A 50,550-nucleotide genomic window follows, 5' to 3' on the forward strand; every position below is an offset into this window, starting at 1 on the left:
GACCACCTGGCATGACTGCTCTCCTGCAATTCTTCTCTACTTGGAACCTAGCATCTACTTAAAATGTTTATATTCCAGCTCAGCCGGGAAACATATCATTTATGCTAATTCTCCTGCTTTCGTAGCAGCAATTTTGTGCAGAATTTTTCCCCACTGGATGATGTTGCCTATCAGCAAATTAAGACAGCAGAAAAAAGTCTCTCTGAATCCTAAGCAATTGGCTAACAGGCTTGTGCCCTCTCCCTCTACCACGCTGTCATTTCTGATCATCTGCATACATCTGCATGTGTATGGGGGTAGGGGGAACAGGGGAAAGACCTGTGAATGGCTTTCAGATAAGTAAACTGAAACCAGGTACAATTTTTTTTGCTTTCCATCTTTTACGCTTATCCATGTGATAAACATCCACTTATCCACTGATGCTTCTTCCTACTGTCTTTACCCTGTCACATGTACTCTGCCTTTCCTCCCTGGTCCATCCCTTACAGCATCTTCCATGGCTTCTGTGAATTTCCTCACTGAGTGAGGAGATGTGTATGCTGCTCCAGAAGATGTGTGTGCTCCAGAAAGGCATCTTCAAGCAAGACCGTGGATGTTCAGGAGATATACCCTGGCAGCAATGGGAAGAGAGAGAGTATGACAGATTGCACTGAGTTTTGTGTGTCATCCCCCCCACCCCGTTTCAGAATGAGGAGGGCTGGGACGAAGAGGGAAGCATCTTGCCCACTAATAAATTCCCCTTGCTCTAACTGGTGGCTTTTCCATTGGGTGAGAGTTGCAGGAGGAGCGGTGAAGGCATCTGTGTTTGAGAGAGTGCTGTTGATGAAGGGGGACTTTTTCGTTAGTTCTGAAGGCTGCCTGGATGGGAAATGAGACCGCATTTGCCAATGGGAAGGGGCATGAGAAGTTTATCTTTTGAATGTATGGTAGCTAATAAAGCTGGTAGTTTTTCTTAAAAAAAGAAGTTCCTGCTGGTGGGAGACTGATTCTGGTGAAAGAGATTTGCATAAACTTTTCCTTGAGGGATAAAAAACACTTTAGGAAATTAAAATGATTTTTCTGTTGCTAAGGGCTGCACTGTCACTGGAACTGTGGTGATTAACAAGTTCCCTTGTAGCTCTTGAAATCTTTGCATGTTTTAAACTTGTTGAAATAGCATTAAGTGTGGTGAGAGTCCCTTACATTATCTCTTGCTGAGGTTCTAATTATGACTTAAGAAAAAGAACCTGGCTATGCTACTGTGTCTCTCAGTGCCTGGAGATATTTAAACTAAAATTTGCTACTTTGTTGGGTATATGGGTAACCTTTTTTTTTTTTTTTTTTTAAACTTGCAATGTTATTGTTCTAATACTTGTAGAGGAACTTAACTTGTAGCTTGGAGAACTACTCAGTTTGTGAGCATGTTATTTTGCAGTAGATTTGCTTCCTATCTAGAAAGTATTTCATCTTTTCTGGATTGGTGTGACACAGAGAGGTGTGTGGGGCAGGCTTTAAATTCACAGCAGTCAAGGTGCAGTATTGGGTGTGGTGGCTGAAGGGGCTGGGCACTAGTGGAAAAAACAGAGTCCTAAATGATATATAGCAAGGACCAGCCTGTCCAGTCCATAGCCAGTAAGGCTGTCAAGTCACGAGTGCAGAATAGAGCACAGCCTGGCTACAGAAACCAGCCTGCTCGGTGCTCAGGCCAGTCACCAAGAAATATGGGAATTCCAGTATTTTTTTACGCACTCATTCAGCTACAAAATTTGCAGGTATGTTACTTGAGGTACGTGGAGAACAGATAGGCTCCTACCCTGACATAAAGTGCCTCAGCTTGTGCATTCTCCATATGAAATGAGACAGGTTACCCGTAGTGCACCCTGGGCATAGACCTGGCTGTCAGCTCTCTGAAACACTCCTCTGGGACAGGGAACAAGTCTTCTAGAGCAAGCCTGTGATAACAGAAAGGTGAGTATTGTTCAGAAAAGTTCATGACTCTGAATAAATAATTTTTTTGTATCTTCTCCTCTGGTGGAACAGCTGCTGTTGCCACACTGTTTCTCTTAGTGTCTGTTAAAGCACAACCGGCTAAAAAAGTTGTTTTGTGCAGGTCACTAAGGAAACAGCTTACCTGGGTAGTAACTTGATTGGTAGGTTTTATAAATAATTGTGGCACTCGTCCTGGAGTAATTACCTGGTCAATTAGAAATCAAGAGCTATGGTGAAGCACATAATTTACTGAAATCAGACTTTTTCTCTCCTGTTATCTGAAACATGTACCTGCCTTTTGAAGCACTGTCTAACGGCTGGTAACTTTAGCTCAGGTTAGTCCCATTCCACTGGGATAATGAGTAATTAACTGAATTGTAATCAGGTCTTCCAAAGCACAAGCTTATGTTGCATCCTGAGTTGGAACCCAGGGACTTTTGCAGACTTTCCTCCCAGTAGGGCTGCAGGGAGTTTATTATATAGAGTGTGACAGCAAGGTAAGAGCTGTCAAGAGCTACTGGAAGTATAGTTTGCGCTGCTGGGGTGTGCGTGATTTTCCCCTTCCACAACCTAGTTTTGGAAGGGCAATGATTAACTGGGGAAAAGGAAGCTAATAGTGAAGATCTGAAAGAACTCCCAGTTAAGATGATGCATGTAACAAGATGAGTTGGAGTTTTAAATGTGATGGAATTGCAAAATATGTAACTGAGTTGAGGTAAAAGCTAGTGTAAAGAAGTAGTGTGTTCCTGTGGTGTTTTCTTTCTTCTCCAAGACAAACCCCCTCAATTTTTACTTGCTATGCTCTTACTTCTCAGTGCAAAATGTACCAATATGCCAGTGCTCCAGCAAACTCAATACCCCTAATGTATTTCCTCTACTAGACAGAAAAAATAAAACATCAATTCCAGTGTGGAGATAAGCACTTTATTTTATTCAAGAATCAAGCCATATTGCACAGTTTCAACTTCTGAACAAGCTTAATTAAGACTCACTTTAAGGCTTTTTGGTTTTCAGTGGGAAAGCTGTTTAATAATTTTTAAATGAAGCTTTATCATTAAAATAGCAGCAGGAATATTTAGCCATCCTGCTGAGACACAGAAGGCTACAACTAGCCTTGCAAATAAAATTTGTGTGCCTGATACCAGCCTCTGGAAATACTTAGTGTATTCTGCGTTCACAGCATACCAATAGAACAGAGCTTAACAAACTATCTGCAGTCAACAACTTGAGCCAACTGGCATATACATTTGCTTACTAGCCAGAGGGTGTCAACTCATGGGTCGCTGTGGCCTAGTGGTTAAGATTGCCAGAACAACGTTGGGTAGTCACCTGCACGTCTGCAGAGGATTTGAGATGGCTGCGTATGGGCTTCCAGCATGGATGTCCACTGGTACCTAACAAGCACCTCTACTAAGTAAATTGCTCTATGCCAGCAAATAAATAAATCAGTGGAGCTGGAGTAACACACACCACATGAACACAGGCATTGACCTGTTCTCCAACGAGATACAAAGTGTACACATGCATTAACTGTCCTTGCCTCACCCCAGGAAACCAAGGCATAGAGCCATTCTGCCATCTCTCTTGTAAGCTGAGTGAAAAAAGCAAATCCATCCTAAGGGGTGGTAGGCTAGAGAGATGCAGCAAGACAGTACCGTATCACAAACAGACTAGCTGCACCTGAGCAGCCCAATAAAGGCCAGCTTCCAATCTGCTTAACAAGCTTTCTAGAATGAGCTTCTCCTTAGGAGTCTGAGCGTGAGGGTATAAAAAAATGGGTTATCGACACACTTTTCCACCCACTTCTCAGAGATTATTTTCTTGTGCAGCATGTATGTCTGACAGAAGTGCTCTACTGAGGAATAAACAGAAACCAGCTCAAAGAAAGACAGAAACCAGCTCAAAGTACAGTTTCCCTGACAACGCCAAGAAGACTGTGAGGCCAGTCATGCTCTGCTCTCTGGATCTTCCTCTCTGCTAGCTGATCTTCATCTGTGCTGAAAGTACTCAGGCCACCAAAGCTCTCCGGGTGCAGCAATCCAGGGTGCCACCTGAAAGGTAACACATGGGCACTCCATGACATGGCTTGCTGGGCAGGTGTCAGCATCTTTAAAAGGAAAAAAAAAAAAAAGAAAAAGTAAATCAGATTTGTTTTCAGGCTCTTGTTCCATTAAAAGAGTTTCTTACCCAACTAGGAAGAAGCTAGTTGTAGTGTTGAGACTAAAACTGCTATTTATCAAGGAGGCATGGGAAAAGCAATCCCAACTGGGAAAAGGAGTGAGTGTTGGGGGTTTTTTTGTGTTTTGTTTTGTTTTGTTTTTAAAAGCTGCACAAGAATTAGCTCACCCCAAACCATGGCATGTCAGGTATTGCTTAATAGGAATCTAAATGTTGCTTCCTGCAGAAGCCACTGGACTGTAATAAGCTTCAGGCCAGTGTGATAAATTAAATTCTAATAAGGAAATTTTTTTTTCAGCTGTTTCTGACAATTTTGTTGAGGCTTTTGTTGCCTGTAGGCTGCAGTGGGAAATCTCACTTTATCTGCAGAGACTAAACTAAAATCTTTGATGTGTTTTGCGTGAGAACTCAAACCAAAACCAGTATTCACTGCAAACCACTTGTACCATGCATGAATCAACTAATGTATCCAAATGGTCTGTAAGCTACCAAAACATTTTTTTGATTAAGTCTGAAATGTCTGAAACTTCTGAATATTCATTCCATTAATGTAAGCACATATTTTCTACTTTCTGTTTTTTTTTCCTGTAGTACTAGGTCTTATTTTTATCCTGGAAGCCAATTACAAAAAGTTGCTTCTAGTGGGTTTACATAAAAATTTCCTTGTCAGCTTCCGTTCCTTCCAGTTTATAATAGTGAATGCTTCATAACACCTCTTCCCTCTCCCTTGCCACGCTCAGTATAAAACACTGTCATGTTATTTACAGTTCACGATTGTACCACAGAAGACCATCTCCTTCAACTTTTAAATACACACGTATTCAGTCTTCTGAAAACCCTCCTGGCTGTCTGGTTATCGATAGAGCAAGAGATATCATAGCTGCACAGACTCTCGCAACACTCTCTAAATAAAACTGAAGTACTGAGGGGTTTCCACCTCACCCAATAAATACAAGTAATAAAACGACCTCCTCAAGGAAGGTGGCACTGGTGATGGCTTCTGCCATATGCTTCTCATCTGATTTTAAGACAGACTTGATATTTTCCACCAATTCGTGTATGTCAGGGCTCATGCTGCAGGAGGACTGCTTTAGGATCCATGCCACAAGCCATTTAGTGTCTGTGTAAGACTTGTAGTCTATCAAAGATTGGGGTCTCCCCCTCAAAGCTCTTGCTCTCAAACTCTTCTGCAAGGTTACAGTGCAGAGTTGTGGTTTTACTTCAGTTTGTGTTGCAGCTTCACAGCTGAGCACTGTCCCTGAAGACAAAGATCAAACAAAGCAAACAACCCACTTGGTTCACAGGACTGTTCAACAAGTATCCCGTGATTTCAATCCTGATTCAGTGATGGTGCAGTGCACAGTTCAACCATGTAAAACTTAGCAGTCTGGCATGGTCAGGGCGGCATGCAAAGCTCACTCTGTATTGGATTTACACTAGAGAAAATGCCTGTAAAATAGAGTAGTACATAGCTGTGGCTGAGTGCATATCACATGTCAAAGGGTATGAAGGGACATTTCTGGGAAAAGCTGTTTGCCATTTTGTGTACATTGGTTCCTTTCTCTTTTACTTCTGTTCTGAATAGACCTGAAGTGAGCGTTGAGTGTTAATGTTAACATACAGTTATACAAAGCAGGTTAAGCAAAGCTTGAAGGCTTTTATGATCTCTCCTAAACTTTTTGTAAATTTCAGTTATTACCAGTCAAGAGGGCTAGTTACAAAATACCTGAAAATAATTGCTTGTCAAGCTGGAAGCCACTAATACTACAAAGTGGACATTTAATTAAAAAAAAATAAAATCCAAAACTAGCTTGCAAGGACTAAACATGGGGCAGCAGGGAGTCAATTCCACTGCCTTCGGTCCAAATAAAAACCCACTGCCTTTGGTCTAAATAACAATCATCAATTTTTGGCCCTGTTAAAAAAAAATAAATAAGAGCAACTACAGATTGTTCAAGAAGCACTTTAATGATGGCTTTATGCCAAACACAACAATAGCAGGAGGGGATCCAAAACTTTCCAGCAAGAGCAGCACTAACTAACTTGAAGCAACTTCCATTGTTCTGTTGCAGATCAGTTCCTTTTCTGCAGCACTCATGTATTTAACTCTCAGGTCCGGTGCTGAACAGACCTAACCTCAGTTACACTGAGCCTAAAGCACCCAAATGCTTCTGACTGATGCAGTCCCTCTACAGCAGAAATGCTCCGCTCCGCTTTCACGGCTATCAATAGGCCCTGTGTCATGTAACTATTGCTTCAGCGGCAGATTCTCCGGGGTGCTGTGGTGGAAGCTGATAAGAGGAAAAGAGAAAACACATGATGTAGCAGAGACTTAAAAACATTCCACAAAATAGTGAGTGTAATCCAGACAGGCATGCTCCCAATATTCAATATAAATGGTTGTTACCAACATGCCCCCTCCCCGCTTACATTTTGTGAGTGCTAATAGGTATCAGCAGCTACTATGGGGATTCCAATATCTTCTAATAAAACCGGCAAGACTCTTGACAAGTGGATTTTCAAGACTATCAACAGAATCAAGGACTCTGCAGCCACACTAGCAGTTTTTCCACAGCAAGTGAATTGGATCACTGACACCAAAGTAGCTGTGACAGACTTCTTCGGCTCTCCACTGTGGGTTTTTCGTGTTGAGTTTTCGGTTTTTTTGATGCTATGAGGAGTGAGAAAAGGGGTGCAAATTTATAGGCTAATGGCAAATACCTAAGCTAATTTTGCTTTAAATTTCCCACATTGACAACTGCCCTTGCAAGCTTTTAGATGCCAGTGTATGAATACACTGAGAAATCTTACGTGCTCCCTCCTCCTCATCTTACACCATCCTGCCCTCCTCCCCAAACTAGCAATGCCTGCCACAGACCCTGTTCGTAGATGTGAAAGCCTAAAGAGCAGCAACACTAAGGTGTTGGGTGGAGAAGATTTAGCAAAGCACAAACTGTTTGCTGTAATGTAGGTACTCTGTTGGGAGACAGTAGCTGACTTCTGCAGGTACTAGGTTCAAGGTACTAACCTTCTGACAAATGTTCTTTTAAGGACTCGTTACATAAGCACAGATAGAGAAAATCAAGTCACCTTGAAGCAACCGGCCATGCAGCACAGGGTCACTTCTAGACCTTTTCCTCGAGGGATTGAAGGCTCTCCTGCCGGCTCCTTCTGCCGGCACTGGGCTTGCATTTGAAGGTGTAAGGCTCACCCTGCTGGAAGACTCAGGAATTTCTTCACCTGAGTAATCAGGAATAGTAAAGGTGAAGGAAGAGTAGTCAGAATAAAGCAGATCTGTAGAAGCCATTAATAGAGATTATTACTGATTTTCTTTGTGCCCCCCCTTGCAAAGCTGTAATGATTGGACACAAAAGCCTAGACGTGCATGTATGCATGCATATGCCCACACTCACCAGTAACACTGGTCTAAAGCCTGCTTAAACATTTGCAGAAACCTGTTCAGCCTTATACAACTGGAGCAGCAAAAAATACAGCTTTGCCTAGTATAAACCTCATCTTAAACTACCTGATCTGAGAGAAGAGAGCTACAGCTTTCTTAGAGAGAACACAAAATCTCAGAGCCTGAAATCCTCCTGCATATAAGCAGTTATACCAAGATATGACAGCATATAGTCACAGAGGTCAGTCACTGTTTGCAATTAGGTAGCTCATAAACCAGTCACCAGTCCCTATAAGGGAAATAAAAATCTTGTTTCATGAGATTCTTTATTAAAATGAAGATTTTCCTGAATTCTTGTGATGTGTTTTATCTTTCCAATTAATCAACATTCCTCCTTTTCCTTAGGGTGAAATTATATGCTGTGATTCCCACAACTGCTTTTTAGTGACCAGGACAGGGTGAAGCTATCTATTTCTCACCAAGCCTGGTTCTGTACCTCCACCTGACAGCACCTGGCCTATTACAGGAAACAATGTTCTTGCTCATGCAAGTGCAAAAAGCCAAATTAATGTAAACAGTCTCTTATTCAGAACATGGCAAATGTTTGTGCTGCTACTTTAACAGAAATGTACCAGTGACTGGAGCATTCTAGAAAATTAAGGCTTGGATTATATGTACTTGTTGAGCATAGCGTCTTATCTCCTACACAAATGCAACCTAGAATCTCTGAAGAGAAGAAACAGTGACAGAAGCTATATGAAGTAGGTACCAGCCTGGAAAGTCAGGAGGTAGGACCCAGCAACAAAGCATGGCAGACCAAGAATCAGGCAGGATTACAGAACCCATTACCAATATAAACTTTTTAACACCAGTGGAGTTGTGCTAGCAGTCATTCCTTGATGTATAGTGCTGCTGGTACTCTAGAGAAGTTGGGTTTTTTAAAATACTAACAGATTAATGAACCAATTTCATGATCCTATGATAATTCTTCATAACATTAATGTTTCAGATTTCAGAGATAACTGGCTTAAGTTGGTGTGTACTGGAAATGCATACACCTAGTATGTGATGATATGGAGCAGCTGCCAAGCATCCCCAGCCATCAGTAGAAAGCTGCATGTCTTCCTACTACAGCAGGCAGGGGAAGTGCCATTTTGCTTGACAGGAGCACTTCTGAAGTCAGTAAAACCATTTTAGCTGGCACAGAGAAGCCTACAGCTCCTCCTGCAGCAGGCAGCCAGAACCCCCCCGGTTCTGCTGGCAGAGAGTCGTGCATAGCTTTAACTTCCGCTGGGATCTACACTTAGTCGATCAGTCCTGATGTGCCAAGGGAATCATGGCATCATACACAAATGCCCTGGCACAACAGACTACCGGCATAAACCAAAAGTTCAGCTTTTATCTATAGACTGTTACTCCACATCAGCTGAGACAGCCCATGGAGTTACTCTGCCATGATTCCAACATAATCCCTTATTTTGTACTTCCCTCCTGCTGTGGTTTAACCCCAGTAGGCAGCTCAGTCCCACACAGCTGCTCACTCACTCCCCCACAGCGGGACGTGGAGGAGAATTGGAAGAGCAAAAGTGAGCCAACTCGTGGGTTGAGATAAAGACAGGAGGGGCGGGACGGGGACGGACAACAAAAGAAACCAAAGAAAAACAAGTGATGCAAACCCAGTCACTCACCACCAGCTGACTGATGCCCAGCCAGTCCCTGAGCAATGGCAACCCTGGAAAACTCCTCCCGAGTCCTTATTGTTGAGCATGGCAACATATGGTATGGGATATCCCTTTGGTCAGTTGGGGTCAGCGTCCCAGCCGTGTCCCCTCCCAGCTTCTTGTGCACCCCCAGCCCACTCGCTGTGGGGGGCAGAGAGATGGAGCAAGCCTCGATGCTGTGCAAGCACTGCTCAGCAGGAGCTAAAACATTGGTGTGTCATGAACACTATTTTGGTCACAAATCCAAAGCAGCACCATACGGGCTGCTACGAAGAAAATTAACTCCATCCCAGCCAGACCCACTACACCTCCCCAAATATAAATAAAGGAAGAGATACTGCTCAGCATATTTCTTTTTCTTAAATTCACTGCCCCTAGAAATCCTTGGCATCTAGAAGTAGCAGTGTTAATTTTCTTAATTAAGATGCTCATTTTCTTCTTTATCTGAATTTAAGAGCCAGGCTGAGATTTAAATGTCTCCTTACAGGACTTTTTATTAAAATTAAAAAAAAAAAGAGAAAAAAAAAGATGGACAAACCAGTTAAAAAGATGGGGAGGAGGGTACAATTTATCACATGTGTTCAGGTCTGCTTGCTTGCAAAGGAAGTTTTTAAATACAAACAATACCTCAAACAATGCCTCATCATTGCTTTTAAAAAAAAAAAAACAACAAACAAACCAAAACTTTCCTGACTCTCCTTCACAACAGTTGCCTCTTCTATAGTATTCTTTTGCTGTTTCCCTTCTCATAACTTTAAGCAGTCACCACGCAGCCCTGTGTTTGATATCCTATTTTCATTTGTGCTCAAAGTGCTCAGAGAAAGCAACAGCAGTTTTATCAATAAGAAGTCTTTGAGAAACTTTTTGCTACAACTCTTCTGAATTTCTTTCTGGTTATCACAACTGATGAGGTATCAGAAACATCCAAGTGCTTGTTTTCAGTGGTTTCAGGCAGACTCCTAGAGTGTAAGGGAACTTTGAAAGACTTGTTATTTGGTTAAAGTATGGTTTTATGTAAACAATTTTTTTTTCCTGCCACCACTTAAGAGGGACAATTTCAACTGATAAACTTCACACCAAAGTTTTCCTATAGCTTGAGAAGTAGGTTGGCAGAAAAGAAGCCACAGTCAAATAAAAGATTTGGGGCTTCTCACCCCCACACCCCACCAAGGGTCTTTACTCGCTATATGCTTGTGGTGTGAACATTGTGCAGATAGGCATATAGCCATCTGTTGCACAAAAGACAACCTGCCCCACAATGGCAAGTTCAAAGGAAAAGTGGAACAGATTTTCACCAGGGCTGTACTGGAAAAGCTGCCTGTGACTTATCTGGAAGCCAATAACGTTTAACTGCAAGCATTTAACTGCAACAAAGATTAGGCCGAAAACAACTTGGAACCATTTCCACGGTTCTCTAAATCAATGCTGAGCAAAGCTTGATGTAGCCTCTACACGTAGTCTAGCTATGTCCTCTGCCAGTATGCAGAAACTACTTAGTAATTCTTCCAGTGCAGGCCAAATAATAGAGTAATTCCCACATTCAGCTCACCACAGTACAGCACTATTTTATCCTTTTCCTATTTTCATCAGCAACAAAACCTCAACAGGCACCATCACATATACAAAACAAATGAAAGCACTGGAGATGGACATAATTTCTTACAACATATGGGCATAGAATCAACAACTAACTTGTCTATTACTAAGAAGGAAATATATCTTTCTTTTTGTATCTTAAGAACAAACAACTTTTTTTGTATTTAAACATTAATCCCTGTTCCTATTGCCCAAAATGATCATGATTCTGTATCTCTGGCTTGCAATATGGTGGCTGTCTTTCAGAGAAATAATAATAATGCTGCTACATTAAGTCAGCTGGATTGGGTAGAACTGTTGTAGAAAAAATTTTAAAATGTACTTTTTACCTTGAGAGGCCTGCCTCTCACTCACTTCCTCCGAAGGAACAACTTCCACGACACCTATTTGAGGTGGACTTTCCTGGAATAAAATGGAAAACTTGAAAAATCACAAGCCACCATCTTTTTTCTGGTACTTTCTAAGAACTGCAACATCCACCTTAGAAAGTGAACACTTTTGCTTAACTGCACAGTGACTATGTGATATGCATTTAATTCCACTGCAAAACCAAGACTAGTGAATGTCTAAAATTAACGTTCATCATCCATGTCAGCCAATTTTATCCTGCTGAGTATTTTCTGGGAAAAAGCACCTGTCTTCTGAAAGCACCAGTGAAAAGGGATCAGTGAGCATGGCAAAACCCCGACCTAGTCCCACATGGGAGGAGTGCAGGTGTGGAAGGGAAGTAAAGCAAGGAGGCAGCACAGGGGGCCTCTAGAATAACCAGCAACAACTGTGCTCCACAGTGTATTTTGCTCCTTCTCCCATGCTTGGACACAGTTTTCCTACTGGGGAAAACTTTTCAGCTGTAAGGGTAAGTGACTAATTAAAATCTTCCATGAAATTTACAGCAAGCCGTGTTTGTAACCAAACATATTCTCCTGCTATTCTGAAATGAAGATACCTGACTCATGTTTACGGTGCCTCCGTGCAACCTTACCTTTACAGCGGAAAAGCAAGTTACGCTTTGAACTCCTGTGGGCCATACCTGCTGAGAGCTGTTCTGGCTCCACACAGCTTCATAAGGAGGAGATGGGTCCAGAGGGCAGAACATTTCAATGCCTTTGATTCGTGTTCCGTAAATATGAGGCAATGGAATCACATCAGACCCAAGCATCCTGCAACAAACAACACCGAGCGACTCCCTCAGTACAGCTTTCCAGCTGCAGAAAAACATCATTGGTTACCAAAGTCCACTGGCTTTCCTGTGCCAGCTCAGATTTTGGGATCTCGGTCACAGCTAACGAACTCGCCAAGAGCTGCAAGAGATTTTCCCAGAAGATGGCAGGAAATTCCTTCATAGGAGGTGCCTCTGCAAAGTGTTGACCAGAGCTACAAATGTCTTCGGGCAGTACTGTGCCTGGGAACTTATTTCAGTTTTAGTTCACAGAGATTCAGTTTTGTTTCAAGAGATTCAAATACAGGTGGCAATTAAAAATGTGATAGCCTAGTTCTGATTTTTGTGAACTACTAAACTCTTAATTACAACTGAAATTCAAGACACTTCTGATCTCATGTTTTATGTTCAGGTACAGCTGCACAGAAAAAGGCAAACTCAAACTAAAGGCTATTTTTGTGATGATGCTTGGCTAAGAATATTATAGTTGGTCAACTCACAAAGGCTTGTATGAGGCAAATGTACCTCATGGTCAACCTTACTTCTCAGTTTTCAAAGAGCTCTCTGAAACCTGAAATACAGCAGAAATCTCAAAGACCTTTTGCTTTATCATCTTCCTCTTAGGAGGCAGCTCTGAGAGGGAAGAAATCAGAACAGTGCCTGGAGAACCTCTTTTTGGCAAATGTCGGTCTTGATAACATAAGTTTACATTACCCCATTAACACTGGAACAAAGTGTGGTGGTTGACAGCAGAGCTGCCGAGGGGACCTTTCCCCACGCAATCTTCAGAGAAGTCTGTGACCCAAAGGGTCTCAATTTTTCTCTGCTTTTTATTATGTTTTAAATTGCTGGTTTGGTACTGAGCAGGAACCTCAAGCAACACACAGAAGCCCACATGTTTTTGCTCTCTGGACCCACATCAGGCTTACAGCTATCACTAGTGGATACGATCTCTCTACAAAGAAACATTATGCGAGAGCAAGTCCTTCCTCCCACAGTTTACAGCTTCTCTGGACACTGGCTGGAGAGAGCAAAGACAACTGTGAAAATTATTTTCTTGCAAGCTGAGAGGAAAGGGCAGAGTGAATGGAAATGTCTACAGAAGGCTGCTTAAAGAAAAGAATAAAAATTCCAAAGAGAGAACTGGGGAGCACTTTTGTGAAAGGCTCCTGTCAAGGTAACGGAAGTAATGCATGGAGAAATTTGAGGAAAAGAAAGAAAATATTTTGATAACTGGTCATTGCTTTTTTAATCTTAAAAATAGGGGAAATATAAAGTTAAAATAGTTTTTAATTTCAGCCTATTTAATCTGCCCCTAAAAGCTTCAGAATAATTTTGCAGTATGATGGAGATTGATGCTCCATTGACATTACTTCTTCACATTTTTCCAGTATGTTCGTGCTGAGCTTATATTCAATGTAGGCCACAAAATTATCTCCTTGTTGAACATTAGTTTTGTTCTTAAACATGCCTGATCTGGCCCGCCCAGCTCAGTCACACCTTGAAAATTAATGTTGCTCCCAAGAATTATATAATGTTAAAATATATTACAGAACATGCAACTAGAAAAGCATTCCTTTAAGTGCCTTAATATAAAAGTCATTGCCAGCATGTGCATGTTTGTCAATCCGTTCTTTATTTCTTAATCTCCACTCTCTCTTTTTATGTAAGCAAGGCGAATTCTTGTGTTGGTCGAAAAGCCAGCAGCTTTTTGAAGTGGTGATACAGGAAGGTAGGGAAGAGGAGTCAAAGCTTTTTCAGGGAACCCCACTGCTCCAGACCGTGAGGAGGGTCTGTACTGCTGCTGGTAAGCAGGACACTGAAGGGGCAAGGTGCGTCCTCGGCCACCTCTTCCCCAACTTCTGCACTCGCACCTCAGCTGAACAGCAGCGTCAGGGCTTTGGCCTCCTGGAAACTTCAGCGTTTCAATAGCAGGAACACATTCAGTGGTTAAGAAACAACTGTCAGCAGCATATGGGTACAGTTTGAGACACATACTGAATTTGAGCATACACGACTTGGATAAGCAGATTTGCATTTTTGGCAAATGCCTCTAGTCCCCAAATGGTACTTTAAACTGGACTGGGGTAGATTTCTAGACCCCAGGGGATTTTTTTTGCTGCCCCAAATGGATTGCCTCTTCCCTTAAATTCACCTGCCTTGTAACACTTTGTATTTCATTCTTCAGGTGGAACTCAGCTGTAACAATGTTGTTGTGCCAATCCTGAAAAATAACTTAATTGCTATTTCCTTATTTATGAAAAACAAGATTAGAGGTAGGAGTTAACTAGACGTTTGTAATGCTAGTTTGTTTTGTCAAGACAAACGTAAAAGTTTTCCCATGAAAAAACGAACAAACCAATTAATTGGCTTTGCTAGCAGTGCCTCTGGCTCTGCAATTTGAAGGGTGCAGGAGAACAGCTACCCCTTCCAAACATGTCCTTGGCACATGTTTTGATCACTGCAGTCTTTCCTTTCTCAAAGGGATGTATCTGTTTTGGAGTCGCCCAGGTGCTGCTTGCAGATGGTGGCTCAAAACCCTGGGTGCAGTTCCCGTCACCCCCCTTTCACACTAAGGTTTTGGACGCGGAGTCCGTGGGAGCTCAGCACAGAAAGCCAGGCCACGGACACAGCATGGCATGCAGGGTACAGACCAGGCAGGGAGGGGAGGGAGAAATGTGAAGATGCTGACCGAGAAAAGGCCAGGTCTCATCTCAGCCGCTCGGCGGGACACCCTGGGTCCAGCCTGGGGTGAGTCGTATTTCCTCATCTGCCAAGAATGGAAATAAAGTCTGTCTGTTGCTTTAACTTCTGTACTGCTGCATTACTACCCTGAGCACCTTGAAACAAGTAGCCTGACTTCCGAAAGATGTCACCATCACTTAAATGTTATTATCAACAGGTTTTAACACAGTCACAGGCAAGGTAGCCACCCAATATTAGACCCCAGAAGCCTTAAATATTGTTCAGTGGCCCCTGCTGTGCTGAAAATAGACAGATAAATACTGCTGCTGGGAAGGAGATAACCATCTAGAATGACATGCCACACAAAGAATGACAGCCCTGTTTTAAAGCAGGGGAACTGTGACAAGCATATTTCAATAAATACCTAATCTTCCAAAGAGACCATCATGCACACTTTTCTGTTCTCATAACTAGCTTGAACCAAGACTCACACAGGAGGTTTTTAGTAATGTTTGGAATTAAACCCCAGTCTTTGGTCGTTTAGATGACTTTTTCATTCTAAAATCTGTTCCTGTGCCATGTTACCATTTTCTAGGTAATCCCAGGATCTGTAGTTATCTCTGCAAGAACCACAGAGTCTTGAAACTCATGCACGCTATTCCTGATGAAACACTGAAATAAACTAAACAGTCCTGCACACTGCAAAAAGCAGGAATTTTAAACAAGAGTAGAGTGATACAGTCTGCTTGAGCATCGTGATATTTTATGTATAAACATTGTGTGTTCACAGCAGAATAATGCAGCCCCACCTGAGTCATAAACTAATAAAGCTAACCTGCAAGTTACTGTGAAGAGTGTATAACCACCTGCAGAATGAAGGCTAACAAAAACCAAAAGTCACCACTGAATTGCAAGAAATACAGACACTAGTAAGTCCCAGTAGAGCAAAAGAACAGAATTGATGGTTAATGGACAAGCTACACAATTTTTAGCCCTATTCTTTGAAACAACACCCACCCCCCCCCATTTAGTTTCATAAGACTAATTATACCAAAGAAGGCAGCCTTCTGCAACTGAAACATTTTTCTGCATGTTTTCTCTTACTCACAAGAACATTCATACAGCTATTATTTTATCCTCCTCCGAATCCTTCTTCCCTCGTCTTTGTAGTAATGAATTAAAAAGAAGGGGGGGGAGGGGAAATCACAGTGACTTGTGACTATCCTCCTTTTCTTTCTGGCGCGTGAACTCATCCTCCCACATGCGCTCTCACTCCTCCTCCATCCCTCAGCTGCCACTACAGAAAAGCCGGGCAATAACACGAGGTGTGCACCCCGCCTGACTGCTCACACCCCAGTACTGAGATTAGGGTAGTGACTACTTGGCCTGGCAGTACAACCAAAACATACCCTTCAGTCAGCCCTAATTGCCAAAGAGGGAGAAGGCGAATCGCTCTGGCAGGACAGCCTGCGGGGGCCCAGGCCGCCATTCAGAGGTCTCTCGCACAAGCCTTGCCGAGAGGTTGTGCCTCTTGGGCTTTCCGTCACTGCCCTGAACTGCTCCTGACAGCATCGTGAAAGTTTTCAGCCGTGTCAAACTGTGGTATTTATCTTAGCCAGAAACAGTTCCTATAGAATCTAAAGCGAAAACCACAAAATTATACCACTCACCCACACTGTATTTACACTGCCTCCTAACTCAACACGTTTGGTTAGGTTTTTTTTTTCCCTCTAAAATCATTAACCTTTTTCAGCTAATAACAGAGAAAATGGTCTTAAAAAAAAAAAAAAGAAGAGTATGCAGTGTTTCCAAAGACAGGAAAACAAAGGAAGAGAGTGTAGAGGTTTACCTGTGCCTCACTTGTGGAGTACAAGAATAAAGAGCCGTAAAATAGGGGGGAGGTGGCACAGGTGGGACGAAATCATCACGATCCAGAACGTGATCTTGGTCTTCAATCTCAGATTCATCCTAATCAAATGAAACTTCTGTTAAAAACCTTCTGAGATACAAAAAAAGTGCTGAACTGTGTAATCTAGTAATACCGTTAGTACTGCTGTTTATAGCAGGCAATGCCTTGCACTCACTATGCAGGATCTTCTTGTTGCAAAAATCCGTAAGTAACACAGGGCAGCCGCTACCAAGCAAACTGTGGTGGTGAGAGCATTCAGGGCAACAAGACCAAAGAGAACTTTCTGAAGAACATGAAGATTATGGAAATTAAAAGATTAAATCAAGGTATTTCTAAATGTAAAAATAACAACAACAAAAAAATAAAACAAAAACAAACAGAGAAAACACAAGGATGACCATGACAATTACTTCTTAGAAACATATGCAATGAAGTCCTCAGGACAGGTAATCTCCAAGATTGGAGTAATGTGCAAAAGCTTGTTTTGCCCTATTATGTGTCCTGACAGAGAGATCCAGAAGGGTTTAATACCGCTTAGATGCGATTTATAGTCCATCTATTCACCCAAGAATTATAACCTTCCTCTTAACTTTTCTGTGGGAAATCCAGATGTGAGATAATCACCATTAAAGAAATGTTAAAGCACTTTTATATTTGAAGATGATGCTGTTTGGAAGTTGTATTTTAGCAGTTTGTAAGCCAAGAAAGGCTGAAACAATCAAAAGACCAGTGAAGGCATCAAATCATTAGCTAAAATTTACACCATATTTACCCATGCAATCTTGTCTGAATTCGGCTGCAGTTTTGGTTGCATAAAACACAGAAAGGACAAGAATTGCATATTGGATCAGTAATGCACTGGTCAAAACCCAGAGATGAGATTAAAAAAAACTGTTACAGAAGCATAAAGAGCTTCTGACCAGTGTGGAAGACCAGAAAAATAACAGAATTTTTCACAGTAAACACAGCAGTCGCCTCAGTCAGCGCTGCACTGTCACACAAGCGTGGACATTATCAAAGCAGTCACGTTAAGCAGTGTGCGCAGGGTACCTTGAGATGAAGGTGAGTGGCACTGCACGACATCATGTGGTATAGCTTCAGTGCAGTCTCTTCTTCTGTGCATTTAGTGAGACCAAATTCTTCACAGCAGAAGCAAATCTTGTTTTCACCCTCATCCACCTTTAAAAACACAAAACTCCACTTTTTAATTTATTAGCTGTTTTATGCAACATTTTTACCTGCATAATACAGAGCCTATGTATTAAACTATACCTCTGACTGCAAAGCAGACTGGAAATACAGGCTCATAAAATGAAATCTGTACAGTTTGGTACACCAATGATTGATGCATTACAAAGCTATATTACACATACTACTTATTTGAAAGGAAGCATTACTGAGAAGCTCAAGACATTTAACTACAACTTACTTGTAATGAAAGCTGCACTGATTACTAAGCAATTTTAGTATCCATGCTCCTTCAAATGCATAGCAGCCTGGAAATTCTTTCTTTGACTGACATGTAAGCCACTGTATATAGAGTGTACATGTTTTCTTTGATACACGAGTATATTTTGCATCTCTGCAGATGGAATGGAATCCACAACTACAATTTCTACCCAGTGAAATCAGTAATAGTGACATCTGTACACCACTATTGTTTGTAACTTTCAAATCAATGTTGTCATCTTAGTTTTCAAGTAGAAATTCAATGTTTCTCTGTCTAGAGATAATTGGGTTTTTAGCTGTCAAACTCCCTAGGGTCATAGTGCCAAAGGTCTTCCACCTACATAAACCACTCTAGAGAGTAATTTACGATTTCAGGAACACCCTTCAGCTGTACCTTATGCTTCCAACCACAGAGGGCTCTGAAATTCCTGAAACATTTAAACATCTCATCTGGAATAACATTAGCAGTCCTCAGTGCTGCTTTGGTACATTGATATTGGGTGAATCTAGATTGCCAAATGCTTGTAATCTTGGACTCTCACTACAATACACCTACTGGCATGTTAAGGAACCAACAATAGCTTTCTTGAACCAACAAATTAATGAAAATAAATATTCAAAGATCTTTCCATTAACCTTGAAAGTCCGTCAAGCCTTTACACATGATCATCTTTATCACCAAGTGACCCTGTATCCTTCAATTTCAATTACTCCACGGTTTCTGGTTCATAAATAGACATTCTTCTACTTCTTATGACACCCATTTGAGAAAAATCTTTTGCATTCTGTCCTTTCTTGTGCAGATTGCTTCTTCCTCAAGCAGAAGTGTTCTGAAAAGCTAGTATGATTCGATCTACCTTAATTTTTTCCTCACAGTTCCTGCTGTAAGGTATCAACAAATTGTCCTCACCAGGGGAGGCAAACCAGGAAGAATAATCCCACCCACAGATTATACTGACTGATCTTTTTGTAGGTAGCTCATCAGTACCCACTCAGGCTTTTTTCAACAGTTTATCTTCGTCACATTACTATAAAAATCCTTTATGCTAGTTCTTAAATGACTGTGATATTAAAATCAGTGTATAATGCTGGCAAGAGGGATTTTCTAAAGATATATTTGGGATCCCCCCTACATGGCCACATAGAATTGTCTAGAAAGGCTTGTACCAAATCAGCTGTGTCTTCAGACCCTGAAGACAGAGGCCAGCTCTCAATGAAGTCAAACAAAACCATTTCTGGGCTAAGTATGCTCTTCTAATGACGAGTACAACCTTTTGAAACATATCCTTTTGGGGTTTTAGGAGCTAAACGCCTTATGAAGACTCCAACTCAAAAAAATCCAAGTGTTTAGGAACACAGGCAATAAAAATCCTGTTATGGATTTCAGTGAGCCTGTTCACAATTTGAACTGAATCAAGGCCTGAAATAGAGAGTTTCCCTTTTTCCCCCACCACGCTGTAGGTGCATTACTTGCATCTCTACATTAGCACATCTTGTGATCCCAGCACATCCCAATACATGGCATGCTGTGAAGAAATATGTGTAAATCAGTATGTCTGCTCACCAAACTGCATCTGGATACACTGGACACAAACTGAACGCCTTGACATCCTAATATAAATCCAGCCAGGTTCAGCAGAACACAGATGACAGACAGCAGAACAAACAGGTTAGCCTGGAATGGCAAAATAAAGTTAACAGCAGTGGGAACAGGACCACAAACCCGATTCAAGGAACCTATGACAGTGTCAATCCCGCTCCCAAACTGAAGCTGGGAACAACACTCCCCTTCTTTCCAAAAATCCCTGTGACTTCAGTGCCCCAGGGTGTCTTATCTTAACTCAGTGGATGGTTACTCCAAACACCTTTGTCTTCTCTGTCCCCTTATTCTGCACTAGTTGTGCAGTAATGAAATACACGCAACTATTGAAAAGGTCAGGCAGCTAAAGGTTTTTGTGGAGCGCGAAGTATGATTTGCAAGACGTCCAACTTCCACTGTATGTCATATCCTTCCACCGAGTTTACCTCTCAGCACACTTAGATCAGTAAGAAACCTGAAGAGCAAACATCTTAAGACAACATTAATTCTGCAGAGAATTTCCAGAACTATTTTGCAGCACAAATAAATGAAAAATATTTGTCCCAGTACAGTGAGAACAGAGACACTTAAGGGACTTTGGTTATATGATTTTATTTCCTCCTGGCTACTAAAACCAGAATGCCTCCATTCATAAATCAGACAATACCTTCAGTTTTATAAACCATCTGAAAGACCAGCAATGGCAGGAGTAATAGAGTACTTGAAAAAGGACAAGCAGAAGCAGTGGATAAAATTATGTCCTACTTTCACGTACGCCCTTACAATTTGTAATCTGTGCTCACATGAGACTGGGGATATAGATTTTAAACACACATAAGAACTTTTCCTGTCCCAATTCATACATGCAAAATTTTTCTGTATTTCAGGAGAGAGTACTCTGGGTAAGACTACTACTTCAGAGACAAATAAAAATAACAGATTCCTCTCCTGACATGTTTAAATTTTAAGCACTCAATCCTACAAAGCAAGTATCAGGTCTTTAATGTCTGAAAGAATCCTTGTTAATAGCAATCTGCTCACTCAGATTCCTTTGTCTCAAGATGGCCTAAATTAAAAATGCAGGAGATGACAAAAAGCTGAGGAAGAGAAAGAAATCATGAGGGACACGGGATCAGTTCTGCTCCAGATAGCTTTACAGCAGATCCAGCAACAAGGACTTCCTAAACATGCACAAAGACAGCAATAGCTTTCCAAATTAAATTAGCTGACGTACCTTGGTTTGCTACCTAGGAAGCTGGGCCAAAAATAAATCAGAGCTGTTGCACAAATTATTATCTTGTTTACTGAGGTTCAGGGAAAAATAATCACCCCCAAAATGGACAAGAGACAAAAAGTATTACTGTGCAAGCTCAATCCTTAAATTACAACATCGCATTACTAGCAGGCTCTACAGAAGCTTGACCATAACATTATCACATAAGGTAGGTTTTCACCTCAAAACCCCCAATAATTAAAGTAGCTATTAGTACTTCTCTGAAGAGCATTGGGACTATTTTGTGTTTGACATACTGAGAACAATCAATATTAAGAGGAACAGTATTTTCTCCTAGCTTTATAAATATCATAAAACCACAGATAAGAGGTTTTTAATGTTAGTAAGCACTTTGAGTGCCATTTGATTTTCTGTACAAACACAGAATTTAATAACTTTTTTGAAATTAACTCCTTGCTCAGCACCCAAATGAATTAACACCATTTCTTATGGTTTTATCTAGATTATCTCAGCTAACCTTTTGACTAAAACTACTTTGAGAAAAGGAAAATTGGTAGACATGGGTATTTCATACAAAGAAAGCTTTCCATCTATGTTCAACACAGGGCACTGTCAACTAGAAATTAGCCAGTTTTATAAGTGAAATACATAAAACATCTTTATAGTACAAATCTCAAGAAACAGTACTAACGAAAACAAGAACTACATTTGTCCTCTTTCAGCTGATGAAGAAATGGAGATCCTGAGCAAAGAAGTTACTTGGCCAAAGTAATGTCAAGAAAGATTAAAAAAAAAAAAGAAAAAAAGGTAAATTCATGTGTTAGTTTTCTCCTTTGGTACAGAAGCTGCAATAGAAACAATCCAGTATACAGCTATATAAAAACTTATATATAAAATCCAGACTCCTAATGTAATGGTCTACAAAATCTTGAATAAAAATCACACAGATTTTTCTAAAGAAACATGTTAAAATCAAAGAAGAAAAAGGAAGAACAGGAACATTATTATAAATATGCAAAACAAGAATGATAATTTCTACATTTATGTTCTAATAAATTCTACCATACAAAAATGAAATCTTGATCTGTTTTTTATTATATGTATAGTCTATTTTTAACTGTATAACCTAATATTCAGGCAATCCCATTGAAGAAGCAGAAGATAAAAATAATTCTTCTACATACAATCTAAAACACTACCATGATCTGAACCATAACATTCACTACTACATATCCGATAGTCGACAAGAGAATATATTGTATTTTAGTGTCGAGAGAAAAAAATCCTTTTTCTTTCTGCTCTATCACTGGTCAGCATTTTCACAGAATCACTGAGGTTGAAAGGGACCTCTTGAGACCATCTAGTCCAATCCCCTGCTCAAGCAGAGTCATCTACAGCAGGCTGCCAAAGACCATGTCCATTTGGTTTTGAGTATCTCTACAGATGGATACTTCACAACCCCTCTGGGTAACCTACACCAGTTTTTGACCACCCTCACAGTAAAAAAGTAATCTTCTGTGTTCAGAGGGAATCTCCTGTTTTTTCAGTTGTGCTCATAGCCTCTTGTCCTGTCAGTGGGCGCTACTGAGAAAGGTCTAGCTCCCCCTTCTTCCTTCCCTCCCATCAGCTATTTATAGAAATGGAGAAGATCCCCCCCGAGCCTTCTCTTCTCCAGGCTGAACAGCCCCCGCTCTCTCAGCCTCTCCCCAGAGGAGAGATGTTCCAGTCCTTTCATCATCTTCATGGCCCTTCACTGGACTTGCTCCAGTATGTCCATGCCTCTCTTGTACTGGGGAGCCCTGAAGTGGACCCAGCACTCCAGGTGTGGCCTCACCACTGCAAGGAGAGGGGAAGGAACACGTCCCTCCACCTGCTGGCAAGTCTCTGCCTAATGCAGCCCAGGACACCATTAGCCTTGTTTGCCACAAGAGCACTTTGCTGTCTCATGGTCAGCTTGCTGTCCACCAGGATCCCCACATTCTTCTCTGCAGAGCTGCTTTCCAGCAAGTTGTTTGCCAGCATGTACTGGTGCCTGGGGTAATTTCCCTGCACAGGCAGGACTTCGCATTTCCCCTTGTTGAACTTCATGAGATTTCTTTCAGCCCATTTCTCCAGCCTGTCCAGGTCCCTCTGAATGGCAACATTTGGTGTATCTGCCATTCCTCCCAGTTTTGTATCGCCTGTGAACTTGCTGAGAGCGCACTCTGTCCCACTGTACAGACCGTTCATTAAGATTCGTTAAGTAGTATTGGACCCAGTATCCACCCCTAGGGCACAACACTGCTGACTGGCCGCTGGCTGGGCTTCGTGCCACTGATCGCAACCCTCCGGGCCCAGTTGTTCAGCCACTTTTCAATCCACCTCACTGTCCACTTATCTAACATGTACTCTGTCAGCTTATTTTATAAGATACATTCTTCTGCAGATGCAAATTTAAACATCTTCTCCATCACTACTCACCTACAAGTAAAAACAGGTGTTCCACTTTATCCCAGTGAAAGAAGATCCCACCCACACGTAAACCAGGAAAAAGTACTCCTCAACTTAGAATAAAGAGGTAAAGGCAAACATGCTATTTTAAAAGCCAAAACAGAGGTAACTAGTCTTAACTGCAGTGATAAAAATGGAAACAACTCAAATTATGGCTTTAGTTTGGCTCACAGGCCTCATCTTCTGAGCATTAGATATATGGACTGTGAACAGCTGCAGAAAGTCTTGAGGAACATTTATATGAATCAAACTACAGGAAAGCAAAGTGTATTCTCATGTTAGAGACAGTATTTGCTAATGTCTTGCATGGATGATCTCTTCCACGTAAAAAATCATCATGCACTTTCAGGACTCTGCAGCAGCATAGACTTGCATGATAAGGCTCTGACCCTATCATTCATTCTGCATGGGCAGACTGCTTGTTGTCCTGCTGCTGCTGCCATTGAAAGCTAATACGTAATGCCAGAGAGGAATTGCTTTCACTTTAATATGCACACATAGGACTGAAGCCCAAGCAGGCACTTAAAAATAAATGAAAGAAAAACATTTGCTCCACAATCATCAACTCTTACATCCGTTTACATCCTATATATATACTTTATAAACATCCTTCTAGGAAAATGCAACTCAATGTATTAATTTTCCATATACACATCACCAATAGCAATAATTAAGCATTAATTATGGGACCTTACTAATTTTTCTGTCAGTTTTATTGTACCATATGGAGACCTGCAACACAACTGTCAACAAAAAAAGCCACACAGAAATAAAAGACAAACTAATTCCTGTAATAAAAAAGTCTCATACTTCAAATGCAGCATTAAAACACCCCATATGACTGAGAGAAAAGCTTTTTCAGCGTAAAAATAAATGATTAAAAAAATCAGAAGAGACCTGACTTTGACCCGATTATAAAGGCTAAAAGCCTCTCCAAAGGCTTTTCATAGTCTCACACTTAAAAGCATGTTCCTTTTAATTTGCTTAGACTGACTTTAAAACCTTTGTATGAATACCATTTATTGACTTAATGGTGGAGAGCTGCATGTACGCCAAGATGTTAACATTGAGCTATTTTACTTCTAAAATCCAGACAAACAGGCACTACTACAGTAATTCTCACCGAAGCCAAATGACTTTGCTTATAGGGAGAGATTTTTTTTGCAGGGTTAGGGTCTTGATATGCAGCTTCTGTTCACAGTGCTTTATATTGTTACTACCCGGACTAAAATATAAGAAAGTCACTTCACTAGCACCAGAACTAAGTATTTTGGTCTAAATGTTACCTTTTGGTTAAATCTATGCAAATTAGTCAAGGTGCAGATATCAAGAAGGCAGTAGCTAGCCCTAAAAATCTTCATTTTAAACCTGCTGGGATATACTTTTCTTCTGATAAAAGTTCTTCAATAGAAACCTTTTCAAATAAAAGGTTTACTACAAATTTATTCTTCAAAAATTTTCAAGGCTTTAAATAAATACTTGAGTGCCATAACCTTTCTGTTTTCCAATAAAGACCTGTAAATTTTTGTCATAAACCCAAAAGTATTAACACTTTTGAATTTTTAAAAAAAATGTTTCCAATAAAAATTTCAAATCCTTATGTTACCACACTGTAAAACATGAGAAGAATCCAGATTGAACAACTCACGCTGAACACGACTTGGACTTTTCCTAGTCAAACCCCGCAGACCTTTACGTGAAAGCTGACATGTATGAACGCAAAAAGCTGGCATGCTAGCTAACCATAAAGCACTTGTTGTAGCTGAAAGCTAGAGTCGCATTCATCCAGCCTGCATCTACTCTGTTAATTTCTTGATCCCATGCATTTTTGTGTACCAAACTGCTCCCCAGCACTTGCAGCTGCCACAGTTACACTCTACCCAGCATAACAGCCTGGTGTCTTCCTGCACACTTGCACTCCTGTCACTTTTCATGCAATCACAGCTAAATCTTCTCTTTAGCAGCAGAACCCAAGCACCAAGCAGCCACCAGAGATATGCTTAACTTGAAGTCTTTGTTAAAGTTGGTGAAAAAAAAACAAAAAACTGAACCACAACCAGAAAGCCTCCTAAAAAGCACACTCTACAGGATTGCAACTAATTTGTGCACGACTGGAAAGGAAAGGATGCTTCACTAGCAGAATGCTTCTGCATTCAGCAAAGCATGTATGGCTCCAGGCAACACCTGGGAATACAAGGTAAACTCACAGTGCCTTGGCTAGTCCAAACTGGTATACAAGGAAGGACAGAGGCTAATATAGCAAGCATGGCCTATCAAAGAAGTGAACTGCCCTCAATGCACACACAATCAAATGAACAATGAGGGATTGATATACTTTCTGAAAGAAGTTAGGTTCCTTCAGTTAAAAATAAGATTTAAAGCCCTATGAAGGGAAGGAGTTTAGGAGCAGAGAGCAAGGAACCAGCTTCTGTAAAAGTAAAGAGTAACACTGAGCCCAGGACGGTTGAGCGTCAATACCCAAACAGCTTTGGAGGGGGGAAAGTTTCCGTTTCCCCATTAAATACATTCGGACAGGCATGCACAGGAAGAAGCTCCTTCTCTGGAAGAAGTATCAGCTTCACAGCATAAGCGTTACAAGCTGACTTCTGAAGTTGATTGGCTACTGATACCCAAAACAGAAAATCCTCAGACAACTAAAAGCAGGGTAAGATTTCAGAGCCAAGGCTTCTCAGCGGCTGTATTGCTGAAGGCCAAACCTCCCCTGCAAGAAGGTCCTTCAAAAGATACGATTATAATTTGACTTTGCCTTGCAGCACTCTGTCCCTGGCACCTGTTATGTACCTAGTATCTTCCCACGCTGTAATACAGCCTGGGTGGCAAAAAACAAATGTGCCTCTCAATTTTATTAACTAACAGGTCTTATCACAGCCATCCCTCTTCAAGACTGGTTTCCTCTCACAGATGGTGCTACCAAAGGTCCACTACAGCCGTACCTAATGGGTTCCCCTTCCTTTCTCCCCTCAGGGGGGGAAAACATGAGCAACAAAAATGCAGCAGCCCTCTCTGCCTTTGACACCGCAGCCTGTCCCCATCTCCTTTCTCATGACATCGCAGCCCTGTGCTTTCTCCAAGTGCCAGCAACACTGGAGCCTTGCCATCACAGGAAAAAAACAACAGTTGGGTTGGTTTTCCCCATGACCAAGGCCTTGGATTGAAGTGGCAGCCATAAGATAGCCTGACCATTCACAAAGAAAAAAACCCAGGCAGTGAGAAATCATCACCTAAAGGGGGAAGATGGAGAGAAACGTTTTGTGAGCTAAGACACCACCCTTTTACTGGGGGAGCTTAAACTGCTGCCATGCAAAGGAGCTGCAAGCAAATAGGTGTCCTCCAGCAGGTTTCAGAGATGAAAATCCTGAATTCCGAAATCCTGAATCAAAGAGTAGCAAACAGCTTTCTTTTAGAAATAATTAGTATTTTTAAAGGGGGCAAAATTAAGGAATTTTATAATGCAATTCACACTTAAGCACACTTGACAATCAAAACCAAAAATAAGATAATACAGGAAGCCACAAAGAACAGCATTACCATACCCTTAAGCAGAAACCCTACCACAAACTGCTCTGAGGACCGGCACCTCCTCATGGACAAATTCTGTGGCACTCACCAGTCACTGTAATTCTGTTCAAGACCCAGCTCTGGGAAGGAAAGAGGGCTAAATGATGAAGCTCAACCATCTACCCCTAATTACAGCTTAACTGCTACATTTGCGAGCTTTTAGTACACATCATGATAAATTAAAATCTAGATATAATTATCCAACTTGGGCTGAAAACAAAGCTATTTTGGGGGGTTCGGATGCATATGAAGAATTCCAGGGGGTATTTACACAATTTGAAGAAATTGTGAAACTGAACTGAGTGACTGAAAACAGCTCTGCATAAAAAGATGAGAAGAGGCACTTCCTTATGAACAATAGAGCATTTGTAGACTGAGATATAACCATATATGAAAAAGAATAATGACCACTTAATCCCACAAAGTTTACACTTTAAGTGTTGAGCACAGTCCAAAGTATCTGCATAAAGACAACTAAATCCTGACATAAGTTGCTGCAACATCGACATGGTGTAGTGGTGGTCTTGGCAGTAGTGTTAGTTTTACAGTTGGACCTGATGATCTTAAAGGTCTTTTCCAACCTATACAATTCCATGATTCTGTAACATAAAACATGGTACTTGATATCACTCCTTGGGTTTCTGGCATGGCTCTAGCACAGATACCCAACATGCTAAACATCTGGGTTCAACAGCAATCTTATAAAGCCACCTTCATGTGCAATCACTCCTTTCCACAAAGCTCACTTGCTGCATAAAGGCATTTCTACACCTGGCACCTGCTTGAGTTAAGGGCTGTCAGGGAGACAGCTGTGCGATCTCTGCTTCCTTCATAGCAGGGAGGTGGCTCTGTGAAGGCAAGGGGAAAAGGGATTCAATCCAAAAGTCGTGAGAGGGGAATCCATTAGAAGTGTATTTACAATAAATAAGTGCAAAGGGCCTTGCATAAGGAGTAAAAAGGGGATGGCAGTCACAGCTGGAAAAGGGATGTGTTTTCGCTCTGAACGCATTTTATAGTTTTAGTTACGAATGTCATAACTCTAAGCCACGGCTGTATAAGAAGTCTCATTTCTTAGGTATTTAGGAAACTCGCTTTTACAACTCATACAACTCCTCATAACTCACAAGAGAAAATGTTCAAGTTACTAGAGGGTAGATATAGTAGAAATTTAGACCAAAACAAATGTGCTCACAGAAACTAACAATCTGTCCTTGATAGACCGTAGCTAGTTCAATGCATGATTTCCTTAGCCTCATGAAATGTTTAATGCTAATTTCCTTTTTTGCACATAGAATAGTTAAGTCGGAAGGGACCTACAATGATCGTCTAGTCCAGCTGCCTCACCACTTCAGGGCTGACCAAAAGTTAAGGCACGTTATTAAAGGCATTGTCCAAATGCCTCTTAAACACTGACAAGTTTGGGGCATTGACCACCTCTCTGGGAAGCCTGTTCCAGTGTTTGACCACGCTCTCAGTAAAGAAATGTTTCCCAATGTCAAGTCTGATCTAATCTGGCTTTCAAAAATCAGACCTCTATAAAATACACACACAAATAAGAAAAAAAAAATGCAGATTCATAGAATCATATAATCATAGAATAACTGTGTCTACAAGGGAGCTCAGAAAGACTCCAGTGTACACTCCTGCTCAAAGCAGAATCAGCTATGAGATCATAGCAGGCTGCGCAGGGCTTTAATCATTCTTATCTCAGAAACTGCCCCATCTGCTGCACAACATCCCTGGGCAATCTGCTCTAGCACTCAATTGTCCTAAAGATCATTTTATATAACTGAAAGAATCAGGAAGAGTTTGGTGCTTTCATATGCAGGTTAAACTAGGAAGGGCCCATAAAGTTTATACAAAGTAGAATATGAAAGAGTGAAAGAGCAACAACAAACAAAAGGAAACTACAGCAACAACATGCTGTAGAAACAGCACAGAACACAGGCAGTATAGGAACAGGGAGCACTGTGCAAGCCTCAGGCATTTTGAGACAGATGGCATTTACATTTATTTTCATGAAAATATGGTCTTTCCAGATTGGGAGCTCCAGACACCAAGCTCCTCTTTCTATCCACAGAACTGGTGAGAAATTTGCTTTGCTCTGCCTGTGCTAACCAATGCACAACTAAGAAACAGCAATTCATCCACAGCTCACACATCTGATCCTTTGTACTCCTCACTGATGACCATGCGGATCCCAAAAAGTGCTGCATAAAAATAAAACAACTCCTTTGCCCTTGATAAAATCTTCAGAAGTGACAGTAAGGAAAAAAAAAACCCTAACAACAACAACAAAGAACCAAACAAAAAACCTACTTCAAAACCTTTTTTTCAAATCCCAACTCTGAGACATCAAGAGCCACACAGCTTCAGATTTCGCTTATAAACGGAAACAGCTTACACACCCCACACATCAATTTACTTGTCTCAGAGCAATGTAATGTCAATTGTGTTTGAAACAGTAACACTGGACATTTACTGTAAGATGGCAATACTTAGGTTAGCTCTTAAACCTGGTGTCAGACACTAAAACAGTACCACTGAGATAAGCTTTAAAATCAACTGCCCTGTTTAAGCCCAAGCAGCACTGCCTCAGAGAGCTAAATTATTTATTCTAAACCAGCATTTTCTTATACCTACACAAACACAAAAAGCGCTCTGTAAACAACATTAACACTTCCTCCAGACATGGTACGCTTTTGCCCTTAATAGGGACTCCATCCGTGCAGGAAAGAAAAAAGCCTTTCACAGGCTTCAACTCCTCTTTCAATAATTATGATTCTACAAATTAGCAAAAGAGTCTATTTTTTCAAGGAGAAAGAAGTGATTTTTTTTTTTTTTTTTTTTTTTTTTTTTTTTTACCAATGACTATTAAATCAGGGTCAGCTTCTGATAATTTCCTTACAGGAAGTTTTAATCCATACTTACCAAAAGCATCCCTGGCCTCTTCCATGTTGCTAAGCATAAGACCCCAGATAAGATTACCTACAACATCAAAAAACATAGCATCACCAAGAAGCAAACAACTGTTCACAAAATGCCATTTACATGGTATTTATCACTGCTCTGATGAAAGGTACTTTGGAACACTACAGCAATGCTCGGAAAATACAAAGATGCACTTCAAAGCAGAGAATAAGAGCCTGTGCTGATGAGGTTCTTCACTCCTAAGAGCATCCTGTGAAATAACACAACCAACTTTTAATCTGCTGTTCTCTTATTTTTTCCTACCAGAAAACGTGCATGGGGACAAGAATTTATGCCAGCAACTCTGACTTCAACTATTCCCTAAAAAATTACTTTCAGCCAACTGAGTACTTGTTTTCTGCAACATGGCTAAGCAAATCTAAAAACTGGCTCTCTTCACCCTCGGCCACCACTCCATCGCTTCAAGTGCCTGTGAGTACCCATTCCTGCCTCTTCCCCTGCGCTGACTCCAGCCCTTTTGTGACCATTTCGGTGAACTAACTCCCAGAGCATGAACCCTACCAAAAACACTTGAAGAGCACCAAAACTGTCTCCCTGAACCGACTTGCTCTGTAGTCAGATGAATGCCAGTATCAGCACGAGGAAAGAAGAGAAAGTAAAAGCATCCTCTTTTGCAGCAGTAGTCGTTAGACCAAGCTTGCTGAATCCCAGAACTGAACCCTGTGACTCCTTACCTTAGAGCACAAAACAGTTACGGAAGGGGAAAGCATTGCTGTAGAACCAAAGCAAATAGCATACCCAAATACTCTCTCACAGTAAGGATGGGAACCCTATGAAGAAAGGCATATAAGTTTTTCAGCAGGTCCTGCAAATAAGCGGGTATACTTTTAATTCACGGGACTTTGTGACTAAGACAATTCACACCAAACTCCTACCCTAAAAAGAAGCAAGAAGACTAGAACCAACAGGAAGTTGCCCACTAGCATTTTTAATAAATCCCTTCCGTAACTTCATTCACTTGACATGATCAATCTGATTTAGCGTAATGTGCATATACGACTTGGCCAAAACACCTACTGATACCATCACTGGTGTTGCAAAACCACATACGTAACTGCGCGGTTTCATAGCAAATTATTTTTTGAATTCTGTGAGTGCAAAATAGTCACATGATTTTATACCAAAGCACATCAATACTGATGTGAATTGCTGTTTTGCCTTAAGGACAACGAGCTTTATTTCATTACGCTTGTTAAAGCTTTAAGAGATATGAAAATAAAGTCTGTCTCTAAGTTTTCCTGATCTGCACTTAACCGGTGCACCCTAATCAGCGTGTTGCATCTAAAACAAAAAAAAAACCAGACACATCCTCAATTCCAGCTTTTAATTGCCTCTACCTTTCCAGGTTGCTTCTGGGCTAAAATTTTCACTCATGCTGTTACACCTGAAAGGCATTTTTGGTGACTCTTCCAACTGAATATATTATTGTTTCAGAGCTAGCATTAAAAAAGTAAATGCCCTTCATTATTATTAAAGAGACTGAATACTTCTCTTTTACACATACAGTTTTCAAACATTTTAAAAGCATAAGCATGGCTCTGTGTGAGGGTTCAAAGAAAGTCCATAGCTTACATATATTTAAACTTGTTTTAATCTAGGGTAAGGAAAAAAAAAAAAAGATTAAAGATTACAAGAGAGATACCAAACATATGCATTTGGATGGTCTGGGTTCCCTCCTCCCCCTGTGAGGGCTGTCTATACTTCCAGGGATGAGCATTGCATTATACACACGAGTAGGAACTGCTTGATCCCCAAACCACAGATCATTGAGGACATTTCCACAGGTTGTGAACAACACTGGAAACGTCATTTAAATGTTTAAACCGAGGGACAGGCGATGCTGTTCACACCAGCAGCAGGAGCAGAACATGCCAGCCACAGAACATGACTCGCTCGTTGCTCAAGGGCCCACAAACCGGGCACAATCTATCTGACTATCTCCTGCTCCTGTTAACTTCAGCTTACTACTGCCTAGCTTCTGCAATACAAACTATTATATATTCTGTATTTATAAAGGTGCAGTTTGAAGCAAGGCCCAACAGGAGACGGAATAACTTCTCTCACTACTCTTTACAAAACTGTCATAAGCCCATCCATCTTTTTTCCCCGGAACATCGCTCTTTTCTCTCTCTCTAACTAGAGTAACGGTATACAACGCACAAAAGCAATATACAACATCATCTACGGGCACCACGACCTGAGCAAATCCTGTTTCCGACTGCGTCCAATAATCGAGTACATTTTTTTAGGCTCAAATGCACGCCAGGAAACAAATCCCCAACCCAGGTGTCTCCACGTTCGTTACCCTGTCGGGGCTCCTGCCGTCACCCGGGTAAAGCCGCCAGCAAAGCTGTCACCGCTGCCTGCTTCCCAGGAAGAGAAAGCTCGCCCTCCGCCCGCACAGCGGCGGGAGCACAGGCCCCCCGGTGACAGAGGGCGGCTCCGCCCCGCAGGGCCCGCGCACCCCAAGCCTCAGGTGAGCACGGCGCGCAGGGCCGCGGGCTTCCCAGCGCTCGGCGACCGCCGGGCACGGCCGCTGCGGCGCCGCCGCCCCATGCCGGCCCCGCCGCCCCGTGCCGGCCCCGAGGGCCGCGGGTCGGCGGCGGCGGCTTACCGAGGTGCCGGCCCAGAAGGGACAGGCGTTCTTCACCGGCGGGGCGCCGCTCAGCGACAGCGCCCCGAAGTTCAGCACCACCAGAGAGCAGCCCAGGACGATCTGCAGCAGCCCCAGCGAGAGCAGCGGCCGGGCCGGCCGCCAGACGGCGGCCGGGACCGGCGCGGCGAGGCGGGCGGCGGGGCACGGGCTGCGGGGTTGCGGCAAGCCGGGATCCCAGCCGTAGAGGGGCGGCAGCAAGGCGCCGTCGGCCGCGGCGGACGGGACGCCGGCCGCCGCCTGGGGCAGCGGGGCGGGCCCCGGGCGGGGGCAGGAGGAGCCCGGCAGCACCACCGGCAGGGGCGGGGGGGCCGACGACGCCGGCTGCTCTCCGCCGGCGGCCGCTGCGGGCGCCGGGCCGGGCCGGGCCGGGCCGGGGGGGGCCGGCTCTCCGCCGCCCCTCCGCCGGCCCACCCGGGCGCCGGCTTCCTGTGGCGCTCCTACCCCCTCACCTCGCCCCTCCGCCGGGGGAGACGCCGCCGCGCCGACCTGGGCCGTAGGCTCCGGCCGCTCGCCCCGCCACACCTCGCGGTCGGCAGGCACGCTGGCCTGCCCGCCCTCCACCCCGCCGGGCGACGCCGGGGCCACCCCGGCGGCCGGCATCGAGCCCGCCGCAAGCTGCCCCGCCTGAGCCCCGACCCCCGCCCCGCTGGCCCGCCGCTGCACCCCGCACTCCCCCGGCCGCAGAGCCATCCCTGCTCTCCCGTCCCGTCCCGCCCCGGCCGGGCCGGGCCCGTCCCGTCCCGGCGTGCGTCTCCCCTGCTGCCACACGGACCGTTTTGTACCAGCCTTGGGGGGCTTTTCCCCTCCCCTTGCCAACGTGCTCCCTCCCGCCCCGCCTCCCCGGCCCTTGTCCCGTTGGTCACTGTTGTTAGCGAGCAGTAAGCTCGAAGTTTTAAAATAACTCTTCCTAGGAGGAGGGTGGGGGAAGCCAATGGATTGCATTTCGCGTTGTTGGCGCCCTTCCCAAAGAGAGGACCATTTTTGGCAGACAAGATGTGCGTGTGCCTGTGCACAGGCACGATGCCATGTTGTCCGAGCAAAGATAAGGGCAGAGAAATCTCTTTACCCATCCGAGTTTAGATTGTTTCCTTTTTCCTCCCCCTCGTTTTCCCTGGGAAAAGCTTGCTGTGACCATGGTCTGTCCTTCTCTTCCACTTGATGCACTCCAAGGAAGGAGGCTCAGGAATTTACTTCGGCCGTGTGTGCTGCTCTCCCCAGCTCAGCCAAAGCAATTTTATACCTGTTGGGCGTGTCTGGACATGACTTCAAAAAATAGAGAATCTCAGATATGAAAAATAGAGCTTTTAGTACTATAGGGAAATAAGCCGCATTAAAGGTGTCATTGCCTCAGATGACAGCACTCGCTTCCCTGCAGATAAAAGTGCAGACCAGCACTTGGGAAAGGATGTTCAAACGGTATTACAATAACACACAAGGTCTTATACAAAGAAAGGAAAAGATTAATCATTAGAGAGGCTACTTTTGGAGTTACATCCGTGGCGCATCTCTGTTGAGGCTGCACCTGAAGGTGCTGAGGGAGATGGCTGATGTCTTACAAAGCCACTCTCCACCAGCTCTGAGAGGTTGTGGATACCATGGGAGGCCTCCAATGACTGGAGGAAGGCAAATGTCACACCCGTCTTCAGAAAAGGGTAAAAACTAAACTGAGGAGCTACAGGCTGGTTAGCATCACTTCGGTCCCCGAGAATATCATGGAGCCAGGCATGTTCTTTGTCTGGCCACATGGTGAAGGCAGTGACTGGAAACAGTCAGCATGGTTTTTTTAAAGATAAATCATGCCTGACCAACCTGATCATTTTCTATGGTAAAATGACTGAATTGTAGATGAGGGAAGTGCAGTGGATGCCATTTACCTCTACTTCAACAAGGCTTTTAACACTGTCTCCCCCAGTATTCTTGTATTGAGGTTAGGATATTACAGTCTGAATGGGAGGACAGCTACATGGGTAGAAAACTGGTAGAAAAAATGGTCTAGCTCAGAGGGTCATGTCAGTGGGTCATATCCTACCTGGAGGCCTGTACCAAGAATAGTTCTGCAGTGGTCTGTCATGGGACCTGTCCTGTTCAACATCTCAGAAGAATGGATGGAGGGCACTCTCATCAAGTTTGGAGATGACAACAAATTGGGAGCAACCAGTTGATATGGTGGAAGGCAGGGCTGCCATTCAGAGGTACCTGGACAGATGGGCTGCCAACCAGGACTGCCAACAGGGACCTGAAGAAATTCAGCAAGGACAAATATGTAGTCCTCCACTGGAAAGGCATGGCCCTGCAGTGACACAGGCTGGGGCTGGTGGGGCTGGGGAGCAGCTCTGAAGGATGGCTCTGGATGCTGGTGGACAGCAAGCTGAGCCGGGGCCAGCCGTGTGCCTGGGTGGCAACGAGGGCTAGTGATGCCTGGGGCAGTGTGAGCAGAACATGGCCCTGAGAGCCAAGTGAGGTGTTGTCACTTCTCCTTAGCACTTGTTAAACAACATCTAGATGCTGCATCTAGTTTGTGCCCCACCACCCCTCCAGGCCAGGAAAGATACTGATAAACTGGAGTGAGTTCAGTAGAGAGGAATCATGATAGTTGTGGGCTGGAGCACAGAATCTGCAAGGAGAGGCTTGTTTGAAGAACAGACAGCTTTACTGAAACCTATATGTGCAGTCTCCCAGCGTACACAGGGAATGGACTGAGGAGGTAGAGCCAGGGTCCTCATAGCAGTGTGTGGTGGGAGCATGAGAGGCAACAGGCATAAGTTAAAACCAGAGAGATGCAGACAGGGTATAAGGAGAAACTCTTTCCCTGTGAGGGTAGCCCAGCTGTGGAACCAGGACCTAGAAAGACTGTGTCCTCTCCATCCTTGGAGGTTTTCAAGCCCTGATTGAATAAGGCCCTGAGCGACCTTGTCAGAGCCCAGAGGTGGCCCTGCTCTGGGCAGAAAGTTGAACTGGAGACCTCCTGTAGTACCTGCCAGTCTGAATTCTATGATCTCATGAGCACTGAACTGAAGGTACATCCTTTGGCATAGAGACTACCTTTATAACCCAGATCTAGAATACCCTGGCTTATTGCTTCTAGCTTTGAGCAACTTCCAGGAAAAAAATACATGAAGTTAAACAGCTTCTGTTCATCATTTTGTTACCTCACTCACATTTATCCTGTAAAAAATATAAGCCATAGAAGTGAGAGTATAGCTATATAACTAATCACAACATGGGACCTATGTAGAATCATTCCTAGTGTTGATACAAGCTAAAATACCACCTGGTTGACAATGGAAACTGATTGACCCTGTGGAAAAGCATTTCTTTCCCCTACTTTGTAACTGTTAAAGATTTGGTTTTCCTTCTCTTTGGCTTCTCTGTACTTTTACTTTCACCTCAAAATGCTTATTGCCTGAAACCTCAGCATTCTTGGCACATTCTGGGAATGCAATTGGGTTGTCCATCTCCGCCTCTCTGGAGAGGTTCTCACCATGTAGGAGAGCACTGGAGGAACTTCCTACATGTTTCCCAAACCAAAATTCTCATCTTCTATTCAAATATGTCTACTATTTTGGACTTCAAGCGATATAAGCAGGTGAGCTTTTAATCAGTATTTGTGCTAGATAGTTTGGAAGAGAGAAAGTGTCATTCTTTAGTGTCCAAAGAGTTCCAGTTATGAACATTTAGGAGCAATTAGGAGGAAGATAGCAAACTACCCTTTACCTATGCACCATGAAATTTTCTATACACCCATACAAGCATGTGACAGTGTTTGCTGATAAAAACCAGACACCATGGCATCAGATCTCATCTGCTGTGGCACCTCCTAAACTCTTACCTTAGTGATTAAATATCAGTAACAGTTCTTGTAACTAGGAACAAACATCTGAAAGGCCAAACATATTAGACGTTATGCGCTAACATTGTTTTTTTAAATTTATTTTAAAGCAAGTAAAATACCAGGACACCTGTAACAAAGCTACTTTTTGGGCCTACTATTTCTGAAGAAAATTTAAAGGGCTTGCCTACTTGTCCACTTTCTTGTAGAGGTTATATTTTTACTCCTTGTAATTTGGCAGGTACAATTCTGAGAATTTCATTGCTCAATAGGAGCATCACAAGAACGAACAAAATGGTGGGATTCATCAGCTTCCAGGTTCCCTTCTGGCTTTTGTGTAAGCAACTGCACCCTTCTTAGGTAGCTTCCCAATCTGTGCAATGGTGATTGTAGTTACTTTTCTCTCTCATACAGAGGATTAGGTTCCTTGAGGTCAACAGGGAGATACTATCATATATCTGCTCAGAAGCCAGCAGAAATGTTTGCAAAATACTTCGCATATGATTATCTCTTATGTAAATATAAGTACATCCCCCCCCAATTATCCGAGATACTTGAGCATTAAATTTAACACCTGACTCATTATATATGTACTCATGTATAAACAGCTATGACAGTTGCAAATAAAGGGAAACAAAACATATGCTAGGTGGGAAAACTTCATACTTATGCTTGAAAATATATACACCTAAGAAAAAATTGTTGTAAGAAATAAACTGAGTTGTAAGAAATAAACTGATTTGTCTTGATGGGAAAAAAGGATACTGCTGCTCATACAGTTGCTCCAAGTGAATTGGTGGGATTTCTAGCTGGTGAAAGCAGCATCGTTTTTGCATTCCTACTTTTATACTAAGATGAAGTAATTTAAGATTTATACTGACCTCCTTTAACACTCTCTACAGATTTCTGTTGGTTCATGACATAACTTGTCTCTTTAATGTTATTCTTTACTCTAGTTTATCCTGGTTTAGGTTTTTAAAAGATTGATGATTTGCTCTAACAGAGGGAGGTAGGATTTCTAATGCAATCCCTGTTAGTAATTCTATGCATTCGCAGTCACTAGACTCACTTGTCAGCTGATGCTATTTGTGTCATCGACCCTAAGACATAAAAGTATGTCTAGTATAAAGCTTTGAGTCGGCTTTTGTACTTTTAATGGTGAGAGTCCATGGCAGTGGTGTTTATTTCTCCTTAAACATATGGAAACACACATGTTCAAATTCAGTGAAGAAATTCATCCTTATGCTGTCTAAAAATTATAATTTTATTAAATAAAAAAGCTATTGTGGAAAGAAATCTTAGAGCTGTAAGATAATTTTCTATAATGATTTTGTTTTTTTCTCTAAACACTGCATCTGAGCAGGAATTTGTCCACTTTATTCATATGCAGATAATATTGATCTTTACAAAATCTTAGTGTGTCCCACAGTTGTTCCTTCTTTGTTTACTCAATGCACTGGCTTTAAGACATCATTTTTTTTTAAATAACCACAGTCAAACAAAATTGCAAAATACTTTTTAGTTAATGCAATTTTATACTTTTAAGTGTCTGAATAGACAAGGAGAAAAGGAACAGTAAGCTTTTTTTTTTAATAACCTATCATGGACCCAGCTATCTGTGAGCATGCCACATTAGAACACAGTTCACTGAAACTGTGATTTTAGAGATAACCAATTATTTTATATGACTGGTAGTCTTAAAGACCAATCCCTTTAACAATTACCAAAAGCTGAGATGCTATCCTGTATGAACATACTGGAGTATCAAAAAGAAAGTTAATGTCCACATGTAAAGATCTTATGTTAGGTTTTAAACAGTTCTGCATGCCTACCCTTCAAGAATCTCCTCTGAAGATCTTCCAAATCTGTTTGAAATATTTAAATATTTTACATAAACTTCAGTAGGGGGAACATATTAGCAACTTTTCAAATTACTACTGTTATATCCTGTTTTCAGCATTGTGGCTTTGCTGGGTCTCTGCTGAGAAATGCATTGCAAAGTAATGACAGTAAACATAAAGGTATTATATTATTAGACCAGGACAACTGAATCCTGCTTCAGAAAAAAAAAACCCATGAGACAAAGCACTATGTATTTTGCAGGACCACATTCAGGACAAGAGACCCAAAGTTTCTGAAATGTGGAAGTATGAAAACTCAAAACCAGCAAGTGGCAAAACCAGGAGTATGACTTTATCTTTAAACACTAAAACATCCTTTTGAATACCTTAGAGCAGTGGTTTTGCATGCTGCATCAGCCACGTGGTAGTAATGACATTTAACTGCAACATGTGTGTGGTGGGAATACAGGATTTTAGTTGCTAAGAGTTTTCTGCAGAAGATTCTGTTAGGATCTTGGCCTTTGCTGTCTGCCTTAAGCATCCTTTGAAGCCATCATCAAAGGGTGCCTTGTATATCTTATTTTTTTTATCTTTTGATACAGAAAACCCTTCTTGAATTCATGCCTCTGCAAAAAAACATGAAACCCTACATTAGCACTCTCCCCCTCTTCCCACCCCTCTTTTTTGGGGTGGGTGGGGAAGGAAGCAAAGCAACTCAGCAGTCAGTTACAGCAAAGCAATGTAATACTTTCAAAATAAAATCTTATCTATTAGCCACTCAGACTAGAGACCCTCAAATCAGCATACCTATGACAAACTTAGCAAAGTCCCTGTCAGCAAGGAAAGGACATTTAGACAAATAGACATTTACTTTACGGAATCTCTGAGGATAAGATTTAAAACTCCTTTATAACCATCAAGGACTTGGGGACAAGTGTTGACACTGACCAGAGGAATTACAGAACTTTCCCATATTTGCCCCAGGACAGAGAGGGAACCAGTTTGCTTCCTGGCATCAGAATATTTTTTCCCCTATGTGAGGAAGTTCAAGGTGTCCTGCTGACATAAGGTTGACTGAATGTCAAACTTGATGGATGGTATTAACTATTTCCCTAGTCAGCATCCTAAGTAAATCTTGCACTTCAGAAATGCAAAGATAGGATTCTGTCTCAGTGAGTTTACAATGCAATCCAGAAAGTGGCAGTGACTATTACAAATGACTGGTAGCCAGAGCACACAGGAAAAAAGGTTACAATGACAAGGTGTCATTCACATGCTTTTGCTATAGCATGTGATACTAACAATGCATGTAAAGTCAAGGGTATTTGTGACAGCCTTGAGACGGTTTTATTATATCACGGCACCTCAGTTTTGACTCTGAAACTGGGAAACTGGACAACCTGTGAAATCTTTTCATAGCCACTTAAAAAGGAGAAAAGTTAGCCTGAAAAATTGGAAAAAAGAGAACTTTAAAAAAAAGATTAAATAATAATACTGTACAGAATCCATTAATAACAACTAAATCCCCATCAATACCAATTAAAATAATGCAAAGTGAATATTCCTAAAGCAAGACCAATCTCTCCAATGGCATGTTTGGATACATGCGGTAGAAAATTTCAATACATTCTTCAAAGTCCTGTCTGTCTTCAACTCAGCCATAAACTTAGGGCTTCTTAAAAGAGACCGTGACCTCAATCAGTATTCCTCTAGAAGCAGAAACAAAGTTGCATTATATATAGCATATCAGTATTTTAAAGCCACTTAGAAGAGATACTTGAAATCAGCTGTCTGGCTTCTTTTTCCTAGTTTTTGTAAACATCCATAAGTCAGCTCAACTTCCGTACTCCGGTTTTTCTGTCTAGACAGAGCTGGGATGCTCCGGGCTTTGGTGTGGCTATCTGATGTCCTGCAGTCAGTGGCCATCTGCTCAGCAGGGACAGAGGAGTTTTGGTTCCCCAGCTTCCCCAGCAGATTGAGATGGGAATCCTGGTGCTCCTGAGCAAAGGGGAAGGACTCTTGGGGATCCCAGATGAAGAAGCAAAAGTCAGCACAAAAATGCATGTACTGTTCACATGAACAGAAAAGGAGCTGATTGATAGATATTATGGTCTGAGCCAGTCTCATCTAGCCCTAAAAAAAAATCAAACATATTAGTAAGCATTTGGAGAACTCATATCCCACATAGCTGGATGACACATATGCAGGCTCCCCTGTGGGAGAGGACACCCACATTGTGTTGGGGATGAACAGAGAATTCTAGGACAGTGGTGAGTGACTAAGTTAATGAGATAGTGCAAGATTGTTAAGTTTACTAATATTATTTTATTAGTAGTATCAGTACTATTAGTATTACTAATAACATTTTATATTATAATTATTATAATTTATTTACTAATTAGATACTTAATAAATACCTGATTTACCTAAGCAGAATTGTGCTGTGATGTGTATGCTTGATGGGAAGATTATAAAGAACCATGAGATTAAATTGGTGTAGTCAGTAGGATCCCTCTGGCAAACCACTGTAGCTCACCAGTAAGCGCGTTTAGCGTGGCTCACGAGGTAAAATAATACTAGCGAGCAATATGACCAGTATTACTGGGGCCATTGCCGTGTGTGGATTATGTCCTACATGGAAAAATTTAGGGCAAAAGTTTCTGAAGGAGGGATATGATAACCTACACTAGGGTTACTGAACATGTAGAGGAAAACTGAATTGACCCTATAGCAATTTGGTCACGTTTAAAAGATGGAAAAATCAGAATAAATTGAAGAAAGGAAAGGGCAAGCCAGGATTACATTGGTTACTTGATAGATGGGTTAAGAGATGAACAAGGTAAAATCTCTTTGCTAGGAGGTGAGAAAGGAAGTCTTACCCAAAGCAATGTAGCCTATAAAACCAGAAACAGTCAACTGGAAGCACAAACTAAATACTAAGACTTAGAAAGTAAATTACAACACCAAATCATTACTGGAACTCAACAGTGATGACAGTCACTCAAAAAAACACTCCTGAAGAAAAAGTAGGGGGGTCTCGTCATTGCTCTCCATACAAGGGGAACCCAGTTTGGGGCCACTCCTGAGAGCCTGGAGATGGTTGCAGCCGAGTGGCTCATTCTTCCTGTGGGTACACAGTGAGTATTAGCCACATGTGACTCATGAAGCCCCATTCCCTTGCTCGATTCTCATGGCAGGGTTTGGGGAGCTGGGGCCAGGATGGCTCTGGGTGCAGAGGACGCTGACACAGCCTGCAGGGCTACGATCTGCCTCTGCAGGGCACCATGGCCTCCATGTTATGGAAATGTGTCACACTTGGCCAAGTTGGGACACCTTGCAACAAGCTTCACTATGTATTTTTGGCCATTTCTTCTGGTTCCTCATGTAGAACAACTAAAAATCTCTTGTTGCCACTGTCCCAATTATGAATAACATATTAACTGTTCTTGTTCTGAGGAGCAGCATGAGGCCATTGGCACTGTTAGTGCTCATGAGAGTGCTCTGTGTGTTTGTTTGTGTTATCTGTGTGGCTGACCATGTGTAAATATACATATACATGTTGTATAGACATGACCTGTGTGCATGTGTCTGCTGGGAACACAAGCTCAGCCTCACTAGCAGCTGGACCTGGGGACATGCAGCCTCACCTCTCTTGGGCTGCTGGATCCATTCTGATTCCTCTAACATTTTCTCATGAAATCTGATGGGTTTTGTAGAACTTCCTCAGTTAGCTTCTGCATGTCAAAATCAATCTTTCATGAACCACACTAAACATAAGAATAAACCATAAATGCAAATAAATGTCTCTTCCTTAGAAGGGATAGCTATACTTTCTGTGAACAGATCGAATGTTTCTTACCTTGTCTCTGTTTTATCATCAAAACAGTTACTAACAAACCCTATAGTTCATAAGAAATTATCATCAAGAGCACAAGTCCATGTCCATCTCATGTCCATCTTCAGATTCCTACTGTTCTTTCCAAACTGTGTATCTCAACTAATTTTGGTTTCAGCAGTACATCTTTGGGCAGTGTACCAGGTTTACTGAAGTCACTATCACTGGGATCTGTTAATCAGGGCTGCCGGCTGCTCATCTATGCAGATATCCTACTTTGCAGACATAACATACGTGATGCAGCAAGTTGAGAGGGCCATTTCTGTATCAGTTGCCAAAATATCCCCAAAAAATACACACACACCAGGCACACTCCATCACTTCCTGCTTCTGCTGCGTTTATAAAACAGGATGCAAGAATTTATCAGTAGATTCATCAGCTGTGACTGGGTGAGCATAATCTCATAATGAGGTAGCAGATCAGGCCAAAAGGGAGTAGAAAAGCTCATCCCCAGTTCTGGGGGCATGAAGGGTCCCCAGCATTATTTTTGAGCTGCAGTGGCTTTGCAGAAGTGTCACCCAGGAGAAATCTGTAGCAACTTTATCCAAATGTCCAGATCCTGCCACAATGATGCTACAACACAACAATGATACTGCATCCTTTTTTAATACTACTCTCTTTACGCAGGGTAAAGAAAGAAAGAGGAGGGATGCAAACAGTAAAGGCATAACATGCATCTGTAACTTCAACACTGTTAAGGAAGTTTATTTGATTAGCTCCCTCAGAGATTTCATGCAATCTGCTTAGCTTCATCACGTCTCTTCTGTTCTCAGCTCCTAGTTCCTCAGATTTCCCTTTAGATTTCCCATTCCAAAACCGGGACACAGTATTTCCGAAAGCAAAAGTCTCCACAAAGTAACCAGCACCCTCTTGTGTTCATGGTGAGCAGAGGCTATGGCCGTGCTATGCTGGAAAGCCGTTATTTCAGCCAGTATCATATAGGCCGGCTGATTCTTCCAGACCTGGAGAACAACTCATTGCTCTACCCCAGCTGGGTACACAGAACTCTGAATAGTCATTGAGTACACATATTCAGAGGAATATGAAAAACAGCCATCATGCTGTATACACTCTTTACGAGCAACATGTATGACTAATTCATCACTATGGAAAAGATTTTGATAGAATTTCTGGCCTGGCACTGCCTCCTGACTGCTATCAAAAATAATGAAAGCATCTAAAAACAGCATTGCAGGGGTTTATTAAGCTATGCAGTGACGGAGCCCATGCTACCAGGGTAAGAGCCACCTCTGCCTGTCACAGAAGGGACTGGACATATTTCCTGCTCAAAGGAAGAATAAACGATATGTCCCTGTGCCTGGATCCAAATCAGCAAAAGACCCCATTGGACTGCATACAAGAGGGTGAGACTGTGGTGCAGCTGACTGTGTCACAGAGCCTGGAGAAAGGCCACAACAAAGACTGGTTTTGACCACATTGGTAAAGTTTTGAGAATTCTGCATGAAACTGAATGGCCATCGTTGGGGGAGAACGGGGAGGGGAAAGGGGCTTTCAGGTTTTTTTGGTAGCACAATCCTTCTTTTTATCCTTTATTCTGCTAGATAGGGTAGAAATTATTGAAACAGCCATGGAATTCCTTTTTTTTTTCCATATAATAGAAAATATGTTTTTCGATTCTCTCAAAAAAAAAAAAAAAAAGCAGAGAAGGTAGAATTTCCTTGTTGGAACAAAGGACTAGATGCATCTCAGATGAGGAAACTTGTGCTGCTCACCATAAATTGCTTTCATTAAGTCTTTTTACATTCAGCTGGAGAAAATTTTTTGGCATTAAAACTTTTGTGTTCCTGCTGTATGTTCTTAGATGTGGGTCCATCTGAATTTCAGTACTACAACTCCAACTCTGAAATGGTTAAGTACTGCCTACATGAGAATATAGCTAATAGTTCAGCTGTGCAATAAGCTAAAATAAGAGATAGTCATGATCATAATCTCTTCCATGTGAGACGATGACCTCTTCCATCTCTTCCATCATCTATTCCATCTTTCCCCCAACCCAGGATCCTTCTATCATTCAGTTCATTGGTAGTTCTCACTTAGTGGGCAATTGTTCAGGTCTTTTTTTTCTTTTTTTCCTGGTATCCAGTATGTAGCCCTACCCTTTATCCCAGTAACAAATAGTAGAGAAATATGCATTTATTTACTTTTCATAATTTCCAACAGAATCTTTAGTGCACTGTAATGGCTTTAATTATCTCTGGAAATCTACAGAGAAGCATCTGTTGAAATATGCTGTTCCCTGATCAAGCTGCTATGCCTTACTTGCTTACTTCTGAGTGGCTCTACCAACGTTAGGCAATAGACTTTCAGAGAACTTTGTAGTGTGGATGACACACTAAACTAAGTCTTGAGATGAAGTTCAACTGTTTGCTTTCTTTGGTGTAGGAGTGAGATAAAATAATTTGGGATTGCTGCTTCTTTTTTTTTCTTTCCCTGCAGAGAATTGGTCCACGGGGTTGGTTATAAGTTTGGAATCCATCCCGTAAGCAATTCTGGTGCTGTGGCTTTATTTTGCTCAGACAAGTTTTAAGGGTGAGGTGTTGGCTCCCTCACTTTTTAAGGTGCCATGTAATGCAAAAAAGTACTACTCCTTCACAGTCTAACAATGGAGCTCAAAGAGAGAAATGTTCAGCTTTCACTCTCCTTGCAGTGTCAGAGTGTCTGGAAGAATATTTCGGTATTCTGCAGGTTGTGGAGAATTTATGCAATGATGCTAATATATCGTCTTTTGACTATCTTTGAGTCCCCAGGGAAATTTCTGCTAGCATCTACAGAGTAGACTTTGGTCTTGGAATGACCCCCACATGTTGCTTTCCTTGTGCCCCCATATAATGCTGAAGACAAAAATGGATCTTTTTTATTGTCCTATTCTATTGCGTTTTGTACTAGCTAACAGTTATCATTTGTGATTTACCTTCAATGGAGTCAAACTTTTTTCCCTGTGAGCCTAGGGCAGCAGTTTCCCTGTCTTATTTTTCTTGTGCTGTTTGACATGCATACCTTCACTGTCACCATAAAAAACCAATGGAACTGCATGTCCTTAAGCAGCATTAAATATGCTTTATTAGTTTCCCAGGACAGATATGTAGGCTAGCATTTTACCAGGGGATTTCAGCCCTGTTTAATTCCAGGGAATGGAGTTCAATGCAGAAGCTTTCCAGTAAGACCCTGTTGGTCTGTCAACCCAATTGTGCTCAGCTTGAGAAAAGCAGTAGCATCTTTACAAGTGTTGTGGTAAATATTGTTAAGGGCATCAGAGTACAAGATTCTTGCAAGAGCTATTTAATTTCAGTTCATACTTACTATCCTTTCCTGTAGTCAAAGTCTAATTAGAAAATCTAAGCTCTTTCACAGTATGTATACTTATTTGTCATTTTCACGGACATTCTTATCTCACCAGTTGCTCTAAAATATCAGAAGTTTAACAAAATTAAAGGGATGAGAAAGATCAGGTGATGAACTGGTACATGGTAAATTCTTCAAGATATGAAACCTGTGACTTCAGAGAACTTGACTTTGTTTTGCCATACTGCTTCATTCTATCTCCACCTTGCTACCAGTCAGGTTATTGCATTGCTGGATCGTTAACTTTCTTAAATGTTCCTCTTTTCTATGTCACTTAACATTTGCATATTTGTGCACTCTGTCATTGCTTACCTGCATCTACTGCCTGTAGAAGATTGTGTTGACTCCTGAGATAATCCTCATGAAGAGGAGTCAGAAGCAAAAATATAAACTGTGCATGCAGGGATTTTTCTTCCATCAAGTCAGGGTTTTTTGCTGTAAGTCCGTAATCACACATCTTTAGTTCAGGCGTGTTTCAGCACCATTTTGTGCATGGTTTGATTTTTTGTGGCTTCAAAAAATAATCATTCTTTTTATGAACAGTCTTATTCTGATCTGAGGGATGGTTCTCCAGCTGTGTCATCTCCACTAGAGACCGAGATAACTTTGGAGATATGCTGGCAGGGTGTGATTCTCCTCCTCCTTTTACGGTGGCTGTCACAGGATGGAAGGGGTACTGAAGTTTTAAGTTCAAGGTGCTGCTTTGTTTTATACACGCACACACGCATGCTTTCTCACATAATATGCAATAAGCACCTAGTAGAAAGCAGAGGTGGCAGTGGGAAGAGCAGCATAGGGAGGATGTATCCTTAAACTGTGGCATTAGCAGCATCCAGGTAAAGATTCAAAGTCTTTCTAGAGCTCTTTATCATACAACTCATTTACTTGCAAGAGGGCTAGGAAGACAGATTAACAAATGTTAAATAATCTAAACTCACTATAGCAGTGGACTTCAGAGGCCCCTGCTCTCCCAAAGATATAAAGACACGTAGGGAAAAACAGAGCTCCATTTACTTTTCAAGACAGTGGAAAGCTTTTTTAAATTGGATTCTGTTTTTATAATTGGACATATTATTTTGCAGGCACAACTGAGACTTCATTTTAAAATTTTCTTCAGCTTCTTGTGTGCCACTTAAAAAGAGGGGTGTCGATTTTTAATATTAAAAAGAAGATTAAATTTGTCTGATATGACACTATTACAGGAAAGCCAAAATCTAAGTTGCCATATTTCAGTTTGGCATGTTTAGTATAATGCTCGTCTCATCATTAAAAGGCTAAAAAAGGTGGTACAACCTCATAGCCACCTGCAAACACTTAACTTTTGATTACCAGCTGGAGCTCAGGGACTAGTCATGCAAGTGGTCTGTTTAGGCGGCCTTAGAAGGTTCACATGCCAAGTTAAGAGACATCACAGCAGTCAGAGTTGATTAATTTTTTAGAAACCTCCATGTGTAAAGTATTCCCACGTTCCACAAAACTCTTCAATAAAAAGGAAAGAAAAGGCTTGGCCAGTGGGAGCTAAATTCTGCCTTATGTGTTTGTTACTTTTGCTAAGAGATTGGTTTATTTCCTAATAAACAAACCCATGGCACTTTATCCCATCCAAGAGTTTTGCAGTAATTTCAGGTGTGTATTCTGATGAATTATAGCTGGTGTGAAAGGTAATTCCATAATGTCTAGGCTGTATCTCAAGACCTCAAAATCATTATTTTACTTTCTTTTAGGAAGTATATGTTGCAGTAACTGAGGAGAACAAGATATACTTGTCTTAGAATATTGGTCTAGAAATTGCCTGGAAATCACTGTGGTTGCTTACAAAACTTAAAGGTAAAGTTAAATATATTGAAGTAAAATAACTTGTTCTCTGCAAAGAGAATTGAAAGATTATGATCTGATCTTTTTAAATTGATGATTTTGAAAGAAAATTCTAAAAAGCTATTAGTTGACTTGGTTGCAAATTTAATTTAGAGGATTGTGGAAGGAGATATCTTGCCCTTGGTTTCTTGATTCACAATAACATCAGCTGAAAATGAAGGTCCCTTCCGATGTCTACAATAGCTAGTAATGTGCTCCAACAGGAACAGATCTAGAGAGTGAAACAGCTGATCTGGGAGACCTGGTGCTACTCGAAGCATTTCAGGGATGTTACTTTGGGCTAGCCCTCGTCTAGTCCTGTGGTGGCAGCTACACACGTACACCCAGCAGCAAGAGTATCCCATATGTACTTTCCCACAATGTCTGGGTGTAACCAACAGGAATCTAGAAAGATGTTTCACTTGGGGGCCATCCATTCATTTTGTCCCCACTGTTGGCACTGTCAGTGACCCAGGACAAACATCCTTTGACGAGCCAATGAGCTAAACTCTGAGGAGACCAAAAGCAGTTTCTCAAAACTAAGGGGACTGGTACACACTCATAAAGAGGGTGTACTGGTGCATCTTTGGGTACAGAGCGTGTGCAGGTGTCCCCACAACAGGGGGAAGTAATATCAGATAAAATAATTTTTGTAAACAGGGGTTCACATTCAGGATACCATTCAGAACATGAATTTGATGGAACTGCAGAGCTTTCAGTTTTAACCAATAAAGTTGATCACTCATATTGTGAAACAGCAAAAAATTGCATTATAGTACATGCGATGGCAGAGGCAGTGCTGTTTGTTACAGCTGCTAGGGTATTTTTAATTTGTTGCAAAGGCTGGACAGTTACTCTGAGAGTTTTAACATTATTTTCATGATAAGAAATTTAGTGGTCACTTGTCTTTATATGGCTTGGCTGCTAAGTTGTCATAGCCTGGTTAACTTATTTCAGAGACCTTCAAGATCTGCAGCATTCAGGGTTGCTCCAGCTATTCATACTGATCCCCAAAGAGTTCCAAAAGTTCCCTGACCTGCCCTCAAGGTAGCAATGAGACTGAATTTTCCCAAGCAAGGAAAATTGAATTTGCATCATGGGTATATTTTAGTTATGTTTGTTTCCCATACAGTGGTTACATATCGCTCTAAATTGAGGGAAAGAGTATAAAATATTTGGGGGATCGTTTTCCCATTCCTGAAGGAGGTGTTTTACTAGCTGTGGGATTTGCAGAAATCCAGGAGTACAAGTGTCCTCCATTTCTGTACCGTAATCTCTAGCCTTGACTTAACATCAGAATGGGGATTTTATCAAGATCCTTAGAGAAACCACTCAAAAGATTCCAGATAGCATAGGCTAAGGGGTGGTGGCTTGTTCCACAACTGGGCTTCCAGTTATACCATGTAAAAGTAGAGTGAAAGCTATTTGTAGTCCCTCCTTTATATTATTAATATATGTCCCAGATGAAAACAATTTGGATTGATTTGTTAAAAATTCTGTAACATTTCTCATCGTCTACAATCAGACATTAACTGCTTCCAAGTCAGGCAGAGATTTGATAGTAGAGGTATCTGGTATGTGGATACCGTGGTATTGTTTTTCCCATGGAAAGGCTCCAGGCCAATCACTTGTATTAATGCAGGTGCACCAGAGCACACCATAGGGATGTCTGATACTGCCTTGATTTTTCTCTCAATCAGATGAACTTGGGCTATGTCTATAGAAGTCTCCTCTCAACAGTACTGTTGGGTATATTCAGGGCATAGGGTTGGGGTCCAATCACTATTGGACATGGGTCTGAGTTATCGGTGGAACATCAGGGTAAGGTGTAGATGTGACTTTCCCTATTGGTAAATGAAGAAGTCAAAACAAATACAGGAGGAGGAGGAGGAGATGGTGGGTATGTTGTGAGAGTGTCTGCTAGCCTGGAATATTGGCATTCCTCTTCCCATTTTTATTTTTTTCTGCATCTGCCACTTCATATTGATTCCCGTAATGATAGAAAAACAAATCTCAGTCTTGGAGTTTATCCAAGTCTCAGCTCTTATTAATTCTTTCCCTTTACATTTATTCAAAGCTTGCCATACTCCCTTTCCCTGGTTGCACAATAAGGTAACCCAGTGGGTTCCTAGTGCAGTGTGGACATCTACCATTTCATCTCCTGACCTCTGGTTAGATTGGGGTTGGTGTCATGGGGTTGGGTAGGTTATTGACAATTCAAATGCTCAATTAAGGGGGCTTCCTCTGAGTGTTTGGTGATTGTCTAAATGCCATGAAATTGTCCACAAGAATTTTCCCCACTTGGGAGATTTCGATTGTGAATTTTTATTTAATTAACAGACCATTCTGTTAATGGTCTACAAACCTTTGTGGTTGATATGGTAGATAGAGAGTCTATCACACCCATCTTGATAAACACTCTTCATGTACTTCTTTATTTTTAAAATGGAATCCATTATCAGATGGTATTTCTTGAGACAATGTGAGTGTAGCAAACTGCTAATTTAATCCTTTTACTGGGGGTGGTGCTGTGGCACCTCGGGCTGGATGTACACGTTCCAAGCCACTTATTACCTGTCAGGAGATGCTGCCATCCCTTGGTAGTTCTCCGCAAAGGGCCTGTATAATCTATTTGCCAGGTTTGTGCAATACTTTCCCTTTTCTCAGGTTAGGATATTGTTGGCCTTGGGCTATGCATCAAGACAGTTTAGCAAAACTGGCATGATTATACTTACTATTTGTTCAGCTAGAGTATGTGTTACAGGTCATGCCTGTTTGCCTGCATGTTAAAACATATTTGAACTCCCCTTACGTCCTAACCATTTGTGTAGCCAGCTTCCTAACCACTCCTCACAGGCTTTTTGGACTGTATTAATTTTAGTTAAATGATTGGTGCAGGCAACCAAACAGTTCTGAGTCAGGGAATTTTACTTAATTTAATTTATGGCCAATTAATTAAACTGAAATTAAACTTCTAATTACAGATTCTGGGATTGAGAAATAAATAAATAATTAAACAAAAACTTAGAGAAACACAGTGCAGCTTTGCTCTGAACACCCCAGTAGAAAGGGATGGGAAGGGTGTATAGGTCCTAGAGACTGATCATCTTTTTACATGTTTAGGGCTTCCTGATGTTTTGGAAGCCACTGCCAAAAGCTATTTTACTGTAAAA

The 50,550-nt window shown here is 41.8% G+C and overlaps 1 protein-coding gene across 1 annotated transcript; it reads right to left on the minus strand.

Annotated features, from left to right (window-relative positions):
- Window positions 1-3,868: 3,868 nt before the first annotated feature.
- On the minus strand, window positions 3,869-32,847 carry ENTREP1 (endosomal transmembrane epsin interactor 1). The gene is made up of 12 exons (XM_072859539.1): window positions 32,553-32,847; window positions 30,613-30,708; window positions 29,879-29,935; window positions 19,630-19,740; window positions 17,667-17,795; window positions 16,792-16,899; window positions 16,557-16,675; window positions 11,894-12,023; window positions 11,193-11,265; window positions 7,237-7,386; window positions 5,115-5,404; window positions 3,869-4,075 (listed from the first exon to the last, which is right to left on the minus strand). Exons 2-12 carry the CDS (start codon window positions 30,646-30,648, stop codon window positions 3,869-3,871), a joined length of 1,410 nt encoding a protein of 469 aa, XP_072715640.1. The 5' UTR covers window positions 30,649-30,708; window positions 32,553-32,847.
- Window positions 32,848-50,550: the final 17,703 nt, after the last annotated feature.

The sequence above is a fragment of the Ciconia boyciana genome, chromosome 4, assembly GCF_034638445.1.
Source record: "Ciconia boyciana chromosome 4, ASM3463844v1, whole genome shotgun sequence".
Classification (NCBI taxonomy): Eukaryota; Metazoa; Chordata; class Aves; order Ciconiiformes; family Ciconiidae; genus Ciconia; species Ciconia boyciana.

Bases quoted from the DNA above. Each gene is read 5' to 3' on its own strand.
- ENTREP1 (XM_072859539.1), bottom strand. From the start codon at position 30,648: ATGCTTTCCCCTTCCGTAACTGTTTTGTGCTCTAAG. The intron at 12,024-16,556 runs GTAAACCTCTAC...TGTTTGTTGCAG, and splicing joins ACTCCACAAGTGAGGCACAG to GATGCTTGGGTCTGATGTGA. The intron at 11,266-11,893 runs GTATGGCCCACA...ATTTTATTCCAG, and splicing joins GCCAGAACAGCTCTCAGCAG to GAAAGTCCACCTCAAATAGG.